Source organism: Lactuca saligna, chromosome 7, assembly GCF_052625555.1.
Source record: "Lactuca saligna cultivar CGN05327 chromosome 7, ASM5262555v1, whole genome shotgun sequence".
NCBI lineage: Eukaryota > Viridiplantae > Streptophyta > Magnoliopsida > Asterales > Asteraceae > Lactuca > Lactuca saligna.
Genome location: NC_136423.1, coordinates 152523772 through 152595860, shown reverse-complemented (window position 1 = coordinate 152595860; position 72089 = coordinate 152523772). Strand labels below are relative to the sequence as shown.

General features: G+C 36.1%; 1 protein-coding gene and 1 long non-coding RNA gene across 5 annotated transcripts; one reads left to right on the top strand and one right to left on the bottom strand.

The window, feature by feature from the left end:
- Positions 1 to 36482: 36482 nt before the first annotated feature.
- Positions 36483 to 36875, bottom strand: LOC145004554 (uncharacterized). The gene is made up of 3 exons (XR_013662403.1): positions 36826 to 36875; positions 36661 to 36737; positions 36483 to 36591 (listed from the first exon to the last, which is right to left on the bottom strand). It is a non-coding gene; the product is annotated as an uncharacterized LOC145004554 (long non-coding RNA).
- A 2635-nt stretch (positions 36876 to 39510) lies between these two features.
- LOC145006617 (uncharacterized) lies at positions 39511 to 42220 on the top strand. 4 transcript variants are annotated; one of them, XR_013662963.1, is made up of 7 exons: positions 39512 to 39760; positions 39998 to 40090; positions 40465 to 40560; positions 40702 to 40882; positions 41326 to 41403; positions 41583 to 41736; positions 41841 to 42220. XR_013662963.1 is itself a non-coding variant. In XM_078965697.1 (6 exons), the coding sequence occupies exons 3-6, from the start codon at positions 40518 to 40520 to the stop codon at positions 41970 to 41972; spliced, it is 510 nt and encodes a 169-aa protein (XP_078821823.1). In that variant the 5' UTR covers positions 39511 to 39760; positions 40009 to 40090; positions 40465 to 40517; the 3' UTR covers positions 41973 to 42220. The 4 variants fall into 4 exon arrangements, 2 of the variants coding, with proteins under 2 accessions (XP_078821823.1, XP_078821822.1); XR_013662964.1 differs by lacking the exon at positions 40702 to 40882 and having other exon boundaries at positions 39511 to 39760; XM_078965697.1 differs by lacking the exon at positions 41326 to 41403 and having other exon boundaries at positions 39511 to 39760; positions 40009 to 40090.
- The last annotated feature ends 29869 nt before the right edge of the window (positions 42221 to 72089 follow it).

Below are 72089 nucleotides of genomic sequence, written 5' to 3'. Positions count from 1 at the left end.
AGTGATTTTTAGCCGACACAACCTAAATGAGAATTGAATATCTCATTAATAGGAGTTCAATGATAAAAAGACAGTAAAAATCGGAATCTGAATGTAGAAGTTATGAATTCTACACGGTCGTTTAGCAATGCAATCTTCTCATACTGTTAAGTTTAAAATTGGTCAAGAATTAGTTGATGGAGTCTAAATAAAGATTGTAGAGAATGTTCCCACCTACGCATGGATATAAAGAACATCGAAAATGGAGCTGGTATGCGAAAGTTACGGGGTTTAGAAGTTGGCATGGTGTTGCAGCGAAATGGATGACGTGGTGCAATCTGAGCCATTGCTTTCTCCGCACCAGATCACGAAAACGTGGCACCGACTCGAAGAGATGGACAAGCAAATCGACGAGTTAGGAGTCAGAAACTCAACGAGTTCACCCCTTTTTCAGCCTATAAATACCAACCAAGGCCAACCTTCATCCTTCACTCCTTCCCCACTTTTTTCTCTTTCTACACACTCACTAAACCTCCCAAAACACCCCCCAAAAGCCTAGGAAACTTCCCCATCACTTGAAGAAAGCCCCAGAGTGCTAGAAGGCTCCGAGAAAAATAGTTTTTCTGTTTGAAAATCTACCCGCGCAGAGCCAGGTTTTCAAGCAAACTTCCCGGTTTCATCAAAGAAGATTATTCTAAGAAGCAAAGTGTTGTCTGAATCACTCCTTATCAGGTGAGTGTATGGTCACTTTCATCTTACACATAGATATTAAGTATTTTATATAAACTACATGCAATGTGTGTGTGTGTGTATATATATATATATATATATATATATATATATATATATATATATATATACGTTGTATGTTTACCTAAAATGTTTCTTGGATGAAAGATCTGAACTTTCTCCTTCAGATATAAACTTTTTCTTTTTAGATCTAAGACTTTTCTTCAAATCTAAATGGTATATGTATTTTTTTTTTTTGTAACTAAACCTTTTTTTTCAAATGTAAACTTTTTCTTTCAGATCTAAACTTTCTCACTACAAATCTGAACTTTTCAGATCTAAATCTGATATATGGATGATTTATACTTGAGATCTATGTTATGTGAAAGATTTAAACTCTGTTTTCCAGATCTGAACTGCATATGTATTTTATGTTGGGTAAAACATGGTTAGATGAATAGTTGGTGTGTGGTGAAATAAAATGACGAGAGGCCTCGGTGTTGACGTTGATCCAGTCATCTAGCGGAGTATGTATGACAAACATGGACTTTTCTAGGAAGTCCAGTGGAACGCTAGCAAGCTCACAACATGTAGGTGTTTCTGAACGATATGTTCACCGATATACTCCATCCCCCCATGGTTGCCTTATAGACACATATAGTTAAGGAATCCCCTTAGTAGTAGTGTCCATCCTTATGAAATTCCTTAAGATAGGTCCCTTATGATAGATGCTTTAGGGATGTAAGATGAGGATAATGGGAACGGGTAATCGAGTTTAATGATTATTGAAAATAATATACTTATTTATTGTGGGTTGAAAACCCTATATGCTCACCAGGCTCCCCAGCCTGACCCACTCAGTTTCTTGTATTACAAGTAGTGGCAAAAGCATAGTTATTATGGATCTTAGGCCAGTAGAAAATAAATGGAATATTGTAAGGCCTATCTTGTTTTGAGGCCAGATTGTGTTTTGCAGCCTATAATGTTTTTGGTTTATGCTTAAGATCTGTATCGATGATTGACATCCAGAGTTTTTGTAATGTAATGAAAATATATTTCTTTAAGAAATGTTTTGATAAATTTTTATCATATTTTGTTTTGGGAACAAATTCCACAACCCTTTTCTTAAGAAGTTACTCTGATTTTTACCAAAAAGCATAAACGAAATCGGTCTTTTCTGGCCCTAAAAATGGGGATGTCACACCTATCTTGCACTATTGCTTTCTCTACACATGAAGTAAAAACATTAGTATCGTTCACCTCAATATTCTCAGTTTTGTCGAATTGTTCAGTCTTAACAGAAACAGTTACAGTAGGATGACCATGTCGAATAGATTTTTCTGTCTCTATGGTTTCAAAAGTCGGAGTATAGCTATCATTGAAAGGAGGTAGAACACTACGATACCCTAGACCTTCACCCTGTTTATCTTTCCACTTTAATTTTTTTCTATCACTGACTTAACTATCTCACTTGACTCATCGAATTTCTTAAAATTAAAGTTAGCATCCTTAAATTTAGCCTTTAATGCATCAAGTTCAGTAGTTAAGTTTCCAATTTTCTCCTTGGCAAAACGATAATGAACACATTTGGTGTTATATTCTTCTTTAATCTGGCTTAAATCTTTAGTTTGTGCTTCTAATTTTTCTTTAAGCGGTTTATTTATTTTCTTAATTTCATATATTTCATTTTTAAGGTCAAAAACCTCTATAACTAATACTTCATTTTGTTCACGGTATTTATTTATTTTACCTTCGCATAACTGAGAGCATGAGACTTCACTAACCTCCTTAGCACTATTGTAAGAACTCATTATTTACCAACAAAAGAATCTGATTGTGTAATTTGATTTTGAACGAAAACCAATATAAATGCCCTTTGACCGAAAACCTTGAAAGTCAACCAGTTTGACCGAAATCCCTGAAAGTCAACTGTTTAACTGAAAATAGTTGACCGAGAACTATATATCTTGGTTGAGAACTCTTCCAAGTCGAGAACCCTATACCTTGTTACCGAGAACATTATTCAGCCGTTGAGAACACTAAAACCTAACCAAAATCAAAGTTTTGATCGTGTTTCCTTATCCAATGAATTCCAAATTTGGTAAATTGTGAAAAATGATTTCCAACGCAATATCCTCCAAAATTAGTGAAGAGCACTAAAAAAATGATGAACACGAAGAACAACAACACGATGAACAACAAAAACCTTTTTCCCAACACAACCCAAAAAACACCACAAGCAAATTAATGTTTTGAAAGCAATTGATACCATAACGTCCTTAAGTCGGTTTTAAGACTTTGATACCACTTAAAAGTCCCTGAACTCGGATCTATCAAAGTATCAATGCAATAGTTTGATTTAATGCAGAATCTTAATCAAACAACGATACGAAACAGTCAATTAGATATATCATGAACACGTTTCAATAATATGAATGCACACAATTCTATTGAATAATTGTCAAGTACACTCAATCACACTTCAGCCGTGAATTACTAGAGTTCAACAAAAAAACTACATGCCTTAGAACGACTATATATATATATATATATATATATATATATATATATATATATATATATATATATATATATATATATATATATATATATATATATATATATATTCAGGTTCATTTGAGACCATTCTAATTTTGTGACACCGTGAGACCAAATCTAAAACTAATTTTAAAATGCAAAATAAATGGAAAAATCCAAAAATTATTTTTTTAAATATTATTTTCGGAACTTGAATTAACTAAAAAAATAAAAAAAATAAAAAAAAATCCGTTTTTTTTAAATAAGTGCAATATTCTAATAGAATATTAAACTGACATATTTCTAAAAAATAATTTTAAAATGCAGAATAAATGGAAAAATCTAAAAATTCTTTTTTTTAAATATTATTTTCGGAACATGAATTAACTAAAAAAATAAAAAAATAAAAAAATATATAAATTCTATTTTTTTTTGAAAAATACGTGAAATATTCTAATAGAATATTACACTGATATATTCTAAAAAATAATTTTAAAATGAAAAATAAAAGGGAAAAATCCAAAAATTCTTTTTTTTTAAATATTATTTTCGGAACTTGAATTAACTAAAAAAATTTTTAAAAATAAAAATTAAAAAAAAAATGCATCTCACGGTCTCACAAAATTAGACCGTCTCACATTAACCTAACCATATATATATATATATATATATATATATATATATATATATATATATATATATATATATATATATATATATATATATATATATATATATATATATATATATATATATATGCACACTAAACTGATAACCTAAAGCCCACCGAGAATACACTAACCCAACGTAATCACTAGGTCGATCCAAAACCGAGAAGTACATCATATTTTTAAAGCAAAGCATAAACCACTAAATATAGCACAACAAAAATATTTCTATCATTTGTTTTCGACCAATCTGAAAAAAGATTGCACCTTCTGCATAGGAAAAGTAAGCAATATACGTTGGGGTGGCATCAACCTAAACCCCTCAAAAGTTACCATGTTTTGTTGCTTATTTTTATGGTCCCTTCATTGCCAAAAAAAATAAGAACAGAGAAAGTGGGGCTCTTTGTAAAAAACCCTTCTTAATTTGGAATTCATAGGTAAGAGACTCATTTATAAAGATCGAAGTCATGGATGATTTTTTTCAACATCAACGAGTTATCAAAAATTTGGTGACCTTTAATAATGGTCGATTGTTCTAAGCTTACTAATCCACCAACCACTTCTCGTAACTAATTCTCTAGTGATTTTATATTAACACTTAAATAGAATAATCAGACTATGTTCCTTAATTAGAATCTAGATGTGAGCAACTAAAAAAAACTGCATAAATTGAAACCGCATTAACGTACTCAAACATATTAATTTATTAATTAAATAACATTTTTTCAAAACACATGTTTTTATATTTCAATAGGAATCTGTAATGGTTATGCATGAAATAATATAATTGTAGCTATGTGATTTATAACCTTTACTAAAATTATAGAAAAAAACATGAACATCAAAAGTAAAATTACGTTCCATTTTGACTTCCTGTATTCGTGAAACTAAGTTTTGAAAAAACTAATTATGTAACATCCCATTTTCATGTAGCTTCAAACTCATCCCTCGGATTTTAATTATGTCATCTCTAGCCCTTGGGTGGAAGGAAGTGGCAAAAAAAGGACCATGCATGCAAAGCTGGCAGCTGGGTGTGTACGCCCAGCGTAAGCTAGGGTATGCCCATCGTAGCAGGTTAAATGGTCACAAGTGTTAGAAGACGTACGCCTAAAATACACTCAATGGCACAAAACCCTAATTTTAGGGTCAAGCACTATATAAAGAGCATGAGGACAGGAACCCTAGCCCCTAATCAGCCTCCCTAACCTCAGAAAAACCATAGAACGTCTCATCCCCTCATTATTGTGTGATTTTACCTTGAGAAGCCCATTTTGGTGATTTTTAAGTTTGGAAGAGGAAAGAAGAAATTGTCAAGGAAGAACTTAGGAAGTTGGAGCTCATAGATCTGGAATAGCATCATCATTTGGCACTCTTTGGATATATAAAGTTCATAACTTTCCTCAATAATGCTTAGATCGAGTGTGGTTTGATTTTGAAGTCATTTTGGTCCCAAGTATAGAACTTTTTGGTTCAAATCCGATTTCTAGACTTAGAGTTGCCACTCTCAGTTGAAAATGAGTCCCTAAGGCAGAAAGTTGTCATCTTCAATGTCTTATTGGATTCGTGTACGAGTTAAGATCATTTATATGAGAATAGAATGCTATTTTGGAGTTTGGGCTTATTGGGGTCATGCAAAGTCACCAAGTTAGCGACTTTATGTATTAAGACGTTGAAAAGGGCTTGGATCGGTGATTGTAGCTTCTGGTTAGGAGTATTAAGCACTTAATAGGAAAGTGACTTAACAGTGGAGTATGTCGAGCATAAATACAGGTACGCCCAGCATACTTACCTTTTAGCTAATACCCCCAACGTACATAGGAGTACGCCCAACCTACTCATAGGTATGGGCCTTGTGAGTTTTGGACCTCGGTTTGGGCCATGTAGGGGTTTTTGGTCCTTTGGGCCCTGGTGGGCCATCAAAAGCTAGTTAATGTGGGCCAAGATGATGTGTGGGATCAAGTTAAGGCCCACCAAAAGTATTAGGCCAAATTTAGCAAATTGGGCCATTAGTGGGCCACTAGTGGGCTTGGAAAGCCTACTTATTGTTGGATCTTGTTTTGGTATTAGGCCTTGGCCCAAATTGGAGAAAATATAAAACAGACACGATGGACTGCGTGGACCCCCCCCCCCCCCAACCCCCCTTAGGCAGAATTGTTATGATGTGTTACGAATTTGTATTTATCATGTGATAGTTCGAGATTTCCAGTGAGATAGCGATTCGGGAGTTGATACTTCAGTTCAAATCAACATTTTTGACGTGAGTTATCCTCACTATTGTAGCACCTGGTTCCTGGTACGTATAATCTATCTAAGTGATTTAATTTTTTTAGCCTTGGACTCGACGATTTGTAGGCCCGACTCGCAGAGTAGTGATGGGACTCTGTTCACATTTAATTTGGAGACTCGGCAAGTCCACATTCTGGACTTGGCGAGTCCCCGCTATCTGGATGAAACCCTAATTTCAAGGGTTTGCCCCTATTTAAACCAACCTTATGCGCCCCAAGCCCGACTCCTTCACCGTCAGAGCTCCCTATATCGTCCTAACCCCTTTTCTTGTGAGATTAAAGTGTTTTGGTGTGATTTCTTGAAGATTTTGAGAGAAGAAGAAGAGTAGATCAAGAGGAGAAGAAGGAGGTCGAATATCTTGGTGATATTTTAGTGATTCTTTGAGGTATAACTCAGTTCCTTCTGTTTTTTTATGCTTAAAGTCCCTTAGGGCACCATTAAGGTCCTTCTTGAACCATTTCCAAGCTTGGGTATGGATTAGGGTTTGTTATGAGTTGTGTAACCTCTAGATCTAGGCATGTTTGAGCTCCAGAAGCTCGGATCCATGGCCTTAATGGGAGCATATTGCTTGAATGTTCTATATCTACCATTTTAGCCCTTATTTGGACTTAAATCCCCATTCTATGCATGTTTACACGTAAAGTTGGAAACTTTATGTGAAAAACCTACCCTAAGAACTCAGATCTATGTATGGCATGAGCTGGATCCAAGCAAAATCGAGTATATAGTATTTTCATGTGAATGACTCGGTGAGTCGTTCATTAGACTCGGCGAGTCGAGTCGCGAGTCCCCGAGTTTTCCGCCTCTTCGTGTTTGTTGAGTGGAGTTGTGAGTCATGGGTGGACTCAGTGAGTCGGAAGCCAGACTCATCTATGGAGGGACTCTGCGAGTCAATACCATGACTTGGCGAGTCCAAGGCAATCTTCTTACCTCAAGAGCAGACTCGAATTGTTGTTCATACAACTCGGCGAGTCACAGGCTAGAGTGTTTTTCGGATGAAGACGAACTCGACGAGTTGTTCATACAACTCAGTGAGTCGGATGAAGGATCATTGGTCATCAGTTTAGAAGGATAACTCTTCGAGTCATCACCTAACTCGACGAGTAGAGTCGGGTATGAGGACAAATGGGAAGGATGGATGGTTATAGGAAGAAATCAACCATGCATTAGAGGATAGCATTCATATCCAAGCTTTAAAGGATAACCCTGATCCGATGCATGACATCTCTCCTCTTTGCCGTGAAGGCATTCTCCAAGCTCAAGAAATTATTTTGTGCATGTACTATGACGTTTCTACTAAGAACTCCGATCAGCTGGATCTTCCTCTTTCTCCCTACAACAAATTCTACACCAAATTTGCTCCACTTCACCCATTTGATGATCCAGATGTGATTATCCGGACCGAGCGAGAGAGACTTAAAACCTTCTACTCAAAGCATGCACAACCTCTCAAGGAATTGTGTTCAAGGAAGAGAATTACCTAGGTGGAGGGTTTCAGAAGAAAATTTTTGGTGAAATTTGAGCTCAACTATCCTCTCTTCCGTTTTCACGTCCTCCGGAATAAACCGACACCCCGGACTGCTACTGACGCAGACTTTCCCTCCATGAATCTGAATGACATCCTCACGTTGGCTGCCTACTTCAGAGAAAAGCAGAAGGATGACATAAGTATGGGAACCTACCATGCTACTCTAAGCTTCCTGAAGGATTACGTTGTGGAATTTTGCCAACGTGATTATGAGCTTGCACACCTTTACGGAACTGAACAATTTGTAGCCAAAATTGACTTTATTTTTTTGGAAGCTAAAGTTCTTGCAAACGTTCCCATTGAAGAACCGGTTCTAGGTTTTGTCTACACCATAAGGAAAACAAACAAGAAGGATTGTTTCCAAGTCCTCGACAAACATCTAGTTCCCACCAAAGCTCTGAAGAAGTTCATATCCCGGGCATCCAAGTATGATGCTCCGGAACAGGTCAATGCAAAGTTTGTAAGTCATTTGGCATGGTACATAGAAGTCTAAGAGTGGTTGTTCAGAGCATACACCTTCATCAAGGAAGAAATGAACTAACTTCATTGGATTGCTAAGTTCACTTAAGGGGAGATTGTTGGAACCTAAAACTGAACCTCTAGCAATCCTAAGTCCAAATTCCAAAGTACTTGCATTCTGGAGTAAATAATGGAGAAGTGGTTCGGAACCTATCTTGACCAAGAAAGAAGTCAAAGCGAAGATGAAGGCATTCCGGAATGACTTTCATGTTTGGAATGGATGTTGATCCAGAACAACTTAATTTTTTCTTATTGCATTTATTGTATTTCTCTTTGTATTGATGTAACGTTTCATAGGACATAATCTTTTTATTTTATTTGGACAATCAGAATGTCAGAATAACCTCTATTGTCCAGTCATATGTAAACACTCTACTTAATTCACTGTATCCTTTACTCCTATTTAAAGGAGCATTCAATACAAGTCAATGATGGATCATTCACTCTACTTTTGGCTTTTACTAAGTTGTTTTAAAACTTCTCTCAAACATTCTTCTTGTTCTTCATTTATTAGCGTTACTTTAATCATTTATTATCATTCTTCATTTAATGATTTGATCATTTGCTGAACACAGTATCTAAGACTAGACTGGTCTTTCCAGGCTTGACTTGAAAATTTATTAGCAAGCAGATATTGATCTTAAGCATTCACTCAAGGTTTGTATCCTCAAACCTTGTCCCTACGAATTAGATTGTTCTTGTACTCTCATAGCATCATGTAGAAAATAGGTATAAAATATTTTATAAATATCATTGTTTCTACCTAAAGAAGTTTGGTTCCTCACACACCATCTCGGTATTATACATTGATGACATGTTGATTATTGGATTATACATACAAGAGATCAAAAAACTAAAGAAACACTTGTCCAAAGAGTTTGGGATGAAGGCCATATGGGCTGTTAAACAGATATTAGGTATAAGCATATCTAAATAAAGAGTCTTTAGTACTTTGAAACTTTTCCTAAGAAAAGTATATCAAGAAAGATCTAGAAAATTTCAACATGACAGATGCCAAGTCCAGAAATACACCTTTGGGGAGTCACTTGGACTCTCAAATAAGCAATCCCTAAAATATAGAAGAAGGCAAATTAGAAATGGATAAGCTTCGTGATACTTCAGTAGTTTATAGTTTAGTGTAGGTTTTGGTATGCATTACGATAAATATTTTCCATATAGTAGGAGTTGTTAATATATTCATGTCTAATTTAGTCAAGGATAATTAGCAAAGAGTAAAATGGATATTACACTACTTGGAAGGAACCTCAAAATAGCCTTATGTTTTATAAGACTAAGAGGAGTGGGGGTCGCCACCGGGCTCGCTACCCTCGCCAACGATCATTGAACACCGCCCCTAGCTCTCGCTAGGGGAGTCGCCACCGGAGCCTCGTTACACCTTTGGCGAGAAGAGAGAGAGAGAGAGAGAGCCAGGGTTGAATTTGATTGGTGCTTGTAGGGTCGAATCGCTTTCAACCAAAAACCAAACCAAAGATTATGTTATGCAAGCTAGTGATCATTCTTCGTCGGTGAATAGACTATGGATTCCTTCACAAAATATGATCGAAGAGGTATGTGTACACATTATATTATCTATTCCATTTTAGTTTTGTCTCTGCTTAAATCCCCTTTCATCTAACTATGGCTTTGGGACGAAATATAATATAATTGTTGAAATAAACACAAATTTGGCATAGCCTGTTGGTCGGCAAAAAATAATATAAATAGAGGAAAGAGATGTCACCTGAAACGTGAAGTTCTTGGGGAAGGTACCTATGGCGTCGTCTACCAAGCCATTGATACCAAGGTATTCTAATACTCTGTGTGGCTATTGAATGGGTATGTAATATAAAATTTAGGGTTTCTGTTCCCCTTGAAGTAATCTCCGCATGATTCTTAGTTGAATAAAATTTAGGGGTTTAGGGTATGTCACTGGAAAGTAATTCCATTATACAAACCAGCAGCAAGGGTAATTATGTGTGTGTTTTACTCTGTACATATGATCTCTATATATTAAGATATATATTAAGATATCAAAAGAAAAGAAAACGCATAGCGATTTGATTTACATTTGCATCAATTTTTCAGTGTTTGATTAAGTTGTGGGTTGTGGGACAGGGCAAACTGTTCTCAGGAAGCAGAAGGAAGGGGTGAAGGTGTTTCACGCTCAAAGGTTAGTTTTGTTATTTAAGTTATTGAACTGCATGTATTGGTTCACTGGATTGGATTAATTGAGTCTTAAATTGCATTTGGTGATTTTAGTTGGCTTATCTTATCTTAGGACTTATGTTTATACCAAATTGGGGACACTTTTGATTGTATTTATACATAAATTTCCAAATATTCTTTCTTTCTTTATAACTTGTATGTGTTTTTCTGGTCAAGAATCTTAAAGTTCAGCTAAGATTTGATTTGCTTAGTTTAATATTAAAGATTTTACAGAGGAAACAATAAATGTGTGCTTAAATTTGTCTGCAATGTATTATGAAGAAACGATTAATGTTTAGAGATCCCATTTTTCAATAATCTTATTCAAACCCTTTATCAACCACACAAAATTCTTTAAATTCAAGCCTTTAATGCATGTTTTTAAGGCTTCTATTATGTTATAACTTCTTTGCCACACATTTGTTTCGGTTGCATTAAGAGTCGTTGAGGGATCATAGTTTATAATGGGATGAATCAAAAACCAATTTGAAAGGTTGCAGCTTAAATGGTCTTGGAAGATGTGATGTTAGCTAAATTTAGTTGATTCATATGTAAATCTTGTGTTTGAAAGGTATTCTTTGATATAGATTGAATTTAGTATGTTTTGGCTTTCATGTTAATTAATCATAGTTTACTGTAATCGTTTTTATTTAATATGAATTGTGTGTCGTTAAAAAATATTATGTCATGTTAATTAAATCAAAAAATGTTTGTGTAATATTAAAAAAAATTGTTTGTTTATTAAAATAAAATAATTAAATTAAATTAGAAAAAAAAATGGAGTATTAGGAGTGTTACGACTCCCTACAAAATGTTAAGATTGTGTGTTAAATGAAGAAAAATGACGTAGCATTAAAAAAACTGACGTAACAAGATGCTAGAAGTGTTATCACTCTCCTTAGCGTAAGAAACAAATTAGATCTTAAAAATTTTGTTGATGCTGGTTGGAGGGTCTAGATTTTTGTAAGCCCAATGCTAGCACCATCAATTACTTTATATTATGTACCAAGTATATTACATATTTATAATAAATATAAATAAATTGTTAATTTGTTTTCCGTATAGAAATTAGAACATTATCCATGTTTTAGACAATATTTTTGTAAAAGAAAAAGTACATATATTCACTTTATATTGTGTACCAAGTATATTACATATTTATAATAAATAAACTGTTAATTTGTTTTCCGTATAGAAATTAGAACATTATCCATGTTTTAGACAATATTTTTGTAAAAGAAAAAGTACATATATTCACTTTCGTTTCGTAATGCATAACATCTTTTTTTAAGGTTGTTTTAAACCAAAATTTATAAAATATCAATAACATATATAAAATAAATAATTCTTAGCTTATAAACATATTTACATAATAGTAATAACAAATAAATAATTGATATAATAACAAAATAAAAACTAATATGCTTTTTGTACATGTGTAAGACCCAAATTTGCAACGCATGCTTTCAAGATTTGAAAAATATAAGCTCGCAAGTTTAATTTGCAACTTATTTGATAGATCGTTTCGCTTACATACATATTATATATTCAATCTTGGAAGAGCCAAGCCCAACCAATAAGACATCTCATATTAAGGCCAATATATATTAACTTATAAAGATCATACTGGACCAGAATATTCTGTATTTGTATCGGTTCTTAAAGCTATGATTTGCTTATTTTCTTAAAAATGTTCTGGAAATTGAAATGATGTAGTATTTATATTGAATAATCTAAAAAACTTCAAGTTTATATCTAGTTCTTTGTATTATATTAAACCGAACTAGTGTTAACGAACTTACCCGAACTATTTAAATTGATATTACCCGAACTATTTAAATTGATATGTTTTGTCATGTAATTTTGTATTTTTCGGTTTCAATGTCACTCCTAGAAGAACAAAACTTACTCCTTTATCCGTAGAAGTATGCATATGCTTAAAAGACCACTTAGACAACATGGAACCAATACAAAATGTTTCCCTGCTTGAAAGAGAAACATTGAGGGTCGAACATAAATTCGATAAACAAGAAATATCAATGAGAACTTCGGTACCAATTACCATACAAGAGCTTGAATATCAATCGGAAATTTGGAACTACGCAACATGACCGATGATGACTAAATTCAAACAACAACAATGACTACGAACGAATAAAAAACAAAAACAAAATAAAAAAAAGTGAAAAAAAAAAACCATTATGAAGACAATGATCATAAAACCAATAAAAAAAATAAGAAAAATAAAGAAAACTGCTCCAAAAATGTTGATGCCTTCAACTCTTCTGCTCTAGGCGTGGGCAAAAACACCGGTTTAGGAACAGAACCGATTGTTGAATCGGAAACTGGTTTAGCCCTGAACCAATTTACATAAGAACCGAACCCATAGTGAACCGAACCACCGGATGTTACCAGTTCGCATATTTTACCCCGGAGACCGGTTTGGAACCGGTTTATTCTAAACCGGAGTGATGAACCGGTTTTGAACCAGATTTCGAAAGTGCCGTTGGTGAACCGGTTTTTTTAGTGTTACTGTTTTTTTGTCTTTTCCTAATGGCTATATAGCCATTTGAGGCTGTTCAAGACTCGTTTTTTTGTCTTTTCCGAACCGGTTTACATACGTTCGAATTATTTTGAGGCTGGACCGGTTTAGAACCGAACCGGTTTTGAGGTGAACCGGTTTTGACTAAGTTGACCAGAACCGAACCGGTTTTCTGAACCGGTCCGATTTAGAAAAAAAAAAAAAAAAAAACCAGTTTGTGCATGCTTATTCCGCGCTTCTACCTTCATTTCATTTTTGCTTTCTCCTTGGCTTTCAACTATGGGCTGATAAAAAAATTAAAAAAATAAAATAAAATAAAAACAAAATAGACTTTTTAGTTGTGGGCTAGTCATATTTCACAAAATCAAAAAATGGTTTTCTCTCCGAACCGTGTTAGAATCCAGTCTGGTTCTATTGAATTTTTGGCGGAATCGTTTGGTTTTAACTATCGTGTTTCTAAAATAAAAAGATAAAATTGAAAGAATGGTCCGTTTGGTATAATTCAAAAATATCACTTTGGGCCAAAGTGCACGACAAGAGAGGTACGAAGTCATCTGCTCCATGATAACAACCATGATGAAGGACGGAGAGTCCGTCACAAGGTCCATCAAAGTGCACGACAAGAGAGGTACGAAGTCATCTGCTCCATGATAACAACCATGATGAAGGACGGAGAGTCCGTCACGAGCCACATGCAGAAAATGCAAAGGTATGTGGATCGTTTGCTGAAGCTCAATGTGAACTTCCCTGAGAAGCTTGCAATAGATATCATTTTGCACTCCTTACCATCGTGTTATGATCAATTCCGCATGACATATCACATGAACAAGGAAGAGGTCACCCTCAGCAAACTTCAGGGACTTCTCAAGACCGCAGAAACAGGTCTTAAGGGGAAGTCGGTTGCTATCACTCCTACTCCAGACTCAACTCCGGTCTTGGCAATTGGGCAAAGTCGAGGGAGGAAGAGAAAGAGATCTTCGAAGGGTACCAAGGCTCGGACCCTTGATGGCTCTTCTTCAAGTGGAACCAAGAAAGGTTTCATTACTCCTTCTTCTGACCCAAAAGAGGCTGAATGCTTCTATTGCCATGAAAAAGCTCATTGGAAGCGGAACTGCCCAAAGTACCAATAGGATGTGAAGGATGGGAAAGTCAAACCCAACCATGCAGGTATTTACACTATCATTTCTAATAACTCACCCCATTCGAAATCTTGGGTCCTTGATACCGGTTGCGGTATTCATATTTGTTGTGACTTGCAGGGACTAGGAAGAAGTGAGAATGTGGAGCAAGGAAGAATAAACTTGATCATGGGGAATAGGAAAGTTACACCTGTCACCAAGATTGGAGTTTATACTTTATCGCTAAGTAGTGGGTTAAATTTAGATTTGAATAAATGTTGTTATTCGCCAGAAATGGCAAGAAATATTATTTCCTTTCATGCATTGTACAAACAAGGTTTCACCTTTTCATTTGATAATGAAGTTGGTTCGATTAATGCTTTCTTTAATAATGTTCTTTATTTTAAAGCATTACCTTGTGATGGTGTGTATGAAGCTGTATCTATTGTAGATAACTTAGGAAATAATGTTTTGTGTATTGATTCTACTAATAATAATAACTTGGATAAAGCATCATTATGGCATTGTCGTCTTGGACATATAAGCAAGAAACGCATAGGCCAACTCCAAAAGGATGGAGTCTTGGAGTCGTTTGACCTAAAGTCAAATGATAGTTGCGAATCATGCTTACTTGGAAAAATGACAAAGTCACCCTTCACAGGCTCGTGTGAAAGGGGTGAAGGTTTGTTGGACCTTATACACACGGATGTGTGTGGACCATTCAAACATGCCACAAGGGATGCTAATCGTTATTATTTGACTTTTACTGATGATTACAGTAGATATGGATATGTCTACTTAATCAAGCATAAGTCAGAGACTTTCGAGAAGTTTAAGGAATTTAAACAGAAAGTCGAGAATCAATTGGGCAGGAACATTAAGATGCTTCGATCCGATCGAGGTGGTGAGTATCTTAGTTCAGAGTTCCTCGACTATCTAAAGGAATGTAGGATTGTCTCACAATTGACACCTCCCAGGACACCACAGTTGAATGGTGTGGCTGAGAGGCGTAATCAAACCTTGTTGGACATGGTTCGTTCCATGATGAGTCGAGCTTCGCTACCAATCTCATTCTGGGGGTATGCCTTAGAGACTGCTGCCCATATCCTTAATCTAGTCCCTACAAAGAAAGTTGCCAAAACTCCTCACGAGATGTGGACTGGTAAAGTACCTAAACTAGATCACATCAAGATTTGGGGTTGTGAGGCTTTCGTGAGACGCGAGACTCATGATAAGCTCGAACCCCGAAGCGAGAGGTGTATTTTCATCGGCTACCCACAACAATCCTTTGGTTACCTCTTCTACAGACCTAGTGACAATGTTGTCTTTGTAGCAAGAAGAGGAGTCTTTCGAGAAAGAGAGTTTATAAGCCAAGGAGACAGTGGGAGGCAAGTTGATCTTGAAGAAATTCAAGAGTCAAGTGGTGAAGGAACTTCAAACTCTAGCCCTCAACTTGAGGAGGAAACTCCTGTTGAGCCAATTGACGAATCTATACCTCTGAGGCGTTCCACGAGAGTTAGGAGTGCACCTGAGCATTACTATGGATTCCATATTACTGCAGAAGGTGAGACACTTATTAGTGATGAGACACTAGTAAGTCAAGATGACCCTAACAGCTACGAGGAAGCCATGGCAGGCCCCGCGTCTGCTAAATGGAAAGAGGCTATGGATAGCGAGATACAATCCATGTATGATAATCAAGTTTGGAACTTGGTTGAGAATGTACCAGGTCGAAAGACTGTAGGGTGCAAATGGGTCTTCAAGAAGAAGACCGACATGGATGGTAAAGTACACACTTATAAGGCTAGACTGGTTGCAAAGGGCTTCTCTCAAATTCCTGGAGTGGATTATGATGAGACCTTTTCTCCGGTAGCCAAGATTAAGTCTATTCGGGTTCTGTTAGCCATAGCCGCATTTCATGACTATGAAATTTGGCAAATGGATGTCAAAACCGCTTTCCTTAATGGAAAGTTGGCTGAAGATGTTTACATGAGTCAGCCAGAGGGTTTTGTCAGTAACGAGTACCCTAATAGAGTGTGTAAGCTTGAGAAATCCATTTATGGATTAAAGCAAGCACCTCGCAGATGGAATCTTTGCTTTGATGAAAAGGTCAAGGAATTTGGCTTTTCTAGGAGTGAAGATGAATCTTGTGTATATGTCAAGGCTAGTGGGAGTATAGTTAGCTTTTTGGTATTGTATGTGGATGACATACTACTCATAGGAAACGACATTCCAACCCTGCAGGAAGTAAAGTCCTGGCTTGGAAAGTGTTTCGCTATGAAGGACCTTGGTGAAGCTGCCTATATTTTGGGGATAAGGATCTTGAGAGATCGGAGTAAAAGACTAATTGGACTTAGTCAAAGTACCTACTTGGATAAGGTTCTGAAGAGATTCAGAATGCAAGACTCCAAGAAAGGAGAGTTACCCATCCAGAGTAGCGCCAAGTTGAGTAAGACACAAAGCCCTAGCACTGAGGCTGAGATAGCAGAAATGAGTCGAGTACCTTATGCTTCGGTTGTAGGTTCGATCATGTATGCTATGACGTGTACTCGACCTGATGTAGCCTTTGCCTTGAGCATGGTTAGCAGGTTTCAGGGGAACCCTGGCAAGGCACACTGGACTGCGGTAAAGAATATTCTTAAGTACCTACGAAGGACTATGGACTGGGTCCTTACCCTCGGTGGGAGTGATGACTTGAGAGTTGTAGGGTATAGTGATGCTAGCTTCCAGACTGATAGGGATAACTTCCGCTCTCAGTCGGGCTGGGTCTTTACCCTAAATGGAGGAGCAATTTCTTGTAAGAGTTCCAAGCAAGAGACAGTGGCAGATTCTACTTGTGAATCAGAGTATATTGCAGCTAGCGAGGCGGCAAAGGAGGCTTTATGGCTGAGGAACTTCATTTGAGACCTTGGAGTTGTACCAGCTATTAAAGAGCCAATGGAAATTTTCTGTGATAGTGAAAGTGCTGTTGCCTTAGCCAAGGAACCAAGGGATCACGGGAGATCCAGACACATCGACAGAAAATACCATTTCATCAGACATCGGATCGAAGAAGGACGCCTCGTGGCAAAGAGGGTATCATCAGATGAGAATCCGGCAGATCCCCTCACGAAGGGACTGACTCGGGTTAAGCATCTCCAGCATGCTCGGAGCATAGGGCTGAAGGATGATATTAGATTTAGTAGTTAGATAACCTCGAAATTTGTAAAGTGTAATTGACATTTGATGATGAATAAAAGTGTTTTATTTATGAGTAAAGTGTTACTATCTCTTGTCGATCGTTTACTATATTTCTTTTGCATGTTTTGACTTCCAGAATAATTTTGTTTGGTATAACATATTATTCAAACCTCCACAGTCGGTCATATGTCGGAAGTAGGTATGAATCAAGACTGTCATGTTTGGTTGTAGAGGTCTGGGACAAGGCTACAACAATCATGAGTGCTCATAAGTTCTAAGCATTGGACTCAACCCCCGCTCACTGGAATCACTTCATGGAATTCTATCTCGAGTGATCGTGAGACGGTAATATCATATAAGTCTTTAAACCTAGAGATATGATTTGTTACTTACAAGTTGGTTATGCATTGATTGTACGAAAAACGCATTGGTAACTCGATGTTATAAAATTGTGCTCTTGTGTGTAATTCAATGAGTAGTAGAACAAACATATGAGTCGAAGTTTATCTGTTCCTTCTTGGATTAGAAGCTGATATCTGGGCCCCTCGATGATTTTGTTTTGACCTATGTACCGGGCCCGGTCAGAACTAAATTGATATGTTCAATGAAGTTCTTTGTCAAACAAATCGGAAATCGGGAAACTAATGTTGGACAATAAGTAAGACATTGTTCCATGTATTTGTCCAACTGATATCTAGAACAGAGGATTATATGATCACTTATCTTAAATGGCGTACCATCTTCTTCTCAGTTTCGAGAAACCTTGAAAAGAGCTACGATTGCCGATCGGTTCTTGAAGTCATACTTGCAGTAATAGTTATTAGACTTATCCAAGTGGGAGACTGTTGGATAAGGTGTCTAAGTCCATAACTATTTCTGGTATGTACTTGACCCGACCCGGCATGGTCCATTTGGGTTGCATGGCACCATGCAATTGGATAGACTAAATGAGAGAAATAACACTTGGAGATTATTAATATATTATAAGTTCTAATATATTAATAATATTATTTGATTAGTTTGATCAAGAATTAATTTAGAATTAATTATGTGATCAAAAGATAACTAATTAAATATATGGGTTGATTATGTAAATCATCCATATCTTGTATAGTGGGCTAAGAGACTCCATGGATTATCAAGTTGGGTTCTACCCATAGGATGCTCCATGGATGCTCCATGGGAGTTACAAACCCATGGGTCATGGAAATGAAGAGTCATGACACATTAGGGTTTAACCCTTGATGTGTCAACACTATATAAGAAACATATTCTCCACCAAAATCGGTTGACACTAAGAAACAAGAGGGCTTGGCCGATTTTTGAGAAGTGTGTGTTCTCTCATAAGTTCTTCCAAGAGCATTTGGTGTTGTGTGAAGCATTTGAGGCATCACACTTGGGGTGCTAGGCTCACAAGGTTTCAAGGAACACAAACAACAACAAGGTAAGTTATTCTATCTATACTTTATGTTAAAATTGTTCCCCATGTATGCTAGATAGGAATATAACCTTGGAATTCAACTTTGCATGACAATTAGACAAACATAGATCCAAGGTTATTAGGGTTGCATGTACACTTAGGAAGTGTTAGAATGCTCAAAACCCATCAGTTCCGATAGAAGAGAATTGTGTGTAAGGTTCCATCTGGGAGATACACACCAGTTGCACCCGAAGAAGAAGGCCACATCTTCGACGGGACGTCATGTGAAGCTGATTGTGAGATGGAGCAAACTCCCGCAATGCTTGTTTTCCCTTGATGGTGTGAACAAACCACCTATAGTGCCGACAACTTGTTACTATCAGCAATCTTGATAACAACAGGTGACTTAGCGAGAAAAGGTTTGATGTTTCGTTTCGACGTAAGCGTCGGTAAATAGTATCACCACCAACGTCCTCCCCAAGGGTAGAATCCGCAAAAATGGACCGAAGATAGGAGACGACCTGGAAGCTAGGCACATTCGACCCCTTTAACGGAGAGGCAGCCTCGACTCTCGCCACAACAGGATGGGCCTCACATTTTGGGATCAGGCCCAACAGTAGTTAGAGCAAGTAGCGCCTCCACCAAGGGAACCTCGTGACACTGGAGATCACTCCTAAAATTTCCCCGTAGTACTTTTTCGAGAGATAAATGCTTCTCGTCACTTACAACAACCACAACGCAAGACCCGATTCAAAAAGAAAAATGAAGAAAAAAGAACATGAAACATTACGACAAGCAAAGAGACAGGGGGGGGGGGAGGAAGGTAACACTCATTATCGTTACTCACAAAAAACTGAGGCATCTTCTTACTCGAACGCCAAACATCACTCATCCCGGCTGCCACCAATATGCAGTCCGGCCAATCCTTGACGTCAAAATAAATTCCCCTTAGTGCACGGGCCACAGATAAATCGACACCCGACAAATGGGGCGCCCAGTCCGAAGCCATGGCCACACGAGGATAGCCTACACCAACTAAATCACTATTAACCCACAACCATTGATCCTGCCAGTTTTTCCGTGGTGCTTTTTGGTTAACTATAACGGAATGTGTGTTGCAACGTTGAGAAAAAGTGTGAACACCTGAATGACTTGACGAATTAAAGAAAGACTGGAACGCTTGAAAATGAGGAACTACACCCAACACTTAGCACCCTAACTCGAACCTGTCTATTTTGTTCACAGTGTTTGAGGCAGATTATGAACAGAAAAACCATACTCCCGCATGACTTCATCGAAGAAGTCAGAAACAAGAAGACGGAACCCTACCTCGAAAATCACCACTGGAATACCGGCCTTCCCGGGTGGCGGTTGATAAATAGTAGATCCCTCCGACGGGAACTGGACCCCATGCTCGAGCATAAACCCAAACCAAAACTGAAAAATCTCGAACTCCTTCGGTGTAGGGACAATTCTAGATTTGATGGAAGCCATCGAAAACCAGAAAGGAAAAATGTGGGAGAAAAGAGAAACAACAAAGAAGGTTAAGACGATAGATTATGGAGAGAAGAAGCATGTAACCGTTCCTAGAAACAGGGGACCTTTATAAACATTTCAAAAAGATCTAGCATTCTGAGCTCCTGGAGTAGCTCATACTCACAAGGAAAACTCTAGGGACCGTAATAAACCCAAAAACAAGCCGTGAACTAGATCTAACACATAAAGTCATAAAGTTAAAAGCTTCATACCTCCTGGAAGTTGATGAAGATGATTAGAGCTTGGATCCACAAGCTCCAAGCCAAGCAATGCTTCTTACAAGATCTTCTTCTTCTCCAAAGCACACCAAAAATCACAGCAAAGCTTGAAATTCACACAAGAGACACGAGGGTTTCAAATTTAAGGTTAAATATTTTGGTGGTTGAGGATAATAGGATTTGAAGGTGAGTTAAGGCCTTTATGTAAGGTCCAAGACCCTAAATTCGGGTTTAAGATCGAGTCGCTTACGCCCAACGTACATCTGGTACGCTCAGCGTATGTGAAAGAGCCTTCACAATTACTCCAACCAAGTACGGCCAGTGTACTCGACAAGCCCCCAACCAATCTATCTTTCGATGGCGATAAATTTTGCGTCCCAACTCCATTTTCTATGATCTTTATATGCATAAAAAGGTAATAAGGAGATTTACAACCCTATCTAATTACTTTAGACTTAAAACACCTCAAACAAAAAATCCATAATTCATGAAAGGCTTGAACCATCACTTTTACCATTAGACCCTTAGGCTCCATGACACAAACCAAACTTTTGGATCATATAATCAACATTACCCACATCTAAACGGGTCTAAACCTTTCTTTCCCCAAAGCTCGAAGCCTTAAAATAATTGATCTTCGGGTCACAACCCCGAATTATAAAATGACTCGAAACATGGTGTTACAACTCTACCCTACTTAAATTCGATTTTGTCCTCAAATTCACTCCGTGCTACCTTTTAGGAAATCAGACGATCCGTTAAATTCCTCTCGATCCCCGCTTTGACAAAATTGAGTCATACTCATAGCGACCTTCCAATGATACCATCGAAACCCAATCATAGCAGTACTTATACGCCCTGATGGAGAATGAATGATTAACCCACTAACTTACTCTATACGGAAAAACCAAAACTTCACTTCTATAAGTTCAAAACCCCCAGAACTTTACCTGACCTCCTCACAGGCAGAACCATTCTGAAACACAATCAATATGCCCTCTCTCTGGAATCCAAGCTAAAGACTCCTTCCGATCCTACATTATCCAACCGATACCCTTAGCATGAAGAACCCTTGACCATACCTTGCTATTGAAAAGATCTTTCATAAATGAAAAGGCGACTCTGAATGCGAGTCCTAACCCTTTGCCAACCCAGAACATGACTCACATTCTGAAATCCAAAGACTTACACTTGCATATATCTGAAATCTTATGATTCCATGGCGACCTCCCACTAAACTAAGATATAAACTCCCCAATCAACCGCAAAGATTAAGAGTATCACACCTGGTCCCACCACAACGATCCGAGTTGATAAGGGCTACCCAGCCTAACAATCACACTGATACGAACCACTGACCACCGAGTCATCCCACTCTAAACGTGATCTAATACCTTACTCAATCCAATTTCCACCCAGTCTCACCCACTCTATCATAACCATACGGGCCTAGCCCACGGGTCTCAACCAAATGACCATTACAAAGGTTTAACCTCGCCTTGGATCCAACAATCGTCATACGAAAAAAAGTAAAATCCTTAGAAAATATTATCTGCCTCAATCCAAACATGCAATGATCCTCTATCAGCCTAACAACCACTCGTACCATGTCCTACCTCATTCTTGTGAATGCTATGACTATATCATAGACTTACAACACTTCCCCGATAGCCTATCGTCCTTATGTATTCTACGACTACCCTGTAGTCTTACAAGACTCCCATATCATCCACGAGCCCAACTTTTGGTCTTTCTCTCCATCTACCATACCATCCCATAATCAAACATGGTTGAAACCACATTGAATGTATCCCAAATCAAGTGTTCGGGTCATGCTTCAAACCCTTAAGCCTTCATCGAAAAAAAAAACAGGTAGAGAGGCTCTAACACAACCATCAACCTGGATCCAATGACATATTTGCTATGCATTACCACAAATTTACGACCCTATTTTTGAAAGTTGTAAACCCCTAACCTTGTGCAACCTTAATCCAAACTGCCACTTGAATTGGCTTCCTTCTTGACTAGGATCTGGAACTCCTCTTGGTTCTGCACCTGATTCTATCCTTGGAACCCAAATGGTTCTCCACCACTTAGCTTTAACTTCAATTTTTTAACCTTACTAAATACAATGAATGATGATCCGCTTTACCAAAACTGATGGATCACCAACCCAACATTCTACTTACTGAAGGATCCATGCATTTTAACCATATCCAACCAATACAATTCTAAATTTTCTTGACAGTTCTAGTATCTAAACAAACCCATGCACCCAACATCATCACCCACTCGTCACCGTTCTTTCCCTAGTAATTTTAATGATTGGACCCCAAGAGTCCTTCAACAAACAATTGTCCTCCAAACTGAGCGACACCGGTACTTTCGAATCCTAACTTTGTTATCTGAAGAAGGGATAACCAACCTCAATGAGATCTTTTCCTGAAGCTTATGATACAAGGACCACCCCAGGTCTTGAGAATATCAACTGTGACATCCCCAATTTCACGGCAAGAAAAGACCGATTTGTTTATGTTTGTTTTTAAAATTAGAGTAATCTTTTCAAGAAAACAGTTGCGGAATTTGCTCCCAAAACAAAATATGATAAGAATTTATCAAAGCATTCCTTTAAAGAAATGTATTTTCATTATATAACAAAATCTTGGGATGTCATGTTCCGATACAGACACATAAGCATAAACAGAACATACATTTATTTACTCTAGTGATTTACATCTCCTTTAATCTCTCAGTGCAAAGCAGCTTCGTATCGATACCTGTGATACAATTAAACTGAGTGGGTCAGGGTTGAGAGCCTGGTTAGCATATAGGGTTTTCAACCCACAATAATACATTTATTATATTCAATTATTAAACAATCAACACAAATACTCATTCACATTATCTCCTTTATTTCTTAAGGATTTACCCTAAGAATCAACTATCCTTTATCCATTTATTCCTAAGGATTGACCTAAGGAATTGACACAAAGTCCACCACTGCCAAGGTCCACAAATTACGACAGGTAAACACGTTGAGTCCAAAAATACCAAGTGAAAACATAGAGTTCTAAAATACCTAATGAACACATTGAGTCCAAAAATACCAAGTGAACACATAGAGTTCTAAAATACCTAATGAACACATTGAGTCCAAAAATACCAAGTGAACACATAGAGTTCTAAAATACCTAATGAACACATTGAGTTCAAACACCAAGTGAACACATAGAGTTCTAAAATACCTAATGAACACATTGAGTTCAAACACTAAGTGAACATATAGAGTTCAAATATACCTAATGAACACATAGAGTTCAAACACTAAGTGAACACATAGAGTTCAAAAATACTTATTATTTCGTCTCGCATCAACTATTTCATCTACCCATGTTCTACCCAACCTATTTGTAGATGCAAACACATATACAATTTAAATCTTTTAAAACATGTATAAAACATGATTTTAACATCTATCTCAAGTAAACAAACAATTTATAAACACCTAGCACGTACTTCATAGCAAATACTTCATATTTATGCGGTAGAAGAAAGTGAATATACATTCACACATATAACAACAAAATATACACATAACACGTATTTCGTATAAAATACTTCGTATTTATGCGTTAGAAGAAAATAACCACACACTCACACCAAACATATACTTAATACATTCAAACAATAGTGTATTAAAATCGTGTTTATGAAAGGGACTATACACCCACACATATAAACAACTTTATATTATACACATAGCACGTATTTCATAGCAAATACTTAATATTTATGTGTTAGAAGAAAGTGACCACACACTCACCCAAAACTTATACTTAATACCCTCACACCATACTTGTATTAAAATCGGGTTATGAAAGGGACTATACACCCACGCATATAAACAACTTTATATTATACACATAACACGTATTTCATAGCAAATACTTAAAATTTATGTGTTAGAAGAAAGTGACCACACACTCACCCAAAACTTATACTTAATACACTCACACCATACTTGTATTAAAATCGTGTTATGAAAGGGACTATCCACTCACTTGATTAGAAGTTGATCGGACATCACTACGACTTGTAGAAGTAGTATTATTCGGTGAAACCGGGATCACTTCACACACCTAGTTTCTTGCGGGCAGAGCTTCGGCTCGGAAACTCTTTTATTCTCGGGATCTTCGGGCTTCAGGACTTGCATCGGGTGTCGGGGTTGATACCGGGGCTTCGGGGTACTTCTTTGCATGTAAATCGATGTAATATAAGAGAGAGGTGAGAGAATGAGCAACAAAACTCGGCTGGCCCTTCAAATCTATTTATAGGGAAAAACTGGCCCTTGCCACGTCGTGGCACCTTTTGACACGTCGTGGGCTTGGTCGTCACTGCATGCGTAATCTCAAGTTACATCTGCGGGACTCCCGGAAGTCTCAAAAGACCTGCCACGTCGTGGTCTCTGACACAGCTTTGGGGTTCGCACCCCGAACTTCAGAAATTCATAACTTTCACATACAAACTCCGTTTTCGACATTCTTTATATCGACGCGAAGGTGAGATTATGCTCTACAACTCTCGTTTATACTCCATTGGCTAATTTTGAATTTATTTTTAATATATTATAAGTATATTACTTATATATTATATTTAGTAGGCCGAGACAGGAAAACTCCATTCGAAATTCATATATTATAAGAATTCTACACACATAAGGTTCCCAGATCTGGTCGGCAACAGACCATAGATCCGAACAAATAATATCATATATGGAAACATATAACATTTAGCACATAAAAGCATATTAGGCATCCTTCCTAATATAAACTAATGCTTGTGTCAATTTAGGTGTACTACCTAACATATTTTAGACACACTCCTCACAATCATTACTTAGAATTCTAAGTTTAAGCCTAGATAATTTCCTACAAATTCCTAGTTCGCGAAAACTAATGCTCTGATACCAACTGTGACATCCCCAATTTCACGGCTAGAAAAGACCGATTTATTTATGCTTGTTTTAAAAATCAAAGTAATCTTTTAAAGAAAACAGTTGTGAAATTAGCTCCCAAAACAAAATATATAAGAATTTATCAAAGCATTGCTTTAAAGAAATGTATTTTCATTATATAACAAAATCTCGGGATGTCATGTTCCGGTACAGACACATAAGCATAAACAGAACATACATTCATTTACTCTAGTGATTTATATCTCGTTTAATCTCTCAGTGAAAACCAACTTCGTATCGATACCTGTGATACAATTAAACTGAGTAGGTCAGGCTTGGGAGCCTGGTGAGCATATAGGGTTTTCAACCCACAATAATACATTTATTATATTCAATTATTAAACAATCAACCCAAATACTCATTCCCATTATCTCCTTTATTACTTAAGGATTTAACCTAAGAATCAACTATCTTTATCCATTTATTCCTAAGGATTAACCTAAGGAATTGACACAAAGTCCACCACTGCCAAGGTCCACACATTACGACTGGTAAACACTTAGTTCAACATACTTAACAAACACCTAGTTCTAATACTTCTAGTGAACAATTAATTCAAAACATCTGGTGAATACTTATATTGAGTTTAAACACTAAGTGAACACATAGAGTTCAAAAATACCTAATGAACACATTGAGTCCAAAAATGCCAAGTGAACACATAGAGTTCTAAAATACCTAATGAACACATTGAGTCCAAAAATACCAAGTGAACACATAGAGTTCTAAAATACCTAATGAACACATTGAGTCCAAAAATACCAAGTGAACACGTAGAGTTCTAAAATACCTAATGAACACAATGAGTTCAAACACTAAGTGAACACATAGAGTTCTAAAATACCTAATGAACACATTGAGTTCAAACACTAAGTGAACACATAGAGTTCAAAAATACCTAATGAACACATAGAGTTCAAACACTAAGTGAACACATGGAGTTCAAAAATACTTATTATTGCGTCTCACATCAACTATTTCATCTACCCATGTTCTACCCAACCTATTTGTAGATGCAAACACATATATAGTTTAAATCTTTTTAAAACATGTATAAAACATGATTTCAACATCTATCTCAAGTAAACAAACAATGTATAAACACCTAGCACGTACTTCATAGCAAATACTTCATATTTATGTGGTAGAAGAAAGTGAATATACATTCACACATATAACAACAAAATATACACATGACACGTATTTCGTATAAAATACTTCGTATTTATGCATTAGAAGAAAGTAACCACACACTCACACCAAACATATACTTAATACATTCAAACAATAGTTGTATTAAAATCGTAATTATGAAAGGGACTATAAACCCACGCATATAAACAACTTTATATTATACACATAGCATGTATTTCATAGCAAATACTTAATATTTATGTGTTAGAAGAAAGTGACCACACACTCACCCAAAACTTATACTTAATACACTCACACCATACTTGTATTAAAATCGTGTTATGAAAGGGACTATACACCCACGCATATAAACAACTTTATATTATATACATAGCACATATTTCATAGCAAATACTTAATATTTATGTGTAAGAAGAAAGTGACCACACACTCACCCAAAACTTATACTTAATACAGTCACACCATACTTGTATCAAAATCGTGTTATGAAAGGGACTATACACTCACTTGATCAGAAGATGATCGGAAAACACTACGACTTGTAGAAGTAGTATTCTTCGGTGAAACCGTGACCATTTCACACACCTAGTTTCTCGCGGGCAGAGCTTCGGCTCAGAAACTCTTTTCTTCTCGGGATCTTTGGGCTTCAGGACTTGCTTCGGATCTTGGGTTGATATCGGGGCTTCGGGGGTACTTCTTTTCACGTAAATCGATGTAATATGGGACAGAGATGAGAGAATGAGCAACCAAACTCGGCTGACCCTTCAAATCTATTTATAGGGAAAAACTGGGGGACTCCCGGAGGTGTTAGAAGACCTGCCACGTCGTGGTCTCTGACACAGCTTTGGGGTTCGCACCCCGAACTTCAGAAATTCCTAACTTTCGCATACGAACTCTGTTTTCGACGTTCTTTATATCGACGCGAAGATGAGATTATGCTTTACAACTCTTGTTTAGACTCCATTGGATAATTTTGGCATTATTTTTAATATATTATAAGTATATTACTTATATATTATCTTTAGTAGGCCGGGACAGGAAAACTCCGTTCGAAATTCATAACTCCTTTATCTGAACTCTCTTTTCGTCTGACTTTTTATCGTTAGACTAATATTGAAGAAATCTTTGACTCTCGTTTAGATCACTAAGGATAGATATATATCTACCTTAAATTCACTATTTACGTCGCACTGGGTCGCGCTGGGTCATGCAGGTTCTATCGTGAAACTTCGACAGGTCATAACTTCTTCGTTATAACTCGGATTTTGGCGTTCTTTGTATGCACGGAAACCTTGTGACATATACTAAAACTTGGTTAAGATTAATCCTTCTAAATAATCTTCCATAAAAAAATTCATTTTTGATGCTTATCGTTTCTAATTTGACTAGCCCGAATCTACGGGCGTTACATCAACCCTATGACAACTCTCTTGCACTAAAATATGGATCAATCCCTTACACCCACATCTATCTTGAATTCCAATAGTTAAATGAACTTGAACTACAACTTCTTGTGCCCCATCGCTGAACTAACTCATTGATCCGACTACCGATCTTCCAAGTGTACCCCTAATTCGCTACCACCAATGGCCCGCAATAAAATGCCTGAAAATCTAAACCCCTATTAGTAAGATGTGCCCCACTAATAACTCTCAGCATGAAGAATGACATATAAAAACCATTGATAATATTAACTAGGAAATTTCAGAGAAACTAAACTGAAGACAATTCCTTAAACATGTAACTCCCTGATCCTCAGGTACTAATCCAATATATATGACAGTCCAAGAAGGAACTCGTCGAGTAGCGGCGGATTGGTCCACAAGTTTTAATGACCTACTCGCCGAGTCTAAGAAGGAACTCGATGAGTAGGAGCTGGCAGATGAAACCCTAAATCCCGGGGTTTTGCACCCTATTTAAAGGATCATTAGCCTCCCCCGGCCTCCCCTTCATTGCTTCTTATCCCTCTAAAACCCTAATCGAGTGTGTATGTTTCTTTTATGCATTCTTAAGCTTGGAAGATGATTTTTGGAGAAACGAGCTTGGAGATCAAGTATTCAGAAGCAAGGAGCTTGTGGAATCCGAAATCTATTTTATTTGGCATCTTTTGGAAGGTATTAAATCGCTATCCTGACCTCATTTCATTCTAGACCCCCCTTTTGGGAAAAAATTTGGGCTTTCCTAGTATGTTTGGAAGCTTTTTCTTGTGTATAAGCTAAGATTTGAAGTTTTAACTTCATAATTGAACTCTCTTAGGCTTCTAAGTCCATAAAGCTTCCAGTTCTTGCAAGGATGAGACTCTCCTAAGGTGTAAAGCCCCATTAGAAGCTTAGATTGGTTATTTATAACCTCTAGGGCCTTGCATGCACATAAAGTTCGCAACTTTACGTGATAAATGTGCCTTAGAAGCTTGGATCTGTAATATGGAACCTTGGCATGGCTTAAAAGCATCTGCATGAATGAAGTTCTGAAAGGACTCGGTGAGTTGCATAGACAACTCGGCGAGCCACTTGAAGATGCCCATGTACTCGACGAGTTGGATGAAAAACTCGACGAGTCCGTTGAGGATTGTTTGGAACTCAGCGAGTCAGTCGAAGACTCGGCGAGTCGGCTATGGCTCTCTCAACTTTTGGACACGTATAAACTCGACGAGTTATAGGAGAACTCGACGAGTCAACCTAGAATTTTATGACTTCGTGAGTCTAGGAAGAACTCCACAAGTCGGTAGAATGCACTCGACAAGTTGGGTCAACATGGACTGTTGACTTTGACTATGGATGTGGACTTTGACCAAAGGTCGACCAGTTGACCTCTGGGGTATTTTCGGTGATTTGGAAATTTATGAAAAGGGATTTTCTGGTAACTTTATGTGGAAGAGTTTGTGTTGATGATACAATAGTTGAGCTTATCATTTCAGTGCGACACTTGAAAGGTGAGTTATCCTCACCATATCAACAGGGTCTAAGGCACCAAGGTCGGCCCTTTATGGATTTGTATCTGGATTATTACATGATATGTTTATTGATTTACATCCTGGTAGTTAGGATGGTGATATCTTTATGGTTAGTGACCTGGGAAGGTCGGTGTCCTGGTCATACGATATTGCTATGCTATTTGATCTGCTAGTTCGGTTGACTGTTACTAAAATAGCATATGAAATGTATATGTGCACATGATTGTTGATTGCGGGGTGGGTTGAGGCGGTCCTGCTTTGTGTTGAAGGCCAACATACCCATGGCGGTCCGGATATACTACAAACCAAAGAGGGTATGCTAGTTAGATCGAAGGCCCGATGAGTAGTCTGAATAGGCTGTAGGCCCTACGAGGCGGTCCAGATGTGTTGAAGGCTCGGAGAGTGGTCCAGATAGATTGAAGGCCTGCAAGGTGGTCTAGTCAGGTTGAACGCTCATCATACATTATGTTTACTATTTACTTACATGATTTTATGATATGGCTATAAGGTTTGTATTTTGGGGGTAGCTCACTAAGCTTTCGGGCTTACAATTTCAGTTGTTGTTTCAGGTACCTCTGGTGATAGTGGGGAAGGCAAAGGCATGATCATACCGATCCTCCTGCTGTTATGATTTTTATGATTTGATACTGGGATACTCTGATAATTAGTACTTTGAAAACAAACTATGTAATGTTAAATGGTTCTAAGGTTTTGAAAATAAAAAATTAAAATTGGCTTGAAAATTTTTATGGGTGTTACGAAAGCATATGATTCAAGAGAACATATATATGAATACTAAGGCACGAGGAAAACAAAAGATCACATACCCACACTAGCATCTGATGAAACTCTAGCCTCTCCGAACTGAGGCTGCAATGCTTGGTTTCTCACTGATAGGGATTCCGCCCTACCCACGCGACCGTCGGTGATCGTCAAAGTAGTTGGAGCAGGTGGCCTCACTGCTCCACTTATCAGCATTAGACAATCGGCCTGATGGTGGCACACCTAATTGCAGTGAAACCATATCAGAACCGTTCCTCAAGGGAAATCCCTACTGAAATGACCCATCTGACCGTAACTAAAACATGCCCCTCTCTGTCTCCTGACAGTCTCCCCATGAGTCCTTCCACCCTTGGCACAACAACCCTGGCTCTTATATATTTCTAGACATGAATATTGAGTCATGGCCTCTTTTCTTGGCCCACTACAATCTGAATGTGCTCTGACTTCCTCTCCCGTGGTGCTCCAAATCAATCTCCCGCTCATGGGCTTTAGCAATCATATAATTCAGGTTCTTACACCCTGATAAGCTCACGAACTCCCTGATTTCATCCCTCTATATATCATGATACCTCACTTTCTTCATATCCTCGTTTACCGCATACTATGGAACCAACAAGGCCCTCTCCCGAAACTTTGCAGTGATATCTGCTCCACTCCTAGTAGTCTGAAGAAGGTCCTGAAACTTCCCTCGCTAGTTGTTGCACCTCAATTACGAGTGTAAAATACTCCTAGAATATCATGACAAACTCCTCCCAAGATAAAGCTACATCGGTCATAGATCCTAATGCACTACCGACCTCCTCCCACTAGTCACGGGCTTGGTCCTTCAAAGGATAAGATGAAAATCCCACTTTCACCCCTAGGGCAGAAGCTTGTCTATTGAGCATTCTCCATGTCAACGATCCATTGGTGGCTAGCGATGGGATCATTAGCCCCAAGAACTCTGGAGCTACACAAGCCTTGAACTCCCGAAATAAGGGAGTTCGTACTCCCAACTATCCTGCTGCGATCTCGACCCGGAAGTCCCCAAGTCACTCATTTAGTAACTTCATAACCCCACCACAATACGAGTCCAAACACTCCAGCATAACCTCCATGATCCCCTCCTTGATTGTAGCAAAAATCACCATAGTTTTCTCCAAAATACTGTGCGTGATCTTCGATGAGATGAACTCCCACATCCACTCATCAATCGACTCAGTGTCGGTACCTGAGCCTAAACCTTACCCTCTGCCATGAGTACTCATCACCATACTAATAAGCAATCATACAATAATCAGAACATACTCAAAGAATCCTCAATCCACAGGCTTTCTAGATTCTCCATGACTTCCTTCGATTCGAGTATGGATCCTATGCTTTCAGTAGTACGGGCTCAATACTACCTTCAACAACTATCCATACTTTCCTCAAGAGTTATCGCAGATCCTCCAAATAATGTTCTTAAATTAGTACTCCAAGTACTTGCTAAACAGCGCAACCAACCCACCAAAGCACTTCCGAGGCTCTCCTAGGTTCATGACCTCACTCTGCCATCAGCTGCTAAAGAAATCCCACTAATTTCAGCTAACTACTTCATGAATACTACACCCTAAAACCCTTAAATTGACCGAAAGTCAACCATGTTAAAAAGTCAACGATCAAAGTCTACCCCACCTAACCTTCCACGTCGTGGCCACCCATAGGCCACGTCGTGGAAGCTACATGAAAAAACATGCATGGTGACACCAATCTCCACATTGTACCAAGAAAACTACCATGTCATGGAAATTAGGCTCTCAAAGCTTAATGGATTAAGCTCTTAACACTTAGCCCCATGAACCACCAATCTCAAATCTGAACCTTCTCAAGGTCTAGATGGATAAAATTTCCAACTTTATGCATAAAGAAATCCCAATAAGCCAAGATCTAAGATCTTAAGCTCTTAATGCTTGCACCAAAAGCATGGGCACCCAACTAACATATAAACCACAAACATGGTCCAAAATTCAAATAAGGCACACAAAGATTAGGAAGTTCGATCAAACTCCAAGAACAATAATATATGGACCAAAAAGCTTTTAAAATGACCTAGAACTAAATCTAGAGATTTAATGAGCAAGGTGGAGAATTTATACCTTCAAAAGAATAAAAATATGAAGAAAGTGCAAGATCTATGTTGGAACCAAACACACAAGCACTAAAGTACAATTCTTCTACTATTAATCTTTAGAAAAGTAGTTTCACACACACACACACACACACCAAGAACACAAATAAACGCTAGGGTTTGGATGTGATAGGATCTTATAGGGTGGAAGTTTCCAAAATAAGGAAACCCTTGGTGATAGTGCTCTTAAATAGGGAACCATTCTCAAAATTAAGTCTTTGGCCCAAAACAGTCACTACATCGTGGCAAGCAATTTTCCACGTCGTGATGTTGCACAGATGCACGTTCCTCATCAATGAAAGTCATGATGTGGCCTACCTAATGTCACATTGTGGCCCTACAAAAACCCACGATATGAATGACTAACGCATGAAAAGAAAACTTTGAAAAATGGATGTTACAGTTACCTTCAGAAAATTGTTTAACGAAATTGATTAGTAAACAAGTGTATTTGGAATGTTTAGGAAAAAAGCCTTTAAATGGTTAATAAATGATTTTATACAATAAAGTTGTAAAATACTCAAAAATGTATGAAGATACCACAAAATATCTTGATAAGTTGTTACGAAAATAGATAAACAATCAAATAAGTATGCAAAAAGTGTTGTAGTCGATTAAACAATCATAAATGAATAAGATCAAGGAAGAACACAACGATATACAAGGAAAAACCTTAATCCTTATGGAGGTGATAAATTCACCTACCTTAGAACTTGGATTAAATCGCTAATAATGATTACATGTGCTAGTTGACCTTAGAAATAATGTAATTATGCTCAAGTGTCGAAAGAATCTGAGAAGAATAAGAAATGAAAATTGTTTGTGTGTGTAATGATTAGCTAGTCTTTTATACAAAACAAGAATAACTAAAACTCCTACATTCTTGAGATTCTCATTGATCTTTTCGTGACCCGAATTTCTCATGATTCTTTAATGTTCATGACGAATTGACCACGTGTAGTTAATTTGGTCTTATTCTTTTTCATTAACCCTTTAAGTCCCAACATAAGATATCACAAGAAATACATTGGCAGACCAAGATACTGAATAAATCCAAGATTCTGGGCTTACCCGAGATGTTAGTGCAAGTTCAAGATATAGAAATAGTAAGTCAAAATTTCTACCCTCAACATATAGAACCAAGTGTTTTTATAAAGATATAAAGAAAATGAAAAGAGAAGTGAACCACTATCTCACTTAAATAATCATCCAAGTAGCATAAGTTGAAGAGTTGGAGAGTTTCAAATGAATATGGTTCTAGATAGAAGATCTATCTGTAAGATCCCAAAAAAATTAGAGTAATATTTTTTTTTTCAAAACAAACACAAGTCAATAATTGTTCACAAAATGTTGTGTCAAAAGTATAGTTCGTAAACCAGAGTATCCCAAAATCCATTAACATAAAATCTAAAGGATGTACGATCACACATTTTCTTTTTCCCGATTATCTGAAGTACCTGAATCCATAACAAACAACGGTAAGCACAAAACTTAGTGAGTTCCCCTAAAGTACCAACATATAACATCACAAATAACAACATGCATACAGAAGCCTTCAGCCTGACTGGACCGCCTCACCGGGCCTACAGACTATTTGGACCACACTTAGAGCCTTCAGCATGAGTAGACTGCCTTATTGGGCCTTCATGCTATCTGGACTGCTATCCGGACCTTCGGCCTGATTGGTCCGCCTCGCAAGCCTTCAGTCTATCCGGACCGACCTCGGTGTTTTGGCCTTCAGTCTCATCCGGTCTGCCTCGACCCACTAAACCATCACATATTAACATGCACCATAATAGCCAACAGCTAGTAGATATAGCTAGTCATACAAATCTAATAGATCACCACAACATAACAATACCCTACATACCAGGATACAGATCTAACAAATCACTACAACATTGCAACATTCTATATACCAGGATACATATCTAACAAATCACTACAAAAAATCAACATATGGTAAACCATGATATAAATCCTATGGGTTGGCCTTGGTGCCTTCGACCCGTAAGTATAGTGAGGAAACTCACCTCGCAGCCTGAAAAATAGTTGAACAATACACTGCTCCGAATACCAGCTCTATAGGTCACCTATTCAACAAATAGAAACCAAGGCTTAACTCTAGCTCAAAATATCCAAAATACCCTTATGTCAAAATTGGTCAACCCTAGTCAAAGTCAATGTCAACGGTCAAGTTCCAAACATCAACATTCCTTTTGAGTGGAGTAGGCCCAACGTACCATGAGTGTACGCCTAGCATACTTTGATGTTGACAAAAAAAACACGGTGCTGACTGCGTACGCGCAACGTACCTCCAATTACGCCTATCATATGCTACCCAATCCCAAAATTCCATTAAGAGCTTATTCCATTAAGCCCTTTCATCCAATATTCAAATCCAAGCTTAAAATGATGTCCCAAGTCATAAAATTTACGATTTTATGACTTTGCATGGCTATAAAGTGCTTAATGTCCAAAACCCCATGTTATTAATCAAATAAGACCATCTAACACATGCATGGGTTACATACAACACTCAAGATCATATTTTTATGCACAAAAACACTCTGAAATGTCCAAAAGGATGGATCATATGACTTAGAGTAGCCCATACTCAAAATGCCAAACTAATGGGACCAAAACGTTAACAGCTTCAAGGCTAACAAGATCTTAAATAAGTTATCAACAACTTCAAAGTTTTTTACCTTAAAATGATGCCAAATGGTGATGAGATTCTAGATCCAAGGTGTCTTATTCTTCCAAGGTGGTACTCTCTGTTTCTCCTTCCTTGTTAACGACCAAAAGTACCTATAAGATCTCAAGAACACTCTCAAGGTGGATTAGGGTTCTAGATAGATGAAATGGCAAGTGGAGGCTGGAAAAGGAATGAGAAATATGGAGTTAATGATGCTTATATGTGGACCAAACCCTAAAAATTAGGGTTTGGGGATCCTTCACGTATGCCCTGCGTATGCGGTGTATGCACAACGTACACAACGTATGCCCAACATACCAAGCCTTGGTCTGATTTTACGAAAATGCAACTAAAGGCCAAAATGCAGTCAATTCTCATACTAAGGGGGTTAAAAATAAATTACTTAAAACCGAGATGTTACAATTTTCCCCCACTTAAATCAAACTTCTTCCTCGAAGTCTGCTGTTGCAAGTAACTTAGGGTAGTGATCCCACATCACCACCTCGTCCACTCAGACGATACTCCCCGGAACCCGGTCCGAACTAAAAGTCGGCTCATTCAGGAGACTGCCTTCCCATACTATCCTTAACACAATCATAATGAAACTCACGCACCTCGACCAATTACAAATCCTTGATCCACTAACTTTAATCACTGAAGAAAACCATCACAATTCTCCCAAAATTCGGAAATCCAATACATCGACTGACTCTCAAGCAAGAAAACTATCTCGGAACGTAGTTCACTACTAGAAAAACAGCTGTTTACGACGCACAGTGCGTGTCGTAAAATGCTTAGACGACAACCAAATGCATGTCAAGGAAGGCCCTGTCATAACGAGAGATGACATGCTTTTGTGCGTCGTCTATTTACGATGCGCAGTTATGACACGCAATGCGTATCAAGGAAGGCACTGTCATAAAGGAAGACGACACGCATTTGTGTGTCATAACCTTATGACGCACGTGTTTATGTCACACAATGCGTATCAAGGAAGCCCCTCTCATAAAGGAAGACGACACACATTTTTGCGTGTCATAAATGGAAATGTTTTTTAAATTATATATTATAATAGATTTATTCATTTTCAAATTAAATAACATATTAAAAGTCTCATAAAACAAAAAAAATAACATAAACAATAAAGATAATTCATTGCACTAATATGTCAAACATAAATAATCATTCCAATAGTAAGTAAATGTAACACATTGCTAATATTGCACAATATTTATTATAGAAAACAAAACTTGTACAACATTAAAAGAAATCCATGACTAAATTCTCCTTTGACAATTTCCTTTCTAAAAGAATAACCTGAATGCAGGAACTTTGAGAGGCTGCAAGGCACTAATATGTGAAATTAGTTTGTCTGCGTGTTTTCAGCCAAATATAGGAAATTTCAGGAGTATGTAAACATGTCATTTATATATATACACACCTGGAGATGACTCTTTAAGTGGAATAGAGTAAGCCCTTGAAGTCCCATTAGCTTCAAAACTGATTTTGGAGTAGCCTCTAACAAAATATAGAAAAAAAACTCAATAAGCTTCTTTTTTATTTCATTTCTTCTGTTTCATAAACAAAGATTTAGGAATACACGTACTATTTGCTCCTCCATGTTGGTTGGCTGCTTCCATCGAGCAATTGGATTATGAAGATTGCTACCAGCTGAAAATGAAAAACAAAAAGAAAAATACATAAATCAAAATAAACTTCATCATTATAGCTCCAGTTGATGTAAGAGGCTTTGAGAATTGATTGCAAATCTAGTTGTAAATAGTTGATTGAGGTTAAAAGCTTCTCTCTGAAGCTCCTAGATCTCCAGGTTAGCCTAAAAGAGGATCTGTAAGCCCTGACCTAAAAAAAAAAATTTACTAAAAAGGAAAAGGAGAATGAAAAAAGATAAGGAATTAAGAGACTACTGACCTCAAGATCAGCAAACTCGAACCATGGGCAACAATCCAAGATTTCATAAACAAAAACAACTCTGTCTCTTACAAGAAACCCTGGATCTACTTCAAGCATATTAGAAACCTTCATAAACTGAAGCACGAAATTCTTCCATGTCTTTGTAGAGATAGATGATTCCTTCCACATGGTCTTGGAAGGATTCTTTTGATTCAAAACAGTCATTCTGTATTTCTCCCAAAAATCCTTATCAGGGGGATTGATCACTCTCCAGGTATATGCATATTGTGTAAAAAGACTCATATACCCCTCCATCATGAAAACAAGATTGTTACTATACAGACAAACCCCTCTTTAACATATTCGGTTATAAAAGTAAATATCTTACGAGTTTCCATTATATCTCATTGATATCAAACCAAGAAGATGATCAAGCTAATCCAACTAGACTATTAGGTCACTTATGCTATTTTTGTATAATTCCCTGTTGAAAACAATCAAGAAACATCATGAAAAGTGATTCTTGTTTCTAACCCTTAAATATTGTATTTGACACTGATCTTGTAAGAGGTTTAACAAAGAGTTGGGGGATCATTACCAACATATACAACTTTTAGGTCATAACCAAATGCAACAAGTGCATTGCTAGTGATGAGTGTCTGAAATAAATAAGATCCTTTTTGTGCCCTCTCTACCCCGGTTTTTCTAATTGTTGAGTCAGCATCGTCCAGCAAATGATCTGGCTGTCAAGCAATGTACTTTATTTTACTTTTTTACTTTTTTTTTACCATAATAGCAATGTATTCATATATTTGTTTAATGTATTTTATTTTTAACCCATAATAGTAATATATTTTATTTTATTTCTATGTGGGGGTCCCATATGGTGTCGATAGTGTAGAGTGTAGACAAACTTCTTTATTACCCTTGAAATAAATCATGTACTTAAGTTATCCTGAAACTAATGTAGCACTAATGCGAGACTTCAACCCTGGTAGCACTATTTTGATATGCTGCACCAAAATCTGCAAATCAAAAGAAACAAATAAATATTATGTTATAGTATCTTTTAACAAATATCACATTGTACAAGGGTAAAAAAAAAAGATTCTTCAGACACTCACAATACCTAGTTCTACTTCTTTGCTAGTTGAGGCACACCACAACGATCAACAAGCTCATTATAAACATGCACTATAAATTGTTAAATTAACTAAAGATCTCATCAATGCTAAATTGTTAATTTATATATAAATAAATTAATTAATTAATTAAAAAATATAATAATAAAGTTTGGTTTTTTAGTTTTGAAGGAAGAAAAATATTACTTCTTGACTACGATTTACAACACCCACATAACCAAGTCTTAGGGGAATAACTTTTCCAAGCAAAAAGTTTCTGTAGGTAGTAAAATTGGGCTATGGAACTAATTTTATGAATATGAATTATGATTTTACTTTGTATTAATCTTTCACAGGTAGTAGACTTGAACAAGCTATGATATAATATCACTGAAGCAATAATCCCTTGTTCACCAAACTTGGCTGCACTTCCATGACTCAAATGTTGAGACAACTGATTTATACATATCCAAGATCAAGTCATTGGCCTTATCTCCAATGGCACACTACAAGAAAAATCCTTATTAGTGACCATTTTTTAGTGACGACCAAAAATCTTGTCACTAATAATATCAATTAATGACCACAAAATTAGTGGTCACTAAATTTTGGTAATGCTACAAATTTAGTGACTAATGTTATAATGATCGTCACTCACCCGATCACTAAACGGTAGAACTAAAACCAAAAAATATTTTTAGCATCATAAAAGGTATTAGTGACTAAAAAGTGGTCTCTAAATTGAAGACTCAATGACCAAAACAAAGTTGTCACTGAATTGAAGACTTTTGTATATTAATGACTAAAAATAATAGTCACTAGTTATTTTTATACGCATGGGCTGGAAAAACGATTGCAGTCGTTGTCTGTGAATTAAACAAAAAAAATTAAAGTTCCACATTACACATTTATTTTAACACCATATGAACTTTCCAGCACTTATATATTATTATTATTATTATTATTATTATTATTATTATTATTATTATTATTATTAAAATATAGAGTAAATGTATATAAAGATACTACGGCTCTTAAAGCTTAAATAATTAATTTCAATAACTATTAATTAACAATAAATACATTAGATTCCCGAAAGTTCGAAACTACACAACCCATTCGCGGGTTGACCCGTCAAACATTTTATTATACTATTAGCATTAACAAAAATTAGTTTTGTTATATTAAATCCTAATGGTAGTGTTGTAAAGACCATAATGCCCTTAGCTTTGATTTGCAGTTTGCCTTAAATCAAGGATCCATTAATAGATACATAGCAACTAGCAAGCATGCTCCAACTCCATACGCCGATAGAAGTAAGCGATAACCTTATACGCAACAACACCGGTGACTGTCGACAGCTCGACCTACCTCCTCTCGTCTGTCCACAACTCCTCCAGTGTCGCTCCATCCTCTCCCGTCAACGTGAGATCCAGAGACGCAGAAGCACGAGAAGATTTCCAACTTCAAGTCAAGAAGAAAAAGGAGCATCGCCACGCTTTGTGTCAGGTAAATTCAATATGTATTTTCTAAATTAGCTTCATTCTGTTTTTTTATTTTCGTTAAATTCAAGAGCGTAATTGTTCAATTGAGGTAAGATGAAATTGGGGCTTTGTGCTTAGACATTGAAGAATTTTTAACTGTTTTATACTTATGAATGTGTGATTGTTCATCATTTAAATGGAATGGTGATTGGATGATGAGATAGATAACATCTGATCTTATATTTTTGTTGTTTAATTCTAGCCTTTTAACAGATTCAAGACTTTACGGGCATCCAACCATATGTCGGATTATTGAAGTGAATGGAAGCAAGGACTTATAATGAACAACTCAATGGTAATCTCATACTTCTAAATACTTTCTTATGTAACTTATTGTGCTGCTATTTTTCCCGATTCACCCAAAAAGCTTCAATTTTGAGACTCCCAGACATTATGATTCCTCATTGACCTGTTCTGCATCAGGAAGCAATATTGAAAATACATTTTGTTATGAAGAAGTATAGAAGATGCAGAGGAAGTAAATATTGAAAAATTTGAGTTTAACTCAGAGTATTCTGTAAAATTTGAACAGGTTTAAACATGAACATTTGGTTTTCAACTTGGTATTACTATACTTTAAGCCATTGCTTGTATTGAAGCTCTTATTACTGTCAATATATCAAATAATTATTCAATGTTAATTCGTGATGAAACTCTTTGCATTTTCAGGGTGTATTTGGTGATTCTAAAAAGGATAAGTGGTGTGAAATGGGGCTTTCAAAATGAAAATCAACAGACTTATAAAGTTGCGAGTGAAAATGTTTGGTAATATACTCCCTTCCATGAATTAATCATATGAATATGATTATCTTTGGTTGTTTGGTTAACATGTTTTATTCAAACTTTATATAGGCATATGTATGTTAATGATATGGTTATCTTATTGGCTTTAAAATCATTTTCTAGGACTTGTTCCAATGGAGTTGGAGGATGCCTTAACCATTAGTGCTGATTTAAGTAGGCGATTAAGTCAAACCTACATGTCATGGATGGACTTCTTAATGATTATGACATTGACCAATCGGATTCAAAAACTTCTCAAAAAGATGAATCATGGCATGATTGTACTAATTCAGAATCTTCTTAGGTTAGTATATAAAATATTAATAGACATGCATGCTAATAAGAACCAGACTAAAGCTACTTTTTTTTATCTTAATAGTTGCTAAACTAATGCAAAATGAGTTAATTTTTCCTTATGCCCTTTATCTGAAGGTGTCATATAATATTTATCTAGTAGTTTCTTTATTTGAGTAATTATTTGGTCTCTTTTTACAAGAATTGCTAAATTGGTATGTCTGGGTTAATTGCTCCTAAGTCTTTTCTCAGGTAAATAAAATTTACTTGCAAAATGCCCATGAAATCATAGCAAATGTCTATATTACCCATTGATGGTGATAAGCGATTCTTTTTTTCTTGCTACAATTCAAGTACTTACTCAAAGATCTAGTGAAATATGATGTCAAATATCAAGTAACATAACGAAAAGAAACAAAAAACATGTTAGTCATTATAACATTATAATATCAGATAAGGCTGCTCTTGAAGCTGAACCTACAGTTGCCCCACTTATAAATGACAAGCAAAGGTGGTACATGATTGTCAAAGGTATGTGCTTTCATCCATTCAAGTTTTGATGAACAATAATCTATTATGGGGCATAGTAAAAATATCTTTTGTTATCATAAAGTTCTATAACATTTGAAAAGTAGTATATATTTTGCTTTAAAGTTCTTTTATCTTGTTATATAAAAGTATATAATAAATGTTACCCATTTAACATGCAGTTTAAAGGGAGTAAAGTCTCCAACTAAAGGCTCCAAAACTCCACCTACACCTGCTATGATTCGAGCAGGAGAGTTTCAATCAAGTCTTGGAACCGAGTTTCCTAGCTGTGTAAAGATGACGGTTAAATCACAAGTTACCTATGGCTTTTGGATGGTATTTCCTATTTCTTTAACTAATGAACAAAATATGATACCAATATTCATATCAATTTGTAGTAAATAGTTACATTGTTTATTTAAGTTTGTTTGGTTTTTCAGGAATTTGTTGTCCCCATTGAAGACCATGAATTTGAAGATTCTGATTCCACATTATTCCATAACAAGTTAAAAAATCACTTATGTCTATGTTTTTCAAAAAATCAAGAAACTCGGTTTATAATGGGAATGTAAGTAAAAAAATGTTGTTTTTCTTATATTTGGTGATTAGAATGGCAGGATATGACACAGGTCTAGTGGTAGATATGCTCAAAATCTTAGATAAAGGTTACTCAAGAAGCAGGACAAGGCAGTAATGAGACAAATCTATTTACATTTTTTATGGTAAAGAATTGAATCCATCTTCTTTGAATATTTTGTATAATCCTACTTTGTATATTTTTTTAGTCATTGAAGTACTGTACACTCTAGGTTCTATTAAATTTGTGAACAATTTATGTTTATTATTTCATGAGATTAATTTTGATAAATGGATCATATTATATCTTTACCTTTGACTAGTTTCATGCTAGTTACTTAAATTGGTTAAATATAAGAAATAGCAACAAAAATCAATGATGAGCTTCTTTCGTAATTAATCAGACAAAATCAGTGACGACTTTTTATGGTCACTGCTTGAATAAACTAGTGACGACTTTCTATGGTCACTAATCGGATGAGATAGTGTCGACTTTTTATGGTCACTAATTGGATAAACCAGTGACGACTTTTTTTGGTCATTGATTGAATAAGACAGTGACGACCTTTTCTGGTCACCGATTAGATAAGACAGTGACGACTTTCATTGATTAGTGAGGATATTTAGTGACGAAATGGGTTGTCACAAATTTAGTGACCAATATATTTTCGTCACTATTTAGTGATTGCTTTTATATTTCGTCACTAATCAGTTTTTGTGACGGACCTATAGTGACGAAAAGTGACGACCAAAAGTTTGGTCACTAAATCGTTTAGTAACGACTCTTTCTATTGTTAGTGACCATTTTGTTTTGGTCACTAAGTCACATTTTTTTTTTGTAGTGGCATTAATAACAACCTGATGAAAAATTTTCTCAACCAGTAAGTTATTTTACATATTTACAACCACATTTCTAAAGATAAATGAAAAAAAAATTAAAGAAATACCTGGAGGCCATATTTGTCGGATTGAACAGTCATATTAGATAAGCTTTCAATATCTGTAACTTGGAGGCCAATATTCCTAGGCTCATCAACATATGGCTACAAGAAACATGAAAGAAATGTTATCTCATAAATAATATTGATTTAATAACAATAAGTTAGAAAACAAAGAAAAAAAATAAAATTTATTTACACCATGTGTAAAAGTGCACTGTTAGATCCTAAGGATCCATCAGAAAAGGCTTTAACACCACCTAAGAATATTCACTGGCTCAGCCTACGTCTTGTTTTTTGTATTATATCCTAAAAAGAAAACAAGAACATCAAATTTAATGTTAACATTCAATTGATTAGAAAACGTAAACATAGAAAAATTATCATGAAGTAGTTAGTAGTCAAGTAAAGTCATACAAGCAAACGTGACCATGTTGGCATTGGAAAGAAAAGGCAAACCCTAATCATCATTCTTCCTGATAAATCAACCTATTTGTAAACATCTGAAATTAACAAGAAAGTCAACACTTTATAAACATCTTAAATTAACAAGAAGGTCATCATTCTTCCTGATAAATCAACCCATTTGTAAACATCTGACTGGATAAATTTGATCATCCAAAAATAGGAAAAAAAACTATTTAAAACAAATCATTTTAACATCATGCTGCAAAACTAGGATATAACTTTATAAACCTACCTCGATAGAGACATAAAGAGAAATTGGAATAATTGGCAAATACAGTGTAATAAGGGTAAAGATACTTGAAATAAAAACCTGAAAGAAATATACCATAACTAGTAAAGGTAAATACAAAAAAAGAAACATCAGAGCATAATTCCTCTCACATCAGCAAGCAAAACAATACCACAAATATTTTGCTTGGATTCAACTGTTGGGAGTCACCATTAACCCAAAGCATTAAGTAGTGATACTTGTTGTTTACAAATACAACACTACAAAGTTTTGTGGAGAAAATTATTACAAGCAATAATAATAAATAAATAAATAAACAAACAAATAAGAAAAATTAGTCACTTACCTGCCTATGGCCCCAATTAAACACAAGGAGAGAAGAACACCAAAAAGTGTGGTTATTACTTTGTCAAGTTTCCTCTCCAGTGTATTCCTCTTGGAATGAACATTCATGGAATTCATCATTACCTGGCATTAAAAGTAGATTTTTAATATGAAAGAGTAGGGGTAATAATGGAAATTTGAACCTAGAGAAAGATTCAAAACCTCTGTCTTGTGTCCAGCAAATATTACAGTTCCAACAATGTACTATGTGTTATGTAGACTGCATCCCTGCAATGCAATAAATAAAAATAAGAATAATTGAAAAACAAAATACATAAATATTCGATCTAAACAAAAAGATGTAAACCTTTAATTTCGGAGGCTTTCTCAGGAGTCAAATAATCCCATGTCTTCTCTAAAGCTTTACTGATCATAAGATTTGTTTCACCATCAAGATTTGCAGTCTGATACATAAAACAATAAAAAAGATAAAGATAATCTATATGGTTTCATGTATCATGTATCATATAACATAAACTTGATATTAGGAAAGAGACCTCAATATAGCAAACACCATCAATGTTTGTACTTGCGAGGAGTAGCAAATCAGTTCGAAAGGTGTCCTACTTTACCTAAAACAACATAAACATTCAAATTTGCATCAATTCCAATAAGAAATGTGAGAAAAATATGACTTCTCAGTGTCATAAAGAAGAGAAATTGTGCAGCATACTTACTCTGACAACATCCCCAACCTGCAACTTCTTCCAGGGAATGGATTCCCACCTTTGATCTTAAAGCCCCTCGACAGCTGTATTATTTATCATCATATCATTTTGAAGACGTTTCTGTTAAGAGTAGAGTTTTGTTGAGATAAAGTTAGGTAACAAATAATCTCCACACCATACAAAACAACTCAGTATGTAGAGCCCCTTTGGTAAAAAGTTAGTAAATGTTTGAAATGAGTTACCTGTTCATAGAGCCCCTTTGGTAAAAAGGTGGCAATATTGCACTTTGCTACTGTTGAAAATGCAGGGTCATTTATAATGAATGATAAAAACATTAATAACAAGATTAATAAAGTGACAAAAAGGAACATGAAAGATGCATTTACAATGTGATCAGGGGTATCATCTTGCTTACATATGACCAATGGGACCTAGTGTCAAGACCCACTGCCATTTAAGCTTGCCATTTTGAATCGAATGATAGAAAGACTAACCCCCAAATCGATCATTTCATGATGCATGCAAACCAACATAAACAGCTCAATCATAAAATAACTTCTTCAGACCCAGAAAACCACATAGTGTGTAGAGAATGCATTGAGTAGAAGCATTAGACACTTACCTATTGCTTCTTCATGTTTGTCCAAAAGGATCGTTTCCTGTTGGCATCTATTAAAAGTTACACAAGAAAAAGGATGATTTTGTAAAAACAAAAAAATATATATTGAAATTGTGAAGTTACCTAAATGCCCCTTTATGAGAGTCATTGGCTTCACTGATTTAGATTATTACCATTGCCATTGGAATGAGAGCACCTTGGCGATTTTCCCTCTTCAGTACCTTGCAAACAGGAAAAAGAAAGATTATATATATTTGTAAAAAATACATTCTAATGGTTATAAAACACATATTTTATGAGAATGAAAGAAAAATATCACATATACAGTCAAATGGAGTCATAAAAATGCAGGTTTTAAAAAAATGATTCACCCTAATTGAAAAAGCGTTTTTAAATTTTTCATGAGAAATGGAGGTGATGGATAGGAGAAATAAATCTCAAGGAGAAGAAAAAAAAAGGGGGAAGGGTCACCTGTTTGTTGCCTGAATCCAACATGCAACTGATCAGGGGACTACAATGAAACTGAAATGACAGCATTTGTATTCTCAGATCGATGTATGTAGAAATAGAATTTGTAAGTGAAAAGCATGGGGAGAGGACTAAGTTTGACAAGGGTTTAGATAGCCTCCCAGACGTTAAACCCTTTCAAGTTATCCAATCAGATATCAACGAGGTCAGCACCATATGATTTCGCTGAATTCATTTGAATCAACATCTGATCCACCGTATCCGCCATTATCGGTGCACATATTACGGTTGCATTCGTCTTAATCCCTTCACCTCCACCCATCTTCTCGGATGAATTAATCCCCTGAACCATATCTGAGCTAATATGAAGAAGAGAAAACCCTTTCTCCTCCATAGTTTCATTGCTAGATTTAGGTTTTGTGGTAGGCTGCGTCGCTTTCTGTTTCTGTAGCATCAAGCTCTGATTGTACATAATCCATAGTTCGACCTGATATTAGGGCTTTTAGACTCCAAAAAGCTATTGTCATTAATATTGAGATTAACCCTCGATATGATATTTTTTCCTTTAATCAGGGTGGTTTATCCCTAATAGGGGGGGGGGGGGGGAGGGGGGAAAGAGAGAGAATGAAGGGAGATCTACAGAAGATAGTGGAAAGTGGGTACTTCAAAATTTTAGAAATTTTAAGGATTTCATTTCCCCCTTTAAAAACGCATGTTTAAGTAAAAAAAATTATACAATGACATTTGTAGAGGATGCACATTTAAGATAACCACCCTCCGTCTTTGTAATTTTTTATTGGACACTAATTTTAGGGCACGCAAAAATGCATGTCCTAAACTCTTCAAATTTCTAAAGATCTAACATTATTTTTAGGGCACGCCCTTTTGCGTATCATTAATCAGTGCGTGTCGTAAAAAATCATGTCATTAAAGGTCTGTTTTCTAGTAGTGGTTATTACGAATTCTCTTTATGATCCGAATCATATGGAACCCTTCCGACCCTGAATTACCTTGTTGATATCACTGGGAAACAGGACTTCTGACCATTCACTGTTGTTGAATCCTTCATCAAATGCAACTCCCAACACGAGCCTTAGCTTGATAATCGTTGTAGACAAACACGTAAAACGCCAACATATTACAAAACTCGCTTGCTATAAGACCTAACTTCTAGCAAGGAAAAAAGAGACGAGGACTCTCAAAACTACAACCACTGAAACAACTCTATCAATATGCTTCTTGGAACTGGGAACCCATTAGTCCTAAACTTCTGAACCCATATTCCAGGACTGATTTTCATCCATACGTGGAACCTTCCCTTATCTTTGAATAAGAACACCACCAAACATGTGGAATGAAGTACTCAAAAGACACTGATCATGAATTTCACCCAATCCCAAGACCAAAAATTATACCTAAAACCTTAAATACACTTTTACTTCCTTGACACGTCATTACCAACCCACTACTCCAACTAGCAAAGATGATTAATCCAAAATTTTCATGTTGTATCCAAACCCTTATCAGCTCAGGTGTACCTCCACCTGAAAAAATCACTCAAAATTTTTGAACCAACTCCTCATACTGGAAACCATACTCTTAATAGATAACTCACGAGAAGATGGGGTGCAACATAGCTACCATTCATTAAGTGACTTTTGGTGCACAACTAACATACTATTCTAAATAACTTTTCCTGACCACATGATCCAAACCAGCTGGTCACCGAGTCTCCTGACTCTCAAGAAGAATACACTGTCATCCAACCATACCAATAATACTAACGATCTAAGACCTAAGATTCCCAACCAAATGACGATCGTGCCTAAAGATACTCAACCATCAACTTACTATCTTGCAAAAAACCATTCAACATTCCTTTCGACGCTAACCAAACACGACCCACGCCATACCCTTTTATCACGTACAATTCCTTGCACAGCATAGGCTGCTACCAACGCAAAATATGACGACACATGGTCACACACGACCCAGAATTGGAAAGATGGTCACACTCTTTTTCAAATTCAAAGGCTATAACCCAAATAAGCACCATGCATATAATTCGAACCAAGTACTCCACTACTATCTTGTCCATCCCACACACTCCCCTAACGACGATACCCAATGAATTTACCATAATACACACCATTAGGGAACCCACAACCTTACCCAAAGTTAAAGTACCAAAAGGTCTAACGAGATAAAGCCTCAATAATTAACATAAAACATTTTCATGAACAATCAAAACAAGAGCCCATATCTGGATTGAGACTAAATAGACCCCATTAATACATAAATAGCTCAAGAAGACTTCCAAGGTGATCTAAAAATGTTGCCAAAACTTTAGTCAGATCAATCCCACCACGAATCCTAGCGATACAACGTGCCAAAAAATAGATTCTTCGTAGATCAAATTCACACCTAGGAAACCGAACAACGTTATCCCAACATCCAAACTTCCAATAACCAAGGGCAACCGCCAAACTTGAGCCTGCTATGAACCAAAATTCCATAACAATATGGAGGGTAAGCATACCCAGAGACCAAAGGAAATATAAAACATATGTAACCTGACGATAGGTTGACGCCTTCATTGAACTTCAACTAAAACAACTCGAAATTTCAAAGAACATCCTACTTATGGACGTTGAACGAAATGACCAACGATCGAGGATACATAGTGTAACATCCCAAAAATCAGGTATACGTTATGAACCTTCATCTTTGAGCAAGGGGCACATTTGGCCCTTGTTAAGGAAATGCATGTTTGGTGAGTATGTGGGGCATACTGGGGTGTACGCTCAGCATAATCGTCCACGTCTTGAGCGGGAAGGGCCGCCAGGTACGCGGGACATACCAATGTGTACGCGGGGAGTACCCGGCCCAGAAGAGAAACCCTAATATGATGAGCCTCCCTATTTAAGCAACATTAAGTCCCTTTTGTTGGCCACCTTTTCCAGAGATTTACCATTTCAAAACCCTAAATCTCATTCATATAGCAAGGGAGTGTCTAGGAGGGCTTAGTATTGTGTTCTTGGCCATTTGGAGCAAAGTGATAGCCTTGGAGGAGGAAGAGTTGGAGCTCAAGCTTTTGGATCCGAGTTTAGTAGTGAAAGAAGCTTCATTTTGAGGTAAAAAGCTTCAAGCTTTGCATCATTTCTGTTCATACTTTGTAGAGAGAAGTTTTAGGGTTTTTGGTCCCCAAGTTCATAGCTTTTTAAGTGGTTGAACTCTTAGAAGCCGAGATCTATCCCATACTAGCTCATTTAGTGTTGTTATGTGATAAAAATCCAGTCTTAGCTGTTAAAGTTTGTTCATGCATGAGATATGGACCTTTTAAGGTTGGAAATAGAGTGTTTTGGGTGTTTGTGACTTCCACAGCCATGCAAAGGCTTAAAGTCACCAACTTTATGGATTAAGTCGTGTTAGATAAGTCAGATCTGGATTTTGGACGCAAGTCTTAACCGATTAAGACCTGAATGAAGAGGAGGAGAAAGTTGGGAGTTACACTGGGTGCAATCCCAGTACGAGCAGCGTAAGGGGTCGCGTACTCCAATTCTGTGAAGCCCGGGTACGCTTAGCGTACAGATCTGGTACGCGTCGCGTACCCTAAAAGGCTGACTTTTGTTGACTTTTAGGGTTTGGTCAGCGTTAGAGTATTTGAGCCTTGAGAGGGGTAAAATGGTCTATTGCCCTCCTGAGAGTGCTAAAAGAGGGAATGGTCTAGCCTTGGGAAATGTGTTGATGCCGAGTGTTTATTTCATATGATTAGGCGGAGGCTAGATCCTATTTTCACGGAGTTCGAGATTTCCGAGTTACCGAGTTACACGAGGTGAGTCTTCTCACTATACGTTACCTAGAGTGGTATTTATATGTTGACTGGAGGGTCCTATGTGCTATGTATGAGATTATGTGTTACGAATGAGTTGTGTGCTATGTGATATATGTATGTTATATGATGGTATAGACCGGACCGGAGGGTCCAACGATACAGAGTGGACCGGAGGGTCCAACGATTTAGATAGGGCCAGAGGGCCCAACGAGCTATGACCGGACCAGAGGGTCAAGCGAGCTACGGGACCAGAGGGTCCCGCTAAGACACATCAACCGGAGGGTCGTACAGTAGCCTCGAGTGGTGTATGTGTTGTATGTGGTATTTTGGGGAACTCACTAAGAATTTATGCTTCCAATTGTTGTGTTATCTGTTTCAGGTACTAGCGAGGACCGTGGAAAGGCGCCGGCGTGACCCGTACACACAGAGAGGAGATTTGATTTTGTGATCTTGGGATATGTTTTGATTTGATAACTATTGTGGAATACTTTTTGAGAATATTTTATATATAATTTTGGTTGTTGAAAAATGAAAATTTTGTTTTAAAAATTACATCGTTACACATAGAAATTAATTCCATGACCTGATATACTACTGAACAAACCCATGCGGAACTAAATATACCAAGCTTTGAAACTAATCGACCGATCAGTAATTGCCCATCCTAGACTATAGATATCTAGCTATATACAGGCTGACAAATCGCTCAGCAACTACTCAACCTGAGCGACCCAAAAGACTCTTGGTGTATTCCTCGATGCTTTGATTGGATACCACGAGCCCTTTTTCCACTAACTTCTTTCCGCGAAGACGAATCTTGGATTCCTATCCACATATATCTGATGGCAACTTGCTCTGCACTCCTATCTTTCCTAAATCATGAACCAAAGTTTTGCATACCCAAACCACAACTCCTATGACCCATTCTCCTTAAACCAAAACTCAAATAGGTCGTTGATCGTCTAAACAGAACATCTAGTTGTCCCCCACTTGGGTTCAAACTACCACCAATTGACTTTGCAACCCACCGTATATCCTAATCGGCTCATCCAAATACAAATCATCCCTGATCCTTGGGATCTATCTCAACACAAGATACTCGTCCAGATAGAGACCAAGCAAACTCAATAGATTCTGAATCTCCTATGGTAACCTCGAAAACTCCCCAATCATGTTTGACTCTAACATCAAGAATTCTCTGTAAATGCACAAGGAAAACACCAGCTTCCTATATAGAAACAAATGGATTACTACACTCCTTTCCTAAAAACCATCAGCTAGCACCTGACTTGCCTATATCCAAAAATATGACCCATTATCTCATCTCAAGCAACCATACAACAAGGATCCTCTTGTGCATTCTGAAACCACCATACTTCCACCAAAAAACGTAATCGTCTCGCCCTGTGTTGGGTCTACACCCCAACTCTGAAGATCATATTTCTACTTTGTCTATCCTTCGAACAGAACAAGTTGGAAGAACATCACCCCATCGTGGATATCGAAATTCCAGCCTATGTGTCAACCACTCATCCTACTGCTGAAATCCTTGAGCGGATCATAACAATTGCTTCTTACTTGAGTTCTGTGACTCAGCCGACATTACCTCGATCAAGGCCCTCGAGACCTCAAAACCAACAAACTCACCTAGTTTTGCACCATTAAACCCAAACTGACGTTGCCATTGAGACCTAAAACAATTACCAGACCCATCCTCATGTCTGAACAACCATAACTAAAAGATCAACAGATATGGAACCACTAAAACGAATCATGGTATCAAACCATGCTATCTTCCCTAACCAACCCTTAGAATCCCCAAAATTTTCATTGATTCGAGTATGGATCCTGTGTTTCCAGTAGTACGACCCCAATACTACCTTCCACACATATCCACACTTTCCTCAAGAGTCATCCTGAGTATTCTAAGTTATCTACTCATAATAATACTCCCAATACCTGCTCAACAATGTAGTACCCGAGTTAAAGCACTTCCTAGGCTCTCCTAGGATTCCCCACCACCCCTACCATCATTTGTTGAAGAACCCCTACTAATGTCAGGTAACCACTTCATGAATATAATTACATACAACAAAACTTAAATAATATTTTAACTAAAAGACTCAATCCTACTACGGTTAGACTCAAACGATAATCGTTCAATAGGACTGAATACTTCACTATAAGATTATTTGATGTTCATAGCGTGTAATTTAATGTATTAATTGGATAGTTAACTCACATCGATATGATTCCCACGAAGCACAAACTAAGCCTCATTCGAGCAGTGGATTCGACTGGCACTAAAACATGCTAAACCAGGCAGATCCTCATATGAAACTCGCGACCTCTAGGTCCAAGGATCTAGGATACTCATTCATCCTGTCCTCACTCTCTCAAGAGTGGATAATCATTCCTCACGCTGAGCTGCTATGAATTTCACCCACTCATGAAATTTCCACCAAACCTGCAGCCACTCGTGCATGCTAATCATACATAACACTGGATCCCATAGACATCCGAATACTTGACTCTACCCTAAGCCCTTAATAAAAGAAGAACAAGAAATAAAGATAAATCAAACATTCTCATGCTACAGAATCTTTGTGATGTACAACTATGATGCACACACTAAGCGACCACAGTAACGATGTCAATTTCATCTAGCGTTTAAGAAGACCTCCTAGACTATCAAGCATCATACATTAGGTATTTCTATCAAATATTCCTAGCCTATCACTAGCACGAAATTCTATCATGTTCGAACAAATAACAGTGTGGTAACTTGGGGTAAACTCTCTTGCTTCGGCTGATCGTACACATCTCACCCTTCCTTCCTTAATTTTGAAAAAAAAATACGTTTGGAAATAATTTGAAAACTTTCACAAATCCTTTGTTTGAGTCTGGATCCACAAGAATGTTCATCCAATTCGTCAAACCAGGGCTCTGATACCAACTTATAACATCCCATAAAAACCCAGAGTAAAATTTTCATTTTTTTCCAAAACAAACCCAAGTCAATAAATGTTCACAAAATCATTGTTTCAAAAGTATAGTTCATAAATTTGAGTATCCCAAAATCCAATAACATAAAATCTGAAGGATATGCACGATCACGCCTTTGCTTTCTCCCGATCATCTGAAGTACCTGAAACCATAAAAAAACAATGGTAAGCACGAAGCATAATGAGTTCTTCGAAAGTACCACCACATAACATCACAAACAACAACATGCATTTAGAAGCCTTCAGCCTGACTGGACCGCCTCACCAGGCCTACAAACTATCTGGACCACTCTTAGAGCCTTCAGCATGACTGGACTGCCACCGAGTCTTCAGCCTATCTGGACCGCTATCTGGGCCTTCGGCCTGATTGGTCCGTCGTGCAGGCGTTCGAGTCTATCCAAACCGCCCTGTGTGTCTTGGCCTTCAGTATCAGTCAGTTTGCCTCAACCCTCTAAACCATCACATATCAACATACAGCATAACAGTTAATACCTAGCGGATACACGTAGTCATACAAATCTAACAGATCACTACTGTTGGGTTATATGTGCTCTAACATCTCTATGGTGAACATACAACCCTAATGCTTTGGGTCTAAGTTTTCTCTAGTTATACATGCAATAATATTATCCAAAGCATAAAGCCTACAACTAGCATACAATTTGACAATTAAATCATAAAACTAGTCAGAAGATTACCTCTTGTTGTAGCTTGTTGTGTTTGGCCTTTAAGAACTTAGCACCTCAAGTGTAATGCCTCTAATAAGTCACAAACACCACCAACAATTGGAGGATAATGAGAGAGAGCTTCTAGGCACTAAAATTCAGCTATAGTATCTCCAAGATTACTAGCGTATCTGATTTTAGGCTAAGGGGTGTCATATATATAGTGTAGGAATCCAAGAGTCATGGGTAAACCCTAATCCATACACTTAGATTATGATCGATATGTCATGTGGGTTAACTCTTCATGGACACTTACATAAACTTAACCCATCATGGATCAATAGCCCAAACCATATATATATATATATATATATATATATATATATATATATATATATATATATATATATATATATAAATTAATTCTTGATCAATACTAATCAAATATGATTTCATATTAATATATTATACATATAATATATTAACAAATCACAAGTACACTCTTTTTCAAATATCCATCCTATTAGATTTTTCTGGTGAAGGCAACCCAAAGGACCATGCTACTCTCGGGTGAAGTACGTACCAACTATAGTTATGGGTTTGGACACTTAATCCAGGATTATCCCACTTGGATAAGTCTAATAACAATAACTACAAGTATGACTTACAAACCGACTAGCAATCGTAGCTCTTAAAACCCGTTGTCAAACTCTAACCTAGTCAATGACACGTCCTTTAGATAAGGGATCATATATTCCTCCAATCTAGATATCGTATGGATTGATGCTTGGATTATAATCATTCTCTCTTTCCATATGTTGTTTCCTTATTTCCAATTTATGACGACCGACTAATTGAACAAATTAAATCAGTCTAGGCTTGTCCAAGCGCTTAGGGTTGTCATCACTAAATCATCAAGGGGCCCACAAATAATGCTTTTATCCCTTTAAGGGTAAAAGGAATGGATAAACTTCGACTCATATACTTGCTCTATCTACTCATCAAAGCATACACTATAATATGTTTTATAACTCCAAGTTACTGGAGCATTTACATATTATCAATGTGCAAACAAATTGGAAACTGCAACTCATATCTCTTCGTTTCAAGAATATAAGATATTATCATCTCAAAATCACTCGTGATAAAATACATGAAGTGATTAGATGAGCATGGGTTTAATCGAATACTCGAATCGTATTCCAGGAGTACTCAATCCTACTACAGTTAGACTCAAATGAGAGTGGTGCAATAGGACCGAATACTTCACTATAAGATTATTTGACGTTCATAGCATGTAATTGAATGTATTAATTGGATAGTTAACTCACATCGATATGATTCCCACGAAGCACAAACCAAGCCTCATTCGAGCAGTGGATTCGACTGGCACTAAAACATGCTAAACCAGGTAGATCTTCATATGAAACTCCCGACCTCTAGGTCCAAGGATCTAGGATACTCATTCATCCTGTCCTCACTCTCTCAAGAGTGGATAATCATTCCTCATGCTGACCTGCTATGAATTTCACCCACTCATGAAATTTCCACCAACCTTTCAGCCACTCGTGGATGCTAATCATACATAACAATGGATCCCATAGACAACCGAATACTTGACTCTACCCTAAGCCCTTAATTAGAGATGAACAAGAAATAAAAATAATTCAAATATTGTCACACCCCAAAACCAAGAACGGCGGAAACGTTATGGGGCGGAGGACGTCATGTAAAGTATCACAACACAGTATAACAGTAAACAAGCAAACAACATCATCCATTGCATTAAATATATAATTTTAATACAAGCGTGTTTCGTACAGTTATAGACACCAAAAATGTAAATCAAAATAATAAGATGAGTCTTGAATGCGCTCCATCTTCTCAAAAGCTGGCCTCGGTACCTGTCTACTGATGACCTGAGAATACAATTTATTTTGAAAGAGTTTATCAGCATTAAACTGGTGAGTTCATAAGTATTTTAGTGTCGGTGGTTGTATCAAAAATGTTTTAACGTTGTTATAAGTATGAGTTTGTAAACGTTTGTAAGTGTTGGTAAATGTTTGAATCTCCTAGAAAAACCTATATTTTCTATTAAAAGTAGCCTTCTACCAAGGCGTAACTGTTTTGTATGTTCGTTTACTGTAAAAGTGTGTAATTTTCCCATGTGTAACTATCATTCTCAAAATATAGTTTGTACATAAATGTTTAAGTGAAAAGATCACTAAATATGTAAAGGGTAAATTAATGTAGTATTGTAGTGTTGTATTATAGGAACTACTACTGTACTAACTACTTTAAATCGGATTTATATTAAGGTATCATGTTATTAATTGTACCATACTATCGACTGGATAAACAACGACAAATGTAGGTCGTAAAATGAAATGACGTTTGGCACCCACAGACCTGCAGGTCTGGCTGTAGCTAGCAGCAAGGTGTAGGATAGTCAATCCAGTATAGATCTATACGCAAACTCACACTCTCCCTTTAAGAGACTCTGGCTACAACACGGGCCATGACATTGAATTCATGCTCCGATACAGATCACAATGGTTAATGTATTCATGTATATGTAATGTAATGTTACTTGTTCTAGTATCGTTGTATATGTTCTCTTTCTAGTATAGTTGTATATGTTCTCCTTCTAGTATAGTTGTATATGTTCTCTTTCTAGTATAGTTGTATATGTTCTCTTTCTAATATAGTTTTATATTTTCTCTTTCTAGTATAGTTGTATATGTTCTCTTTCTAGTATAGTTGCATATGTTCTCATAGTAATAAGTATTGACTCATGAATGAACTAACTCATTGATCTAACAATAGTATAAGTATGATCCTGTGTTACCCCGATGGTAACTTACAAATGATGTAACTAGTACGTATGAACATGGAAGAACTTTTATGACTATATATGTACACATGATATATAATTAATATTGAAATGACCTTCGGACGGCTACCCGATATCCCACCAGACCACATCCAAATCGAGGAAAAGGAAATAAGACGTGTTGTCTTCCTAAGCCTTTTAAACATTTCTTATATAACTATACATATACGGGCATGCAATTTATAATAAGTATAACAAAGTTTAAGTAAAATTATGTGATAAGTAAAAGAGTTCATAAAACAGTTTGAGGGAAAACAACTTTGATAAACAGTTTCAATAGTAGTAAACTCATTGGTTTTGTAGTTATTAATCACATGTGATTGATGTAATAACTATAAGTATTCAACTTGTATTCCCCCGCCATAAAAGAATTTAAAACATTTAAAAGTATTTCAAAGGTTAATTAAAGGGGTATGAACTCACTTGCGGTGAGTGGATTGGATTGAAGTGTCGGGTACGGTGGTAGGTGACAAATGAAGACTTGTACACACGCACGAGCCTAGTTATCAAATAATGAACATATATATAACTAATTAGCCCATTTATAACTAATAAATTAAGTTAGGACACCCTAGAACATGAAAACACTTTGTTTCAAGTGTTAAAGATCACAAGGATTACATCCGAGTGTTGGTAGGGCAAAACTAGTGTGTTTGGAGTCCAAGGGTAAACTCCCTTGGAGTTTACGGTTTTGATGGTCAAGACTTAGGGAGTTTATGGCAGTAAACTCTAGAGTTTACGGTTGTAAGCTCTAGTCTTAATGTCCAAGTGTTGTTTTGTGGTTTAGCAAGCCTATTGAAGCATTTCTACTAAGTGGTTTGGCCTTTGGAATGGACTAGGGCAACAAAACACCTCCTTTGAGGAGTTTACGGCCTCATGGCATTTTCCTTTGGGTTTAAAACCGTAAACCCATATGGAGGAGTGTATAGCCATGTTTCAAGTCCCTAACACAATTAGGTAAGTGTATAAGCTAGTTTCTAAGCCTAAGGAAGGAAAATAACCCATTTCGACACACTTTAGGGTGTTTACGGTTTTGGGAGATCCCCAAACCGTAAACACCTATAAATGTTGGATTTTGGTGTTTTTTCAAGGCTTAGATACATCATAGGAAGGTTTAATCAATTCATGGAAGGCTTAAACATCAAACTAGGGCTAAACAAGGGACTTAGGCACACTTTGGTGCACTTTACGGTGTTTATGGCCCAAGCAACTCCTTGGACCGTGAACACCTCTAGTATTGTGTTATTGACATATTTTCTTGGTGTTTAAATGTAATACTAGCTTAAAATCACTCAAGGATGGAAGCACTTACTATTAGAAGGCTTGATTTGAGCTAAAAGGCCAATAACATTTAGTGTGTTCTTGGTGTTCTTGGTGTTTTGGAAAATCTAAACAAAATACATAAATGAATGGATGAATAGATGCACAAACACTAGATTAAGTGTTTTACTAACTTGAAATGGTTATAACACTTACAAGATTGAAGATTTGGAATTAAATCTTGGATGATACTTGAGAGAGTTTTTGAAGTTTACTCTTTTGACTTTTGGGGAGTAAACACAAATGACTAAATTTTTAGGGAGTAAACTCATACATAGGCATGAGTTCACGGTTTTGGGTGATTTCTAAACCCAAAACATAAAAGTTTGGTCGGGTGTTTCTAATACGCGAAGTGTTTACGGTTTTCAAAAATCAAAACCCGAGACGACACTTTCTTTCACCCGTTCGTTTAAAAATAATATTAAAATAATCAAACAAACTTTATATTTCTTAAAAATAAGAAATAATGATATTAATTTACGATACAAAGTGGTTGACTTTTAGGGTATGACCAAATGGAAATTTCGGGTTGTCACATATATTCTCATGCTATAGAATCTTTGTCATGTACAACTATGATGCACACACTAAGCGACCATAGTAATGATGTCAATTTCATCTAGCATTTAAGAAGACCTCCTAGACTATCAAGCATCATACATAAGGTATTTCTATCAAATATTCCTAGCCTATCACTAGCATACAATTCTATCATGTTAGAACAACTAACAGTGTGGTAACTTAGGGTAAACTCTCTTGCTTTGGCTGATCGTACACATCTCATCCGTCCTTCCACAACTTTGAAAAAAAAATACGTTTGGAAATAATTTGAAAACTTTCAGAAATCCTTTGTGTGAGTCTGGATTCACGAGAATGTTCATCCAATTCGGCAAACCAGGGCTCTGATACCAACTTATAACATCCCATAAAAACTTAGAGTAAAATTTTCATTTTTTTCCAAAACAACCCCAAGTCAATAATTGTTCACAAAATCGTTGTTTCAAAAGTATAGCTCATAAATTTGAGTATCCCAAAATCCAATAACATAAAATCTGAAGGATATGCACGATCACGCCTTTGCTTTTGCCCGATCATCTGAAGTACCTGAAACCATAAAAAACAACGGTAAGCACGAAGCTTAATGAGTTCTCCGAAAGTACCACCACATAACATCACAAACAATAGCATGCATTTAGAAGCCTTCAGCCTGACTCGACCGCCTCACCAGGCCTACAAACTATCTGGACCACTCTTAGAGCCTTCAGCATGACTGGACTGCCACCGAGTCATCAGCCTATCTGGACCACTATCTGGGCCTTCGGCCTGACTGGTCCGTCATGCAGGCCTTCAGTCTATCCAAACCGCCCTGTGTGTCTTGGCCTTCAGTATCAATCAGTTTGCCTCAACCCTCTAAACCATCACATATCAACATACAACATAACAGCTAATACCTAGCGGATACACGTAGTCATACAAATCTAATAGATCACTATTGTTGGGTTATATGTGCTCTAACATCTCTATGGTGCACATACAACCCTAATGCTTTGGGTCTATGTTTTCTCTAGTTATACATGCAATAATATTATCCAAAGCATAAAGCCTACAACTAGCATACAATTTGACAATTAAATCATAAAACTAGTCAGAAGATTACCTCTTGTTGTAGCTTGTTGTGTTTGGCCTTTAAGAACTTAGCACCTCAAGTGTAATGCCTCTAATAAGTCACAAACACCACCAACAATTGGAGGATAATGAGAGAGAGCTTCTAGGCACTAAAATTCGGCTATAGTATCTCCAAGATTACTAGCGTATCCGACTTTAGGCTAAGGAGTGTCATATATATAGTGTAGGAATCCAAGAGTCATGGGTAAACCCTAATCCATACACTTAGGTTATGATCGATATGTCATGTGGGCAAACTCTTCATGGACACTTACATAAACTTAACCCATCATGGATCAATAGCCCAAAGCATATATATATATATATATATATATATATATATATATATATATATATATATATATATAGGGTTAGGTTCATGTGAGACGCCTAATTTTGTGAGACCGTGAGACACATTTTTTTATTTTTTTTATTTTTTTTAGTTAATTCAAGTTCCAAAAATAATATTTAAATTTTTTTTATTTTTCCATTTATTTTGCATTTTAAAATTATTTTTAAAATATGTATAGTGTAATATTTTATTTAGAATATTTCACGTGTTTTTTAAAAAAAATAGGATTTTTTTTTTTAGTTAATTCAAGTTCCGAAATTAATATTTAAAAAAAGAATTTTTAGATTTTTCCATTTATTTTGCATTTTAAAAAGAAAAATTAGAATATGTAAGTGTAATATTTTATTTAGAATATTTCACGTATTTTTCAAAAAAAAAAGAATTTTTTTTATTTTTTTTATTTTTTTTATTTTTTTAGTTAATTCAAGTTACGAAAATAATATTTAAAAAAAGAATTTTTGGATTTTTCCATTTATTTTGTATTATAAAATTATTTTTAGATTTGTTCTCACGGTCTCACAAAATTAGAATGGTCCCAAATGAACCTGAATATATATATATATATATATATATATATATATATATATATATATATATATATATATATATATATATATATATATATATATATATCACTGACTTACATAATCCATCCCTATTAATTTAATTAGTCAGTTTTTATCACTAAATTAATTCTTGATCAATACTAATTAAATATGATTTCATATTAATATATTATACATATAATATATTAACAAATCACAAGTACACTCTTTCTCAAATATCCATCCTATCAGATTTTTCTGGTGAAGGCAACCCAAAAGGACCATGCTACTCTCGGGTAAAGTACATACCAACTATAGTTATGGGCTTGGACACCTAATCCAACAGTCTCCCACTTTGATAAGTCTAATAACAATAACTATAAGTATGACTTACAAACCGACTAGCAATCGTAGCTATTATAACCCGTTGTCGAACTCTAACCTAATCAATGACACGTCCTTTAGATAAGGGATCATATATTCCTAAAATCTAGATATCGTATGGATTGAGACTTGGATTATAATCATTCTCTCTTTCCATATGTTGTTTCCTGATTTCCAATTTTTGACGACCGACTAATTGAACAAATTGAATCAGTCTAGGCTTGGCCAAGCGCTTACGGTTGTTATCACTAAATCATCAAGGGGCCCATAGATACTGCTTTTATCCCTTTAAGGGTAAAAGGAATGGATAAACTTCGACTTATATGCTTTCTCTATCGACTCATCAAAGCACACACTATAATATGTTTTATAACACCAAGTTACTGGTGCATTTACATATTATCAATGTGCAACCAAATTGGAAACTGCAACTCATATCTCTTCGTTTCAAGAATATAAGATATTATCGTCTCAAAATCACTCGTGATAAAATACATGAAGTGATTAGATGAGCATGGGTTTAATCCAATAATCGAATCTTATTCCAGGATTACTCAATCCTACTACGGTTAGACTCAAACGAGAGTTGTGCAATAGGACCCAATACTTCACTATAAGATTATTTGACGTTCATAGCATGTAATTTAATATATTAATTGGATAGTTAACTCACATCGATATGATTCCCACGAAGCAGAAACCAAGCCTCAATCGAGCAGTGGATTCAACTGGCACTAAAACATGGTAAACTAGGCAGATCCTCATATGAAACTCCCGACCTCTAGGTCTAAGGATCTAGGATACTCATTCATCCTGTCCTCACTCTCTCAAGAGTTGATAATCATTCCTCAAGCTGACCTGCTATGAATTTCACCCGGTCATGAAATTTCCACCAACCCGGCAGCCACTCGTGCATGATAGTCATACATAACACTGGATCTCATAGACAGCCAAATACTTGACTCTACCCTAAGCCCTTAATCAGAGAAGAACAAGAAATAAAGATAAATCATATATTGTCACACCCCAAAACCAAGAACGGCATAAACGTTCTGGGGCGGAGGACGTCATGTAAAGTCTCACAACACAGTATAACAGTAAATCAAACATTCTCATGCTATAGAATCTTTGTGATGTACAACTATGATGCACACACTAAGCGGTCACAGTAATGATGTCAATTTCATCTAGCATTTAAGAAGACCTCCTAGACTATCAAGCATCATACATCAGGTATTTCTATCAAATATTCCTAGCCTATCACTAGCATGCAATTCTATCATGTTAGAACAAATAACAGTGTGGTAACTTGGGGTAAACTCTCTTGCTTCGGCTGATCGTACACATCTCATCCTTCCTTCCTTAATTTTGAAAAAAAAAATTACGTATGGAAATAATTTGAAAACATTCACAAATCCTTTGTGTGAGTCTGGATTCACGAGAATGTTCATCCAATTCGTCAAACCAGGGCTTTGATACCAACTTATAACATCCCATAAAAACCTAGAGTAAAAATTTCATTTTTTTTCCAAAACAACCCCAAGTCAATAATTGTTCACAAAATCGTTGTTTCAAAAGTATAGTTCATAAATTTGAGTATCCCAAAATCCAATAACATAAAATCTGAAGGATATGCACGATCATGCCTTTGCTTTTTCCCGATCATTTGAAGTACCTGAAACCATAACAAACAACGGTAAGCACGAAGCTTAATGAGTTCTCCCAAAGTACCACCACATAACATCACAAACAATAGCATGCATTTAGAAGCCTTCAGCCTGATTGGACCGCCTCACCAGGCCTACAAACTATCTGGACCACTCTTAGAGCCTTCTGCATGACTGGACTGCCACCAAGTCTTCATCCTATCTACAACGCTATCTGGGCCTTCGGCCTGACTGGTCCGCATTGCGGGCCTTCAGTCTATCCAAACCGCCCTATGTGTCTTGGCCTTCAGTATCAGTCGGTTTGCCTCAACCCTCTAAACCATCACATATTAATATACAACATAACAGTTAATACGTAGCGGATACACGTAGTCATACAAATCTAACAGATCACTACTGTTGGGTTTTATGTGCTCTAACATCTCTATGGTGCACATACAACCCTAATGCTTTGGGTCTAAGTTTTCTCTAGTTATACTTGCAATAATATTATCCAAAGTATAAAGCCTACAACTAGCATGCAATTTGACAATTAAATCATAAAACTAGTTAGAAGATTACCTCTTGTTGTAGCTTGTTGTCTTTGGCCATTAAGAACTTAGCACCTCAAGTGTGATGCCTCTAATAAGTCACAAACACCACCAGCAATTGGAGGATAATGAGAGAGAGCTTCTAGGCACTAAAATTCAGCTATAGTATCTCAAAGATTACTAGTGTATCCGATTTTAGGCTAAGGGGTGTCATATATATAGTGTAGGAGTCCAAGAGTCATGGGTAAACCCTAATCCATACACTTAGGTTATGATCCGTATGTCATGTGAGCGAACTCTTCATGGACACTTACATAAACTTAGCCCATCATGGATCAATAACCCAAACCATATATATATATATATATATATATATATATATATATATATATATATATATATATATCACTGACTTACATAATCCATCCCCATTAATTTAATTAGTCTCTTTTTATCACTAAATTAATTCTTGATCAATACTAATTAAATATGATTTCATATTAATATATTATACATATAATATATTAACAAATGACAAGTAAATTCTTTCTCAAATATCCATCCTATCAGATTGTTCTGGTGAAGGCACCCAAAAGGACCATGCTACGCTCGGGTGAAGTACATACCAACTATAGTTATGGGCTTGGACACCTAATCCAACAGTCTCCCACTTTGATAAGTCTAATAACAATAACTATAAGTATGACTTACAAACCGACTAGCAATCGTAGCTATTATAACCTGTTGTCGAACTCTAACCTAGTCAATGACACGTCCTTTAGATAAGGGATCATATATTCCTTTAATGTAGATATCGCCTGGATTGAGACTTGGATTATAATCATTCTCTCTTTCCATATGCTGTTTCATGATTTCCAATTTATGACGACTGACTAATTGAACAAATTAAATCAGTCTAGGCTTGGCCGAGCGCTTAGGGTTGTCATCAGTAAATCATCAAGGGTTCCACAGATAATGCTTTTATCCCTTTAAGGGTAAAAGGAATGGATAAACTTCGACTCATATGCTTGCTCTATCTACTCATCAAAGCAGACACTATAATATGTTTTATAACACCAAGTTACTGGTGCATTTACATATTATCAATGTGCAACCAAATTGGAAACTGTAACTCATATGTCTTCGTTTCAAGAATATAAGATATTATCATCTCAAAATCACTCGTGATAAAATACATGAAGTGATTAGATGAGCATAAGTTTAATCCAATACTCGAATCTTATTCCAGGAGTACTCATGAACACTGCAACAAACTTGTGCTATGTCTAAAACACCTAGACAATCTACAGTCAGATTCATGACAGCCTTGCCTCAATACCTACTTCCAAAGTATAATCGACTATGCATATTTTGAATAATCTTATTATTCTTGAAGTCAAAACATGCAAAGTGAAACACAAGAATAATCGAATCTAATATGGTCTCGAAACATATGAATATAAATAAAACACCTTTTATTTAACCACCATGTTGATTGCACATGATTCATTGTATAATGTTTCGACTAATCAACTTAATACTTGAAGAGATCGATTGAACATAGTTTTCAATGAAACTCATTTCACAATTCCAAATCTTTATTACAATCGTAAGAATGCCAAATTCTTGCCACTATTAGAATGTGTTAGGTTTTAACCTTTATACAATGATCCTTTTGTAATGTTAATACACAAAAGTCATAGAGACTTGGACAATGAAATTACAAAACGTTCCACTGGAGATTGATAACAAAACAATTCCAAGGAACCAACGTCTCAAATTCAAAGTATATTCTTTGAACATCCTTCTTGCATAAAAGTTTCTAACTAGCACGTAAATTATTAATATCCAACTCCCATTATGGAAACATTTCCATATTTTTCATACAACAACTCATTATTAGTAAGATCTTATCTATTTATAATAATATCAATATGGTCAATCCATTACTATACTTCCAACTGGCCTTCAGCAACCAATCTTTAGCTAATCTTAGATCGTCCTTGATAGTTATTTAACTAATTTAGTCATATCCGATTCTAGTCTTTTTTCCCTCTCAATGCCCTAGGAATTTGGAAAAATAGACCAGATGAATATTATAGCACACATAATTCATCCTAAACCTGAAGCATATGGGATACAATTGATGATGTCTTACATAAACACATGATACTTGACCAGTCTCTTGCTATAGTATTTCCATATATAGAATTTCCAATGTTGAAGCATTCCAACATGGTATTCATATATATCCTTGACTAAAATTGATTAAAATCTCAATCTATGCTTTTAGATTTGAAATGAAGTATGAGTTCCTCTCCTTTAATTATAGCAAAACAACTTTTCAAACTCTACAACTTGGTGAATTGAAACTTTTGTTTTCTATAATTAACATTGCTAACTCGCAACACTTACCATAATAATTGTGCTCACACTAGCATAATAATTACATTCTTATTAGCATAACACTTATACTCCTACTAGCTTTGACATGTATCCATAAATAAGCTAGACTTCTAGAAATCAATACTTTTTGACTTTCTTACCAAAGTTTAGAATTCTGATACAAGATGCTTCGATAAGACTTTATCTAGGCTTCTTAAATTCATACACCTTTCCTTAGATAGCTCACATGTGTGTTTAAACAATTTTAGAACTTACAACAATAAGCCTCAAGTGTTTAGACCTTTTGTCATTTCTCACAATTCGAACTATGCAGAGGGATGTCATAATCATACGTGAATTTGATAATGCAAATATCACATTTGCTATCTCCTTAAAATCTACTTAGTGAAAGCGTTTCCTCACAATCATTTTCATGAATTGGAGAGAAAACTTATGACACTTAGATTTTATGGTGTATGTGTTCCTATCCATGTGAATTTTTCATAACCAAAATCACAAAAAAAAAGGTTTGTGACAAATCCAAATTCATATGGACTGAAGTTGTTCGATCTTAATTTCTTGCCAGTTGGCTGCACGAGGGCCTACCATGTCTTCTAAGTTGTTAAGCAGATCACCCTTATTGATCAATGAACTTTCACTAATCAAGGAACTTTTCCTTATGCAAACAATTGAGAACTCATAGAACTAACATGCATAGTCCACTTTAACAGGAATGCACAGAAACAAGAATATGTCAACACGATAGGTTACAACCTCAAGTCGTGTGCTAGTGATATACAATAGGTTTATTCTTGATTAGTTCTTGAAGCTTTTCAAGATCTTTAAGACTCCCACTGACCTCTTGGCATATAAGATAAACAAATATTCAAGAGTTAGTGCGGTTTCATATCAAGATAAACACTTCATATAATTGGTCTTAGTTGGTCTTTGTTTTAGCCAAAACATCACAACTACCAATTTGAAATGTGCATGAGCAAGAACCATATCTTACTCCACATTTCATGATGTGTTTTAAACCTACTTAAGATATGTCACTCAAGTTACAATCTTGGAGAATGACTCCAAGACTCGATTTTGGAATGAAGTATGATTCACCTTTTGATTTTACCATTTCAACAATTCCCTGATTCCTCTTCTTAGCTATACTTATGCACTAAAGTGTCTTTAGAGGATAAATTGTGATATGATTTTCATAATCATTAGGATGATCATAAAACATGATATTAAAGTACTCTCTTTTCCTTTCAGATTGGAGAAACTTTTATCTCTCTGCCTAATTGGTTCTTATTTGTTCTGCTATACATTGAAACTTTTTCAATGATTCAGAATTACACTTAATCTTTTAAGCATAATTATATTCACTAAAATTTTAGTAAATCATAACGAATAGTCTTATCGTTCTTAGTGGTGGACTTGACCAGTGCACAAGAATGTACTAGATCCCTTAGTCCTTCACTTGACTCATATTTACATGTGAACAAGAAATTAGTCTTAATTTCCCAAAGATGAAGGTTCTCATACATTACACAATACAAGTTGCATGATTCCAAGTTTCTGTCCAATAGAAACTTGGGTGATGAGAATATTTTCTTATTTGGTAAATTTTAACACTACCATAAACGAAAGAATCAAATCCATTTTCAACATTGGTAACAATAGAAACATACAAACATCTTTTCACAAATTCTATTGCAAGGAAATATAAAATAAGATAAAATAAAAAATTTCTTTATTTTTAAAAAAGTGCTGAAAAACTCAATGCAATTACAAATGAAAACTATGTTACTAAATATTTCTAAGCAATCTATCATAACTCCAAAGTAGCAGCTCAAAAATCTTATCCTCCAACTATGCGATCGAAATCCATCTATTCGCGATCAGATTCAGCTTACTCTTCCCTTAAGCTTCCTTTCTTTTCTTTGATCCTACAAAACATCAAAATGCAATATTATCACATCATGTATTAAGAATTAACAAATAGGAAATTAATAAAGTTATATAGTGGACTTACCTGAAGCAGAGTCATACACTCTGACTCTACCATCCTTATGGTCCTTCAGGTAGATAAGGTAGATTCGCAATCAATTCCCCTTTTCTTGGCAATAGAAACAAACAAATTCTTTTGGAATGGTACACGAGACAATCTCAAACTTAGCCTTTCTCTTTACCATTTGGTCAAATGACTTGACCATGGCCGATCCCTTTCTATTGGGAAGAGAAGACTTTTATGGACTTCCAATGTTTCCAATATCAATATCCATGGAAGTTTGGGAAGTAGATCTTCCAATCAAATTTGCTTGACTAGTGCGCCAAATCATTTCTGATTTAGCAGCAATTAGCAAATACGTAAGATCAAAAAGGGTCATGTCGTGGTCTTTCATATAGTAGTCTTTAACAAACCGACTATACGACTCGGGAAATGAATGAAGAACCAAGTCAACAACCATCTTCTTCGACACAAAACTCCTAACATTCCCAGCTTGTCAATGTGTGACTTCATCTCCAAGACATGTGCACAGACATACCTTCCATCTTGGTGTTTGCCAGCCAATAGGGTTTGAGTGACCTTGAACGTTTCAAGTCGACAAACATGTGGGTTAGGGAGAACTATTGGAGGAGGTGGAGGAAGTGAAGCATGATTTCCATCTCCACGATCCAATCATGAGACATCATCTTCATGAGGAAAGCTTTTTTCTAAAAGATCTAGGAAGACCATAGTTGTCTGAACCAGACATCTACACGAGAGAAATTCAAGTTTAGTTTATTTAAGTCCTTAATATAACACCCAAAATGAAATATTAAGGCTAGGACCCAACACAATATTCTACAATTCGGAAGAGGGATGTTGTAATCCAATTGTAAATTATTTGAAAGTAGGTAAATGACGATTTACCAATTTCCACCATGAAAAACAAAAATGAACATTAGGTTTTAAATGAACTGAAATTCCTAGATTCTTTTTAGATTCATTGAACTTTTCAATGGCATGTTTAATCTCGAGTATACCCCTTAAGTTTGTGACTAGGATACCGAGGATCACAAACAAGGTGTGAATAACCATGCAAATTAGCTTGGTACACTTGAAGTCATTTATCACCTAATCAATGTGTCGGTTAACCACATACACTCCATTGATCTATGACAAACCACAAGCTACCCTTTGCCACCCTTGTTAGTCCAAGTTAGTGTGTCAGTTAACCACATACGCTCCACTAACGACTTGGCAAGTTGCAAAGTGCAATTTCATGGGTTAGCATCAAATTCACATTTTTCCTAAATTAACTAAGATTGGGAATTTATAAATATTTAGATACTTTGTATTTCATTATACTTTTAATGAGAGCTTGTGTCCTATCCTACCCGTTCAGCTAACGACCCTCCACCAGTCAAGAGTGCGGTGGGTAAGAGTGGATACCCATTCAATCACCATTTTATAGGCAATTTCCTTAAACACCCCTTACAGACCGGCTTCGTGAATTAGACCTACTAATGGTAAGACTGACTATTTTACTTATACATATATAATATATTAAACTTTTAATTTTATATAGTACAAGGGTGTATTTTAAACTTTTAAAATACTTGGTGGTTTAATTCTATTAATAAGTTATACTCTTAATTTAATTAAACTTAAACCGTGTTGTTATAGATTTATTAATATTCTCTTTTAATTAAATATTTAATTAACTTAAAGAACTCCATAAGATGTAACTTGAATTATTCAAAAGATATTAAGGTTGTAAACTTAAAATACAAAATTTTCAACTTTTAAATGAGACTTTTTAACTTTTAAAACTTAAGGGCAAGTTTTGTAACTCTTAAAAAACCTTTAAGTTCCAAATTTGATGACAAGATTTGTAACTCCATAACACTTTTGAGTTCCAAAACTTGATGGTAAGTTTTGTAACTAAAAACATTTAGATCAAATTATAAAACCAATAAAATAATCATAATTTTATCTTTTATAAATTTGACTTAATGCAACTCTTATTGTACGATAACTTCATATCAAACTCTTATTGTACGATAACTTCATATCAAATTTTACAAACAATTAGCTTTATCATATAAACTAGTAAAAATTTCAAGATTTGATAATTTATCTTTTAATTGGATGGGATAATCATTACCATATCATAAAAAGAATATTTTATGATACAAAACAGTTTAAGGTAATAATCCAAATCCAATCCTGGCCAAAAAAACCCCGAGAATCTGCCAACAGACTGGTGAAGTCGTCGAGTCGGATAATGGACTCGTTGAGTTCATGATTGGACTTGCCAAGTTCACCCTGGCAGAACACATAATTTTTTTATTTTATTTTATTTTATATTATTTTATGATTATTATTTAGCTTTGAACAAATAACAAATGTCACACCCCCAAACCAAGGATGGTGGAAATATCCGGAGGTGGATGACTTCATATATAATATCACAACAACGAGTATAATAGTGCTCAAAGTACAAAACACCAACATAAATATAATTGAAAAAGTTACATCATAGTATAAGTTTACATGTTTCTATATCAATTAAATTATGTTGACAAAAATAAAATGTTTAACGCCTTAGCGTTCCATCCTCAAAAGCAGCCGATTACCTGTTTTACTGATTTCCTGAGAATACAAGTAGTTTTGAAAGAGTGTCAACAATTAAGTTGGTGAGTTCATAAGGTTTTGAATGAAATGTTGAAATCCTTTCTTGTAACAGTAATGTTTGTTCCAGAAAAATCCAATATTTTTCCCTTTTTAAAATTTATTGTAGTCTTAAATGCCAAGACTAATAATGTACTAGTATTTTCCATATAAATTGTAATCATGCAAGTTTAAATTGACATAAACTTATTTGTTTAAATGGAAATCCCGTAAATCTTATGTTTTGTTAAAACCCCATGTGAGCTATTATAACCATGCTATGACTTAGTGGGCCTTGTATACGACGTTCTTCAGGCGTCGGAATGTTAATGACATTTGTCACCCCAGACCTACCGGTCTAGCTATTGCATGCAGCTAAGGTGTGGGTTTGTCAGACCGATATAGATATATACAAAACCATCACGCTCTCCCTACAAGAGATTTTGGTTATAATTACAGGAATTTTGTTGTGTTACCTTGGAAGTAACGTGAAGTGAATGTCGCACAAATTTATTCATTAACAGATTTATGTAGTGTGAAATTGAAAACCCCTTTTTTTGTAGAAATGTACCCTTTCATAATGTATATTAAACATAAACTATACCTATTATAGTTTATCAAAATGTTTGTAATGTATAGTATCCTTTTCTATGTAAGTAGATTAGGTAGCAAAAACATAACTATGTTTACTATGCCTCATCATGCATTAATTGTAATAATCAGGAGCTCTTACAATTTAGTGAACATTTTTCTGTAACATAATTATATCCCAAACAGATAACACATGCTAAATATGAAGCCATCAAAGATTTAAACTTTGCTCAACATGTTACAAAGTGTTATAAAAGTTGTAATCTGGAAATTTGTTTTTACCATTTCTACCCTGATTTAGAAAAATCACATAAAAATCATACGGAATCGAACACTAGATACGTAAACTCTTAGAGTTTATAAAATGTGTTTAGTTTATTCAAGAATTTTATTATGATTTTTAGAAGCCCTTAACTGGTGTTAAAATGTTCATACTCATGGACAGGTCCAAATTCGTAGCTACAGTGATAGATAGTTTTGTAAAAATCACCATAAATTATAGAAAAATCGTATGGATATGTGAAAGTAGTCATATTAAATTTATAAACCTGAACTATTTGCACCTAATATAGTTTTGAAAACTAAAAAGTTTAAGATGTTCAAAACAGTTCGTGAATGAACATTAACTTTTCTATTGAAAGCTGATGTTTGAGTTTAGTTATGTTGTTGGTGTTTTAACTTGGATTTTCCCCCTGAAACTTGAAGAAAACATGAAAATGTGGGGGTATAAACTCACCATATTGGATGATGATGAAAAGGAGTTTCCAAGTCAATAACACCTGGGAGATACTTGAGGATTCGAAGATCTAGTAACAAATATGATGATATTTATGTAAGGAATCCATGATTTGAGTGTAAGGATGAAAGATAATCAAATGTAGGATCAATTTAATTACCAAACTTTGAGGGAAATGCTCAAGAATAGCCTTCAAATTCGAGTTTTAGAGAGAGAAAGTGAGTGAGAGAGAGAGAGAGAATGGGTTTGATTCTTTTTTTAGAAAGAGTGAATAATGTGGGAAGAGAAGTAAAGATTTCCAACCCTTTGATCTGATTATGGGCGGGTGAAAGAGGGTTAAAGAAAAACTAGTTGAAAAAGTATGGAGGAATAGTGACTAAGTATGGCCCTGGAGTGGGTGTGGTAGGTTGCTTCTGTCATGACTTAAAGGTAAAGTCAACACTCCACCTCAATATCATACCCACTAGATTTTATTCTTAGGCAAAGATTTCCCTTAAAATGTGTTTAAGTTATGAATATATAGAGTTTTATAAGTCAAAATAAAATCCCATGTCAAAATCATGAAAAACGGGCTTAAAACGCGAAAGTGGTCGAAATCCGGGAAAAAGATGCAAAATCTGCAAAGTTCGAAATTAGAGCCAAGGGTTCGGTCTTTAGGGGTTGGGAACCGAAAGTAGGTTCGGTGTTGGAAGGTTGAGGACCGAGAGGAAGTTCGGCCCAAGAACATTCGCAGGTGAGAAGGGAAGGAGCGAAGGCGAAGGCAAGAATGGAAGGAAGCGAAAGTGAAGCTCGGTCCTATGGGACCTTCGGGTTCAGTCCAGGCGAGCAGGCGAGGTTCGGTTGCGGGTGCTTTCAGTCCTCGGGGTTTCGGTCAACTAAATTTTGGTTCTTCAAGTTTTGGTTCTCTAGTCTCGCCTTCTCATGGGTTTCTCTTCTTAGGGGTTTTGTTTCTCAGGGTTTTGGCCCTAAGAAGGTACGGCCCTATAAGGCTGTTTTTCGCATAAACTCCTCCTTTTGCGCGGTTTATGGCTAAGTTAAGGGTCGGGATGCCCCCAACTCATTATAAAAAGTTGAGGGAGGTTATGAGAGATATTTAGGAGAGATTTAGG

Coding starts and splice junctions, on each gene's coding strand:
- LOC145006617 (XM_078965697.1), top strand. CDS start 40,518: ATGAAAATCAACAGACTTATAAAGTTGCGAGTGAAAATGTTTG. Junction 40,561..40,701: donor GTTGCGAGTGAAAATGTTTG/GTAATATACTCC, acceptor ATCATTTTCTAG/GACTTGTTCCAATGGAGTTG. Junction 41,737..41,840: donor TTACCTATGGCTTTTGGATG/GTATTTCCTATT, acceptor TTGGTTTTTCAG/GAATTTGTTGTCCCCATTGA.